Source organism: Solanum stenotomum, chromosome 4, assembly GCF_019186545.1.
Source record: "Solanum stenotomum isolate F172 chromosome 4, ASM1918654v1, whole genome shotgun sequence".
Classification (NCBI taxonomy): Eukaryota; Viridiplantae; Streptophyta; class Magnoliopsida; order Solanales; family Solanaceae; genus Solanum; species Solanum stenotomum.
The window spans coordinates 5905794-5974108 of record NC_064285.1 but is presented as its reverse complement, the minus strand read 5'-3'; the positions used below and the strand labels follow the sequence as shown (position 1 = coordinate 5974108).

The 68315-nt window shown below is 30.0% G+C and overlaps 5 protein-coding genes across 7 annotated transcripts in view; 3 read left to right on the top strand and 2 right to left on the bottom strand.

The window, feature by feature from the left end:
• Positions 1-15624: 15624 nt before the first annotated feature.
• Positions 15625-20152, top strand: LOC125863167 (hydroxymethylglutaryl-CoA synthase-like). Its single transcript, XM_049543334.1, is given in 13 exon segments — positions 15625-15845; positions 16734-16840; positions 16922-17054; positions 17212-17355; positions 17565-17723; positions 18424-18497; positions 18587-18662; positions 18761-18816; positions 18908-18995; positions 19131-19271; positions 19370-19440; positions 19442-19514; positions 19616-20152. Coding segments are annotated over 13 exon segments (1383 nt in total). The 5' UTR covers positions 15625-15773; the 3' UTR covers positions 19805-20152.
• Positions 20153-26273: 6121 nt separating this feature from the next.
• LOC125863169 (MADS-box protein SOC1-like) lies at positions 26274-44417 on the top strand. 2 transcript variants are annotated; one of them, XM_049543336.1, is made up of 8 exons: positions 26274-26529; positions 27240-27485; positions 40777-40858; positions 41912-41973; positions 42343-42442; positions 43373-43414; positions 43557-43598; positions 44181-44417. In XM_049543336.1, the coding sequence occupies exons 2-8, from the start codon at positions 27304-27306 to the stop codon at positions 44289-44291; spliced, it is 621 nt and encodes a 206-aa protein (XP_049399293.1). In that variant the 5' UTR covers positions 26274-26529; positions 27240-27303; the 3' UTR covers positions 44292-44417. The 2 variants fall into 2 exon arrangements, with proteins under 2 accessions (XP_049399293.1, XP_049399295.1); XM_049543338.1 differs by lacking the exon at positions 43373-43414.
• Positions 44418-59682: 15265 nt separating this feature from the next.
• Positions 59683-61487, top strand: LOC125863168 (protein STAY-GREEN homolog, chloroplastic-like). The gene is made up of 4 exons (XM_049543335.1): positions 59683-59868; positions 60006-60179; positions 60561-60728; positions 61068-61487. Exons 1-4 carry the CDS (start codon positions 59755-59757, stop codon positions 61353-61355), a joined length of 744 nt encoding a protein of 247 aa, XP_049399292.1. The 5' UTR covers positions 59683-59754; the 3' UTR covers positions 61356-61487.
• A 290-nt stretch (positions 61488-61777) lies between these two features.
• Positions 61778-66991, bottom strand: LOC125863166 (protein FIZZY-RELATED 2-like). 2 transcript variants are annotated; one of them, XM_049543332.1, is made up of 10 exons: positions 66397-66991; positions 65708-65830; positions 65490-65594; positions 64439-64618; positions 64278-64340; positions 63970-64164; positions 62577-62678; positions 62386-62448; positions 62195-62284; positions 61778-62094 (listed from the first exon to the last, which is right to left on the bottom strand). In XM_049543332.1, the coding sequence occupies exons 1-10, from the start codon at positions 66901-66903 to the stop codon at positions 62041-62043; spliced, it is 1482 nt and encodes a 493-aa protein (XP_049399289.1). In that variant the 5' UTR covers positions 66904-66991; the 3' UTR covers positions 61778-62040. The 2 variants fall into 2 exon arrangements, with proteins under 2 accessions (XP_049399289.1, XP_049399290.1); XM_049543333.1 differs by having other exon boundaries at positions 61779-62094; positions 62195-62263.
• A 1064-nt stretch (positions 66992-68055) lies between these two features.
• Positions 68056-68315, bottom strand: part of LOC125862882 (blue copper protein 1a-like) — a 1687-nt gene continuing 1427 nt past the window's right edge. Inside the window, exon 2 of the mRNA XM_049543005.1 lies at positions 68056-68315. This exon is cut by the window's right edge and continues 48 nt beyond it. Coding sequence (XP_049398962.1) covers positions 68056-68315 — 260 coding nt within the window.

The following is a 68315-nucleotide window of genomic DNA, read 5'->3' as shown; positions in this document are numbered from 1 at the left end:
CCCCCCAGAACCGTCCCCCTTCGTTCCGTCCCCCAGTCCCCGTCCCCGTCCCCTTGCCAGCCTTAACGTTGAGTGATATATTTAAAATCGAGATGCAATATATCGGAATGTTGAGCAATGTATTTGAAATCAGAACACGATGTATCGAGATGTTTTGGGATGTAGGATTCCATCAAATTTAAGAGATTTTTGTAATTTTTTAAAAAAAAAGTAAGGATAGAATGTATGTATCTCTTTAACACTATGGATTTGTGTAAAATTTCCATAAATAAATCTGAGCAAAATATTTAAAGTCCATGAGTATCTTCCATGAAACATGCTTTAAAATTAGGTGGATTTTGTCACTATACAAAAAATGAGAGTGTGCATTAGATAGATTGCTGGTAGCGTATTTTCAGAACGTAGGATAATTTGGACTTCAGCATATTTAATTATTGGGAAAACTTTAAGAAAGACAATAGTTGTTTCCGATATGTACTTATATCAAACTATAGTGACTTAGTATATATAATATGAATATTTATGTAATTAAATAGTTTCATAAAGATCTTTTGTACTATCATTATAAATTTACCTATTATAGAATATTGTGTCCCATATCTATCTCGTTACTAATTTATTAATTATGAATAACTATTTATAGATAATTTTTATGTGACTAGATTGTTTGAATTCTTCATTTCATTATCCCTATATAAAAGCTAATGTTGGAGAATAATTATATACATATATAAAAACCAACATCAAAAGTGGGAAAATGGCATCATCATCTTTTTCTTTATGCTCATCACTAATTTTATGTGTTGTATGTGCTTTTCTCGCGATTCAAACCGCAAGTAACCCTTTAGCAGATGTATGCGCCAAAACCGGAGACTTAGCCTTTTGTTTGATAGTCTTGAATGACTTTTCTCATCTAAATCTTCACGATTTAACGCAAGCAACCATCAATTTAGCAGGGGCAAATGCTTCCGCCATTGGAGAAAAGATCGAAATCCTCCTCAAGCGGACAGATAATCAGACTCTAGAATTCACATATATCTTGTGCTCGAATTATTACAGTGAGGCCGTTAGAAAATTCGATAACGCGAAACAATATATGAAAATGGGCCAATATGAAAACGTGTATATAGAGGCCATAGTTATTGCGAATGATGCTTATAATTGTCAAAGGGCATTTGAACTATATTTTGGGTATGATATTATTATTGCTAAGGAAAATGATAATTTTGAGAAAATTAGTAGCATTGTCGTTTCTGCTGCAAGTCTTCTTTTACCTCCTTAAGTTATTAATTTTATTAGGAATTTTTTTTTAATTAAACTCATGTAAAATAATTTCACATTTTTATTTATGTGGGATTATTAAGCCTATCCAAAAATACATATTTAGTACTATTTCTATACGTTATTCCTCTTATATTATTTATTAATTTATTATATATGTTGGAATTTTTTCTTTTGTTTAATTTTTCTTAGATTTTGGCTTATAATTTATGTTAGAAGAATTTATTGAATTTCGAGGTGAGGGATACATTTATATTACATGAAATATTCTTTACGATAGTGTTTTTGATATGTCTCAAGCTATAAAATTTTCTTATAAATATTTGTGATGAATGTATTTTTCGTAAGATATTTTTAACAAAAATAGTGAAAGGGACAATAGAAATATAAACCCAATAAATCGTTTGTAAAAAGGGATATGGTAAGGTACATCGAACAAGAACATATTTGAGATATAATATTTATTTATATCATTTAAATAGATGGAACATTTATGTTAATGTTAATTACTATTTAAAAATAAATAAATTATTGTTTAACATGAGATACACATACAAAATATGTACACTGAATTAATATTATAAATGGTCATTTAATTTTATTTTTATTATGCTAAAATGATAAATTATTTTTAAAAAGGAAAAAACTTATAAATTTTATTACGTATCACAAAAATCACAAAATTATTTATTATAATAAAAATTACTCCACTTTGATTAGGTATCACATAAAATTATCAAGACAGAAGTAAGAAAATTATATGATATTTAGATAAAATCAAAAACTTTTTGATTATAAAAAAATAGTTTAATGACTTCCTTTCATATCTAGGAAAGAATTAATGATTTTGTCGTTTCTGCTGCAAGTCTTCTTTTACCTCCTTAAGTTATTAATTTTATTAGGAATTTTTTTTTAATTAAACTCATGTAAAATAATTTCACATTTTTATTTATGTGGGATTATTAAGCCTATCCAAAAATACATATTTAGTACTATTTCTATAAGTTATATTATTTATTAATTTATTATATATATATATATATGTTGGAATTTTCTCTTTTGTTTAATTTTTCTTAGATTCTGGGTTTTAATTTATGTTGGAAGAATTTGTTGAATTTTGAGTTGAGGGATATATATATTGCGTGAAATATTCTTAATTATAATATCTTTAACATGCTTCAAGCTATAAAAATTTCTTATAAGTATTTGTGATGAAGTATTTTTCGTAAAATACTTTAAACAAAATTAGTGACAGGGACAAAAGAAATATAAACCCAATAAATCATTTGTAAAAAGGGATAAGGTGAGTTACAACGAACAATAACATATTTAAGATATAATATTTATTTAGATCATTTAAATAGATGGAACATTTATTTTAATGTTAATTACTATTTTTTAAACTAAATTTATTGTTTAACACGAGATACACATACCAAACATGTACACTAAATTAATTTTGTAGATGGTCATTCAATTTTATTTTTACTATGCTAAAATTATAAATTATTTTTAAAAAAGAAAAACTTATGAATTTTTTTAAGTATCACAAAAATCACAAAATTATTTATTTATGATAAAAATTACTCCACTTTGCTTAGGTACCACATAAAGTTATCCAGAGAGAAGTAAAAAAATAATGATATTTAGATAAAGTCAAATGATTTTTTTATTTTAAAAAAATTATAATTTAATGACTTCCTTTTTATATCTAGGAAAAAATTAGTGATTTTGTGATCACGAAAAACTATTTAGTAACTCTTGTGATTCTTAGCCAAAATTAAATACTTCTTTTATTAAAAAAATAAATAATATATATATTTAATAATTTTAATGCAATAAACTAAAAATTGGTCAACTAATTTGTGTAATTACGCATGTCAAGTCAAGACGCCATTAAAATATTTGGGAAAAATGACTGAAATATATCCGAACTTTGATCGAAATTGTTGTTACGCTACTGAACTTTGGAAAGGACATTTTACCCCTCTGCACTATTTAATAGTGTATTTTAAAGGTATATATGTGCCTACGTGGACATCATAAATATTGCATCATTATACAATAGTAATGTGTCCACGTGGACACATATATACATTTAAAATACACTATTAAATAGTGCAGGGGTAAAAGGTCATCCATAAAATTTGGTATCATAATAGCAATTTCAGCCAAAATTGAAGTATTTTTCAGACTATTTTCCCAAAATATTTCATAGGGCAATGACATTTTAGTCCCTGAGTGAATATTACTATTATAATTTAGTCCTTATATTATTCTATTTATCATCTTTAATCATTAATTAAATGACGTTGTAATCTCAACACACCTTGTCACATGTGGTGATATTTGATCTTGGGATCTCTGTTTAGAAGTGGCCAAAAGCTGCACCTGTAACGATCCTCTTAGTCGTTTATGAATTTTAATCATTATTTTTATATTAACCCTTTTTAGTAGCTTTTATAAATAATTTATGACTTATAAGAATGAGTGATATGATTTTTAGATTTAATAAAAGATTATTTTGTTGCTACTAATAATAAAAAAGGAAAATAAATAAATTAAAAAAGGAATAAAAGGGCAAATATTGCTGGCTGTTGTGAACAGCAGCAGCTCGCGCAGAGGGAAAAAAAATAGAAAAAAAGAAAGGGTTTGGGCGAGAACTTACCTCGAGTTGCGGCGTCCCACAAGAGTGACCATATTCAAGTAAGAACCTCAAATTTGAACTCTTTAATCCCATAATGAATTGTATATTCATGAATTAATGAATGTGTTGTCACTTGGAGGGGAAGGAGTATTATATTGGTTTTTAGAATGTATTGTTCTTTCAATTAATGTTGATGTACGTGGGATTGGGAATTTGGGGTGCAAGTTTTAGTGGGGTATTCATGTGAGGTAGGTCAACCCATCATTAAACTTGACATTGCACTTTATTGCATTGCACATATTTATCATTAGTGAACCTGATATTGTGTTTTGCTGATCTTGTGAGTGCCTTTCTGTGAAACTTTGATTAATGAATATTGAGCTTGTTCTTGAGAATATGTAATTGTTAGAGTGTTGTTGTCCAGTTGTGTGTTATGTGAATTGTGAACTGTTAGGTTGCGTTGGTCTTATATAGGTTGTAGTTGTGGAGGTTCGATTGGTGTGTAAGGAGTACCCGTATTCTATCCTCTTAGCTTGTGTTTAGAGGTTTACTTGCTGAGTATCGTGTGGTTTGGTACTCACCCCTTGCTTCTACAATTTTTGTAGGTTACGAGCCTGAATTTTGTGGTACTTGTCATTCTCTTCTTTTCCGAGACTTCTTGGAGATTTGTGAGGTAGTTGTTTATCATCTCAGCAGACCTTCCTACTCCTATTTATGATCTTGTTCTATTCTAGAAACAAGGTCATTTGAGACTGGTGTTTTTCTTTTGAATCAATTGTAATACTTTAGAAGCTTGTACACGTGACAACCAGATTTTGGGGATATTTTTAAGTTGATTAGGAAATTTCCGCATTTTATTGTAATGGTTGAGTTTTAGGCTGACTTGTCTTGGTGGAATAAGACGAGTGTCATCACATCCATTTTTGGATCGTGACAGCACCAAGACAAACTAAAAAGAGTGATTAGTAAAATAGATAATTAACATCGAGAAAACCAAACTAGTTCTTTTTAAAAAATTTAAAAATAATAATCGACAAGAGACACAATAAATAAATAAATCTGAGCAAAATATCTGAAGTCCGTGAGTATCTTCCATGAAACATGCTTTAAAAGTAGGTGGATTTTGATCAAAATACAAAAAAAGAAATATAAAAAAATGGGAGTTTGCCTAAGAGATATCGTTAGTATAGTGTATTTCTCGAACGTAAGATAATTTGGATCATAGCTCCTTGCGATATATTTGATTTGCAAGGAGGCCTTAAAAAAGACAATATCTATTTCCAATATGTAATTATATCAAATTATAGAATGAATTAGTATATATAGTAAAAATATTTATGTAATTAAATAATTTCATAAAAATCTTTTGCACTATCATCATAAACAATCTTCCTATTATAGCATATTTATCCCATATCTATCTGGTTGCTAATTCATTAATTATGAATAACTATTTATGGACACTTTTTAATTAATTGACTAGATTGTTTGAATTTTTCATTACATTGTCCATATATTATAAATGCTAAACTTGTTAAGAGAATTATATATACATATACAAAAACCAACAATCAAAGGGAGAAAATGACGTCATCTTCTTTTTCTCTATGTTCATCACTAATTTTATGTGTTTTTCTCGCTATTCAAAGTACAAGTAACCCTTTAGCCGATGTATGCGCAAAATCCAAGGATTTAGCCTATTGTTTGACAGTCTTAAATGACTGTTCCCATCAAAATCTTCACAATTTAACAGAATCAATCATCCATGTAGCAGGAGCAAAAGCCTTTGCCACTGCAGCAAAAATCGATATCCTCCTCAATCAAACGAACGATCAGGATTTAAAATCGATATACATCTTGTGCTCAAATTATTATAACGAGGCCCTTATAAATTTGGGTAACGCGGTATTATATTTATTGATGGGACAATATCAAAAGTTGAATAATGCGGCAAATACTGTTGAGCAAGATGGCTTTAATTGTCAAAAGGCTTTTGAATTATTTTCTGGATTTAGTTCTATTATTATTAAGGAAAATGATGATTTTCAGAAAATTGGTAATATTGTTGTTGCTGCTGCAAATCTTTGTTTACTTTCCTGAGTTATTATAATCTAATTTGGAAAAAAAACAATTATGTTTAGATTACTGTAATACAGAAATTAATTAATAAAAAGATATTTTATTAATTTTTTTCGAGTATATGTAGTTTATTTGTTTATTGTTGATAGTCATTTATTTTTATAATAAAGAAAACAATACTAAATGCTTAATTGTTATAAAGTTACATTTAGACTAATAATATGCTTATTTTCACTTAATATTTTGAAAATTTAATATATTACACCATTGTTGATAAAAATTATTACGTTGGTACATACTTTGATAATTTAAAAAAATCATTGAAAGACATTTTGTATTTTGTTAGATAAAAGATTTCTATCCTTGGCCTCGTTTACAATTCAGCTTGGGGAAAATCTCACCCAAGAGATCTTATTCAGTAAAGAAATTAAAAAATTTAGCCAATTTATGTCTGTATTTTTTGTTCAAATATCTAGAAATATATATAAAATCGACATAATTAAGAGCATTTAAATATCTTCATACGTCACTTCTGTCTTTCATCATGTACACACTTATTTTTGCATCATATCCACTATTGTTTGTGTCTCATCAAATCTCTCAATGCTTATCAAAACTAATAGATAGTTCATTCACTCAATATTTCCTTGCATGCCGATGACCAATCATATTATTATTTTCACTTGGCTAAATTTTAAAATGTGATTTTCATTATAATTTGCTTGCTCCAAAGTCTCACGAGAAATGTGATTTTCATTGAAAATTAGTTGAACAATCCTAAAATATCTTCTAACTAAAAGTTTGTCCCCTTTAATTAATGTTGAATTGACAAATTAAATTTGCTTCTTATTCATTTAATATAAAAAATAATAGTCCCTCGTCTCATTTTATTGTGGCACCACTAGAAATAATTTAACTTTAAAATTTCTCATTTTTTGGTAACTGTAATTATATTACCAGATTTTCAAGATGTACAAATTTGAAGCTTAGGACATGGACATATTCCCAAGTCTCAAAGCCCTTCACCCTTGCCTTAACCAGGCTCTTATGCTAGAAAATCTACGAAGGATAGAAATTTAAATTCTGCATTGCATTAGCCATTCTAGGAATCATGCTACTTCTACAATGAATTTCCTGAATGATTTGTTTTGTAATCTCCTCTATGGTCCTCTCCCTTTGTTGGAAAATTCTGTAATTCCTCTCTTGTCAAATGTAGTAAACAGTTGTAGCCAATGTCATTATGTATACTTCATCTTGTATAGTTTTCCTGTTAGCATGCAATGTAGTTCATTCTAGCTCTTCATTCCACCCTACACTGCATCTGTTGATGGACAACCAATGAAGTAACCTTTGCCATATCACATTTGCCATATTACATGCAAAAAATAGGTGTTGATGTGTTTTTGATTCTGCTTTACACAGTGAGCAAATTGAGTCAGTGTGAATCCCCCACTTGTCTAGCCTGTCTTTTGTGTACAATCTCCTTAGTATAGCCAAATACAGGATGAAGGTCCATTTAGGATTGCCTTGGTTATTGCAAATCATTCTTCTCCATGGCACCTTGCTTAGTTCACCTCTAAGTTTTTTGTACATATCCTTGATTGCAAAAGTTTCTGCCTTCATCACCTCTGTCACTTGTAATCCAGCTTCTGAGATCCAATGTCTTGCTTGTAGTATTTTTCTCACAACCCAAGAAGCTTGATTAGGATTGTTTTAGATCGGCCACAAATTTCAAAAATTTTTCTTATTTTAAATATCGTGTCAAGTCAAATAGTGTCACATAAAATGGAAATCAAAAAGAAACTTTTAACGTTTGGAGAACTTTCAAACATTCCTTTCTTTGTCCTTTTTTTCTTAAAGGGTAAAAATGGCTTTTACTTGCATTATTGTCCACTTAATCCACCTAATCCTTTTCTTTCTTTGAATGCCAATTTAATTTATTGAGTTCAATGTTTTCTATATTATAATCCTAGAATAAATTTGGCATATCATTAGTTTTTTGCATTCAAAGAGGTAAAATTTGATGAGTCTATTAACTTGTGGGACAAAAAAAAAGAAAAAAATTAAATCTTATATTACTTAAATTAGTTATAGTTTAAAAAGATTACAGAATATAGCGATAGTTTGGAGTTTTATATCAGATATACACAGATACAATTAGATAGAGATATTGTATATACATAAATATAATTAGATGGAAATATTATATACATATGAATATACTTATTAAGTGAACAAATGCACTATTTAGCGCTCAAAATAATGTATTTCATTATTATTACACACAGATACTGACGAAGGATAGCTTACTTGTCTAATATGAATTGAATTGTTTTATTTACTTGTGGCTTAGTTTGCACAGGATTGTTATACTCATTACATGACTTAGACTAGGACTCTTACCTGATCTTGTGGCTTAGTTTGCACAGGATTGTTATACTCATTACATGACTTAGACTAGGACTCTTACCTGATCTATATGTATAAATATAACGTGTATTTACAATATAATATAATGAGAAAGTCTTTCATGGTATCAGGGCCCTAAGAGGTTAAAACAACCCAAATTTAAACCCTCGCCAGAGAAACAAAAGCTCTGTAGCAGCTTCAATGGTGGACGACAACATCTCATCAAATTCCTCGCTTTGTAGCAGCTTCAATGGTGGACGACAACATCTCATCAAGTTCCTCTTTGCAGGGAACAACCGTGAGAATACAGACCTCCACGGTCACCACTCTACCATCTCCTAGCCTTGCTCATCAGTTACCGCTTAAACTTACATCGTCAATTTTTTTGTTGTGGAAGACACAGTTCCTTCCGATGGTTCGCGGTTGTGGACTTGGTCATCATATTGATGGTAGTCAGGTAATTCCAGGGCAGTTTATGTCTGATGATCAACCTAACCCAGACTACCATAAGAACAGATCAACTTGTGTTAAGTTGGATCGTTGCTTCCGTATTTGAAGGAATATTACCCCAACTAGTTGGTGCTGAGACAGCCCAAACAGCTTGGAACAAACTAGTTGTTGCCTATGCTTCAGGTTCGAAGCCTCAAATTCGTGAGCTGAAAACACAACTACACACGTTGCAACGAGACAATACTAGTATTGAGTCCTATGTGCAAAGGGCAAAAAGAATTGCGGACAAGTTGGCTGCATTGCAGCATCCAGTTACTAATGATGATTTGGTCGAATTTGTTCTTGCTGGACTGGGACTAGCCTATCGACCATTTACAAGATCACTTGAATCGTGTCAAGAGGATATCTCGTTTGATGTTTTATATGGACTATTGTTGAATGAAGAACGACAATTAAAGAGAGATGAGACTCTTAATGTCATAGCGCCTACGACACTCTATACTCAGAGTTCCTATCCTCCCGGTCGCGATCGTGGTAGAGGTAGAGGTAACAGGGGCCGTGGACGTTTCCAAAATCATGGTTTTTCTCAGATGCCCCAACAACGTGGTTTCCAGAATACCACTCAATCATTTAATATCCTATCTCCAACCTTCGATATGTCAACAATTGTTTGTCACAATTGTGAAGGTAAAGGCCATATCGCACGAGTTTTCCTATCACCCAAGACATCTAATGGCACTCGGGTTTCTAGACGACCTGTCTCCAACCTAGCAAATACCCAACATTCATCTACCCAAAATTGGTTGATGGATAGTGGCACCACGCATCATCTGACGTCTGATCTGGATAACCTTGGCATTCACTCTGAATATCAAGGTCCTGAGGAAGTAACTCTAGGTAATGACTCTAAATTACCAATATCTCATATAGGTGCAAGTTCTATTGTCGCTTCCGACAAAAACTTCAAACTTGACGATATTCTTCAAGTTCCTACTGCTACTCAAAATTTAGTTTCCTTTAGTTCCTTTACTAAATCTAACAATGTGTCTATTGAATTCTTTCCTGACCATTTTTTTATTAAGGATTTGGCAACGAGGGTACCACTTCACAAAGGATGGACTAATAGAGGACTATACTCGCTTCCTGTGACAAAATTATCCTCTCCAGCTTCCTTTGCAGCTTCTCTTGGTGTTTGACATGCTCGTCTGGCTCATGCATCTTATCCTACTGTTCGTCAAGCATTACCATCTACTGTTTTTTAGTCTAGTAAATCTCCTAGTTTATGCACTATTTGTGTTGTTAGCAAAAGTCATAAGATTTCTTTTTGTGAATCTAGTTTTCAGGCTTCTGGACCACTTGATTTAATTTGTTCAGATGTTTGGGGACCTGCCCTGATTGTTTCTAATGATGGTTATCGCTATTATGTGATCTTTTTTTATCAGTTTAGTAAATACACTTGGATCTATTTTCTTCGCTTTAAATCTGAAGTTATTTATGATTTTATTCAGTTTCACGCTCTTGTTGAAAATAAATCTCGACCAGATCAGTCCCTCACCTTACCAATAACTGAGTTACCTCCAAAATTCGACGGTACAATATATATGAATACAATATATTTTGTATACTCACGAATACAAATTATTACTACTTTCAAAAATACAAAAAAACTGTAAATATATTTTGTAATTAAAGGCAAAATTATAACTATATGCGGAAATTTCTCAAAAACGATGAAACCTCACACAATTAATCTCAATTGTGTGAGATACAAAATAAAAATATAAAGTAGTAAACAAGAATATAATATAGTCATGTCATATATGTGGGCTGCTAGATAATTATTGGCTAACACCATAATTGAATTAACACTTGTTGCTAAAAGTTTAGTTTATGGTTAGTTTTTGAAATATGAAAAAAAAAATCTAGTTGGAGAGAATATATTTATCAAGCAAGCCAGCAAAAGTGATCACCAAAGACACAGTTAATTTTATAAATGATCATTTAATTTTTATTTTATTATACTAAAGTCATAAAATTATTTCAATGAGTAATTGTGCAATTTCTTTTATTATTTGTTTCAAGTGTTAAAGCTTAGTTTTAAGAGTCAAGTAGAACAATTTTGACTTGCCAAATTAAATGAAAAGAAAATATTACAAACAAATTTTGACTTGTCAAATTAAATCAAAAGAAAATATATTACAAATAAACGTGGTTTCCATTTCCCACATAAAACATTTGATGAGTGGTCTTCAATGTTGGTTACTAATCACTATGTCTGCGCTGCTTGCTCACCTCCTACTTTGTGTAGTACTCCTTTGACTCTAACTTCTAATAATATAATTGTGATGTTTACGTCAGTTTGCACATATTTTAATTAATTTTACGAGATATTTATGATTTTGTATCAATAATAAATATCAGGTAACTATACCTAGGACTAAAATAAATGAGAAGAAATCATTTCATTTTTTTATGTCTGCTCAAATTTGAACATAAAACCTCATAATTCTTAATTCACTTCATTTGTCATTAGTTCACTACATAGATGCTAAAATACCCTTAGATACAACGTCAGAACAGTCATTTAACCAACAAAGGTTGTGGTGAAGTGATAAATATTCCTTTATTCTAAATCAGAAATTTCGAGTTTAAGTCTCCCTAAATATAAAATAGTCTTTGTTAGAAAGCATTTTAACTCCCTATATAGAATTTCTCTATACGAATTTGAATTTAATTAAACTTTAATAGAATACCAGACTTTCAATGAAAAAAACAAAAAAAAGGTCATTTGCCTTAAATGAATTCAAATTGTAGGACCCAAAAAGAAAGAAAAAAATCTATATTAATTGAATTTTCCACAGCCAATCCAAATATGCTTGTAGTTGTAGGCTTGCTACTTTTTTTTTATAAATAATAAATATGCTTGTAATTGTAGGCTTGCTACTGGATTTATAAATAATTTTAGTATATACTGTATTTTGTTCTTCTTTGAATAATAAAATAAATACTCCTAACAGATATTATTCAGTTGCTTGGTGTCAAGTTTTACAATAAAACTCCAAATGTCCAAAAATGAAGTTATAAGAGATATTTTAATAAATAAAAGAACGTTTGTATGATGGTTTTATCCTAATTATCGCGTATTATTTGCTATTGTTATTATTTAATATGTCTTGTCATATTTTTTGTAATATCTTATCATAACTTTTTACTTTCGCTATTTTCTTTGTCAATATGCTTTAAATTGTTTTTCCTTGAAGCGATGGGCTATTAGAAAGAGTTTATCTACTCTGAAAATAGAAATAAGATTTGCATATATCTTATCCTCTCCAAATTCGTTTATAAAATTACGTTGGATAAAATGATAAAATAATTTAAAATAAATATTAATAAAAACCATGAAATAATTTAAGACAAAAACATAGTAAAATAAACAGTTAAACACCATTAATATGCTTAAAAAGTGAATCTCCAATTTGGGCTCTTGTTTTTTGATAGCTGGTAAAGAGACGATGTATTCAAATATTAAATTATGCATAAATTAATAATTGATAGTTAATTAAGAAGTAAATTATTTTCATATATAAAATTAATATAATATTTCATCTACAATTTAAAAATTCACATAATTAACAAATATGTAAGTCATGAAAAACTTTATATGTTAGTTTATGCAAATTGAAAAATGAAACTACTAATACTTACGTACCATCTACCCAATTTTAACCAGCGACCATACGACACATTATTTCATAAGCTGTTTTGTCTTATTAATTATTATTCATCTTTAAATGAGTTACTGAGAGTTAGGTGGCCATTAATTGATAAATAAACCAGATACCAACAAGATCTAGTCTTGCAGACTGGAAATTATTAGTATTATATTATTAATTATTAATTATTTAGGGAATTTGGAATTTTACCAAATACATTTATCAAGTTATTGAAAATTATATGGCTAAATATATTTTTAATTTTTTTCCATATATATTTGGAAATATTTTGTGGTCAAACGACTTTATAATGTAACTACTACTACTACTTTACATTATTATTTAATAATAAAATTAGTATAAAAAATAATAAACTTTCTTAATTTGTTAAAATAAAGTTGCCTGCAATTTCATAGAAATGTATTCAGTAATTCTTCCATGTGTCCTCTTATCTTTAATAGAGGACAAAAGTAAGAGTGATCTTTTTTATTTCAAATTGAGATATTTTTGAGATTATATTTTTTGGATTAGATTTAAATAACTTATTCTAACTTTTATATAAGATTAGTTATTCAAATTACAATCATAATTTCAGCATTGATTTTTAGCAAATATTATCGATTAAATTTATATGATAAATTTAATCTCAAATTTTTAATCATTAAATCAAACAAATCAAATATAATTCATATCTATTGGTTTGATTGTTGTTGGTTTAATTTAGTTTGATTTTGAGTTTTTAAATTTTAAAAAACATAATGATATTTTTTTTATTTATTTTCTACAATTTAAAAACGATTTTTTTTTAACCTATAATTAGTTATTAAGCTTTTATTATGGTGGGCCGCTATAATTTTTTAGATTGTGAATTTTTTTTCTTAATATATATATCTATAGCATTTTAGTTTCGAACTATTGAAACTTCCCAAACTTTATCACAATTTTATGAAATTGTTACTCACTTATTTTCGAAAACGTAAAAATTATCACTATCATAAACATGTATAAAGAATGTTCATTTTTGCATATATAAAATTTAATATAAAGCACAATAATATAAAAATGGAACAGAATAAAAAATTCAATATTACTGACGCATGTGATTATTAAATTTAATATAACGTGAGCAGATTCTCGACTATCACAAAAAAACACAAATTACCAAAAATCGTAATCAAATTCAAACTACTACAAAAAAAGATGCCCCTTTTCAACCTAATTATATCTTAGGGTTTGTTTAAATAATCTTATAACTTATGATTTAAATAAAAGTTATAAATTATAAGAAAATTTCTCATTATTTTTATTATTTTAATTTAAAATAAATAATTTCAAAACAATTTAGTTTGTGCAAACACTATAAAATAATAATAAAAAATTATCTTTAACTTAAAAACATTAATAGTAATTCAATCCAATCAGACTCGTAGTACTTAATATTTATGTTTTTTTAAGAAAAAAATTTGGCAAAATTAGGTCATTCAGATATAATCTAATTAAGTTTAGCCGGGTAATGATCCATTCATTTATTAGCATAGTTTATTTTAGATTGCTAAAATCTGGATTAGTATGTAGCTCAAATTAATTCATTTTTTTAAAACAAAATACTCTTTGTGTTCTTAATTACTTGTCCATTTTTTCTTTTTTTAGTTGTTTGTTTTGACAAATCAAGAAAGGACAATTTTTTTTTTATCTATTATACCCTTAATTAATTACTTTGAAAAAGGTAGAACTTCTTAAAAATCTTAAGTTTTTAATTCATCAACTTCATAATTAATAGAGGTAAAATCATAAACTCACTATGTCAATCATTGTTTTCTTAATAGATGTGCAAATTCAAAAGTAGACAAGTAATTAAGGACAGAAGAAGTATATTTTAAAAATTATTTATCTTATTTAATACTCCCTCTATTTCATATTAAGTGAACTTAGGTGAGTTTCTCACTGTTCAAATTAATTGAATTGTTTAAAGTTCAAGATGAATATTTGAATTCTTTTTCCATATTTATCAATTTTTTTTAATGAAATTTGATATTTTCTAGGAGATAAATTGTACTACTTACAATGTTATATTTATAATTTCACAAAAAATAATTAAAAAAAATATGAATTAAATTATATCTTTAAATATTATTCTTAATAAGTTTGCATTACTTCAAAAAAAATTATTTAATATAAAACAGAGAGAGTATGTTCTATAAACTATAATTTTTTTTAAAAAATTGTAAAAAATAAATAAAACAATCAAACTTAATAAGAAATGACAGGTGAGTTATGACTAGCACAACCCATTCAATCAAAGTAATTTTTGACCGGTCTAGGGGTGAGTATGGTACGGTACAGTATTTCCTAATTTTGGTATTCGGTTTTGAAAACATTATATCATTATCATATCAATTTAATTCGGTATGATTCGGTATTTTAAAGTTTGATTTCGATATTCTACAGTATGATAAATTGATAATTATAGTTTGTTCAACTTCGACTAATATATACTCGTATAATAGAGTATTATGACTTTGACATTTAAAAAAAGATCTCAATTGTATCATACTAATACATTAAACATGTAGAAATATATATTCAAAAATAAAATACAAACAACTTCTTTTGTTAATCCATTAAATTTCAATCAAAATAGAATAGTCAAAGTATATACTAATACTAGGTTGCATATTTGTTTGTATTTTAATAATATATATGTGTGTTATTTATGTAACTATATACTTCGGTATGATATTCGGTACATTATTTTTAAATATCAAATACCGTACTAAATACCAAAAAAAATTAAGATGTATACGATATACTATACCAAAATATCAAAACCGTGGTATTAAAAATTTCAAAATGATATAGTAATTCGATATATCTCATACCATGTCCACCCCTATGTATAGCTCATTTATTTATTAACTCAATCAATTTTAACTTGCTCGAACCCGCTTTAAAAATTGGTTACCAAGTCTGGTTTTGATAGTTGGACAGAGTAAACTAGTACCAGTATATATATATCCAACGGAAACATAACAAATTCATCCTTCTTCTTCTTCTTTCTCTTCCTTATTTGCCCATAGAATCAGTCACACATATTTCTCTCTGTCTTCTTCTCTGAAACATTTTTCCTATTTTGAAGGACAAATTGTTTGGATCCATTGCGTTTATACTCAAACAAATAATAAAAATCATCAGAAATGGCAGCTCAACAGAAGAATGTCGGAATCCTCGCCATGGAAATTTACTTTCCTCCTACTTGCATTCAACAGGTAAATTTGCTTAATCAATTCACATGAATATCAAATTGTTAGGTGTTTCAATTTGATCCAGTTTTTTTTTATTTTTTTTATTTTATGATTCGGAGTGTCGAAGTTTTTTTTTTTTTTTTTTAATTAAATTGATGTTTTATAGTATTGAAATGAAACAGAGAAGATTTTCTGTTTCGTTTGAGGAAAATTTTGAAGAGTGAGAAATCGCTTGGTGTTTGTTGCGATTTATAAAATTAGAAGCTCAAGTTCTTATCAATTAGTTGATATTTGGGGAATCTGAATAGCTCAGTTGGTTGTTTACGTGAACTTTTACCTGGCTAATAAGAGTTCGATTCCTGAAGAAAAAGTTTTAATTAATTTCATGCTTGCGATCATTTTATCAATTTAGTAATCTAATTAGGAGTGTTTTTTATTGATCTATAGCTTGCAAACATAGATATTAACAGCTTAATGACTGCATGATGAGATATATATTGAGTGCTTTCCTTTGCAAACTTAAGCAAATTAAGAAATCTTATGAATCATAGTTGTTCATACACTAACGTGCAAGTCTTCAATTAGATTAATATGATGTAACAACAACTAAATTTTCCAATTATTTCGGGAGTAAGTTCACATCATTGATTTCAAGAGATTGCTGTGTTTTTTTGTGAGCTAATCTCTCTTCGCGTGATTTAATGTCTACCTCACCCGTTTTAGCACTTTGGATGATCATAGTTACCACACCTTAATCAGTTTGCAACCACGGTCACTTTTTTGATATTATTAATGTAAAAGTAGCACTTGATTAGGCTATCAGATTATGAGTAAGTTGAATCAGCTAGTTTAGAGTTGTAGGATTTAGTTTTCTAATTTCGTCAAATTTTGTTTCCTATAAACTATGTATAGGAAACGTTGGAAGCTCATGATGGAGCAAGCAAAGGGAAATACACAATTGGTCTTGGACAAGATTGCATGGGATTTTGTACTGAGGTGGAAGATGTTATATCAATGAGGTATTGCCTTCATTACAGAATGGAATAATAAATTTCATCCTGATGTCCCGCAATTATTCTCATTTTATGGTTTGTCTTCAGTTTGACAGCTGTTTCTTCCCTTCTCGAAAAGTATGCGATTGATCCAAAGAAAGTTGGTAGACTGGAAGTTGGAAGTGAGACTGTTATTGATAAAAGCAAATCCATCAAGACGTTCCTGATGCAAATATTTGAGGTAACGATCTAAGGTTCCTTGGCAGAATGTTAACTCCTAAGTTGCATCAGCTATACTCTGTCTTTGTTAAGTGCTACTTCACCTATTAATGCTTTATATTTTGGTATTCGCATATGTTGGTATAGTTTCTTACTTCCTGGCCATGTGAAACATGCAGAAATGTGGGAATACTGACATTGAAGGAGTTGACTCAACTAATGCATGCTATGGTGGAACTGCTGCATTGTTCAACTGTGTGAATTGGGTGGAGAGCGCGTCATGGGATGGACGCTATGGACTTGTTGTATGCACAGATAGTGCGGTAATGATCATCACCTGTGAACATTTCTATTGCATGTGTATTGTCTAATGGACTTTGATTGTGTGTTCTTTATTTGGCATGTAGCTTGAAATAGACTCGGCCTTGAACCATGTTCCATTTAATGTGATGCATGGATATACCTGTAAATTTATATCATGTTCTTCTATTAGATGTACTCTGTTCACTTATTAGAGATATTCTTCTTATAGGTCTATGCTGAGGGACCTGCTAGGCCCACAGGAGGCGCAGCTGCCATTGCGATGCTAATTGGCCCTGATGCCGCTATTGTGTTTGAAAGCAAGATCAGGGCTAGTCATATGGCTCATGTCTATGATTTTTACAAGCCCATCCTAGACAGCGAATATCCAGTAATTCCTTCTTATCCTTGCAAGTCTGGTTAACTATCAGTTTTCCCAAGCATGCTTTGCGGCTGTTGCCTTTTCTTTTTCTTTCAACAGAACTTGGAATGAAATCGTTTGTAGGCCCAATTAAGGTTGATTCATGTTCCAATTGTGGTTTTGCACTAGCTGTGTCATGATTGCTGAAGCTTCAATATTTACCGTATTGATATCTTGCATGCCTATTGTGCGGAGATATTGAGGAAACAAAATCTTATGCAAATTAGAACCTTCTTACCAATTCAGTCTCACACTGGTTTTTAAATTGTCATTTAGGTTAAAAAATACATTCATCAGTCATTCTGACAATAAATTTCCTCTGTAGTTTTCTTTGGAAATCTAGTGCCAACTGGCTTCTATGTTGTTCAACTCATTCTTATAAAATGAACTTCCTCTGTTCTTCTTTTTACATGTTCGAGCAATATCATTTACTAGTTTTGGTACATTGCCTCTTTCTTTTCTTGCTTGCCTTAGCTCTTTCTTGCGAGTTTCTAGTCGATCTGATAATTCGAAGTAAATCGCTAATGTCTCCTTAAAAGTGTAGCTTATAGATTTTAAATAGAAAGATGGTTGACTTTGTTAGCAGTGAAAATAGCAAGATTGATGATGGATTTGTTCTGGCTGAATGTATGTTTTTTATTCACCTTTCGATGAAAATTGTTGGCTGCAGGTAGTTGATGGCAAGCTTTCACAAACTTGTTATCTCATGGCACTTGATTCTTGCTACAAGATCTTATGCAACAAGTAAGTTGCTCATCGGATACAGTCTTATATTTGGAAGTAGATTTCTTGTTTATCTTGTATTAATTGCCTTGCTGCATTTCATTTTCTAGATACGAGAAATTGGAAGGCAATCAGTTTTCGATAGCTGATGCAGCTTACTTTGTGTTCCATTCACCATACAACAAGGTAGTTTATAAAGTCTATTGTGGATCGATGACTTTATTTGTACTTCTTCTCTATATGCAATTTTAATGACACTTGGATATTTTATTCAACTTCTGCAGCTTGTACAGAAGAGCTTTGCTCGGTTGGTATTCAATGACTTTACGAGGAATGCTAGGTGGGTTGCAAAGTTTCCCTTGCAGAGGATTTTCTTTTTATTCTTTAAAAGGAATTCTGTTCTCTTAAGAACTTCTGTTTTCCATTTCCAGCTCCATCGATGAATCTGCTAAAGAAAAGCTGGCCCCATTTTCGTCTCTAAGTCATGATGAAAGCTACCAAAGCCGTGATCTTGAGAAGGTCCATTCTTAAATTTTTATACTCTTTCTTCCTCGAGAAATGCTAAAAAATGAAATATTAAGTAGGATATATTGATGTCAAACCTATGTACATTGTGATTAGAACTAACAACGGAATATCGTTAACCATATACAGGCATCCCAGCAAGTTGCAAAACCGTTTTACGATGAGAAGGTGCAACCTACCACATTAATACCAAAACAAGTTGGCAATATGTATACTGCCTCTCTATATGCTGCTTTTGCATCACTCCTTCACAATAAACGCAACACACTGGTAATTCAGGAGTAACATTTCACATTTCGGTCCTTTTGTTTGTTTCATTCCATTATCTACCTGTTCGTTCTAGTTTCTGAATGATACTTTTGCTTCAGGCTGGACAACGGGTAGTTCTGTTCTCCTACGGTAGTGGATCAACCGCAACAATGTTCTCCCTCAAGCTTAATGAAGGCTCCTTTTAGCTTGTCAAACATTGCAAGTGTGATGAATGTTAAAGAGAAATTGGAATCAAGAAACGAGGTATACGCTATATGACTATATGACTTTGTAGCTTACACATTTTTTCTTATGTCCATGTTTCAACATAGCCATCCTTGACAATCAATCTTGATCTCTGGCAGTTGACTCCTGAAAAATTCATCGAAATTATGAAACTAATGGAGCATAGGTACGGGGCCAAGGACTTCGTTACGAGCAAGGATTGTAGCCTTCTAGCTCCAGGAACCTACTACCTTACAGAGGTTGATTCCAAGTATAGAAGATTTTATGCCAAGAAAGCTGCTGAGAATGGACTGGCCAATGGTCATTGAAGATAAGTCCTAGCTAGCAACAAGCTGTAATGCCCAACAATTTGGCTTGTGTTGTTTTAGTTTTCAAGTTGTGCTATTTAAACTTAGTGAGTTTTCAGTTTCTCTGTATTTCTTTTTTCAATTAAAGTTTTAAGAATTCAGTGGTTATGGCCGCGAAGATGGAATTTGGGTCGTAGGACTAGTAGTATCTCTCCAGATCTGGCAAAAACGTTTGTTTTCTCTTTGGAGATAATTTATAGATGATTGACAACCATCAATGTAATCTTGATTTAAATTACGCATTTGTGGAATTTGGAACTTCAAACTGATGAGCATGTAAGATGATTCGGATATCAATTTTATGAAAAAAGTCAAGTAAGAGCATATAAGAATTTTATTAAATACATTTTATTGCTACTTATTTTTTTTAAAGTTTGTTTTGTGCCACTAATTTTATCTGACCACCCTTGATATGATGAACATGCATCTGTCAAGCCGTCTTTATTTAATATTTTAAACACATTGCGCGTGCATCACTCAATTTGGTTCGGTTTTATGTATTATCGGTTCGATTTATTAATTTTTAATTTTTAAATACACTAGACCAATAACAAACCAATAAGTTATTCTTTATCGGTAAATCAACGGTAAATGCTCTAGATATTCCGTCCAAAAACTAGAGCAAACTATAGCATACAACTGATTTACTTGTCTCAATGTATCTCTAGCAGTTTGGCGCGATACATTGAGACAAGCAAATCAACGGTAAATGCTTTGATTTAGTGAAACAAGAAATATAATGAGAAATTGCACCAATAAGAATAGATATGTACGAAGGCTACAATCACATGTTACAACCAAAACATGATATGTAATATCTTATGTGAAGTAGAAGTACTGTGACGTGTGGAATGTGTAGACCGTAGTGTAGAGTAAGATTACTCATAATCTCATATAGTGTTTAGTTATGTTAAATTATTAATATTTAATATTTTTAAAGGGTATAGTTATAAATTACTATCATCTTAATGGATTATCGATTTACCCAATAACGCAATACTAAAAATCGATAGCCCAATAATTTATTTTTTTATAAAATCATAAAAAACCCGTTAACCCAATAACATATTTTTCGATTCGAACCCTACTAAACTTAGGTACACATTGTTATTTGTATGGCTTTGTAGGGACGAAACATTTTTAAAATGCTGATAAAATCATGTCATTTTTTTTAATATTTTTTCTTTCAGAATGTCATGTTGTTCACGTTGGACTAATTTGAGAGGAAAACATTCTAAACGTGGATAAGATATAAAACTAATTTATTTATTTTTTGGAATTAATATATATATATATATATATATATATATATATAATATGGCCTGTACTAGTTAGTTAGAAATAATAATATCCCAATATTTTTGAGGACCACCGATTGAACAGAATATGAAGCATTCAGAAATAATACGTAATTATTATCTCATAAAGTTTTTTTTTCTTTATTTCAATTTTTTCTTCAATATAAAGAACAATTTTCTAAAAAAATAACTATTAGTTGAGTGATTATTTGAGAAATCAATTCTATTATGTTCTATGATACATTCAAGATTCAATATGTGAGTTATCATATGAGAAATCAAATCCATTATGTTCTATATTACTTTCAAAATTCGATGTGGAATCACACAAAATACAACTACACAATATTGTTTTATATACAATCATGTCTTTCACACATTCGAAAAAATTATTAATTTGATTACCTATTTGAAAATGTAGACCAAAAGAATCTGCTAGTATTTTTTCAAGAGGAGCTTAGCTTATGTATATATTAATAATGTAAAAAAAAAAATTGTACGATCATGTCATATAATTTATCGTAACATGTATTTTATTTCATTTTCGAGATTAAAAGCCTCACTTTTTATAGTGGATCCTTCATTCCAATGCATAGAAGAAAACTTAATATAGCAATTGATAATTAACTAAATAACCTATAAGCAGGGGCGGATCTAAGGATAAATTGATAGTCGAAATAAAGAGGTTAGGTGGTTGTCATCATTATGTATATGGACTTACTTGGAAATGACAATTATGTTACAATGTATTAAATTAAATTATTAAAATTAAAATTAAAATGAAGAGTATTAAATTTTATGAAGAGTTTTTTTAAAAAAAAAAAAAAACAGAGAGAAGATTTTGAATTATATGATACTAAATTAAGATTATGTAATAATGTATCATGATTTTCTTTAAACCTTGTAATTTTAAATAGTTTCAAATAGGATATTAAAATTTTAAAAAATTAAGAAAAAAAAACATANTCATTGTGTATATGGACTTACTTGGAAAATGACAATTATGTTACAATGTATTAAATTAAATTATTAAAATTAAAATTCAAATGAAGAGTATTAAATTTTATGAAGAGTTTTTTTTTAAAAAAAAAAACAGAGAGAAGATTTTGAATTGTATGATACTAAATTAAGATTATGTAATAATGTATCATGATTTTCTTTAAACCTTGTAATTTTAAATAGTTTCAAATAGGATATTAAAATTTTAAAAAATTAAGAAAAAAACACATATAAATTAGATTCAGGATTTTCACAAAAGGGAGTTTGAATAATAATAAAAATTTATAAGTTAGTCAACCTTTAATTTTGTGTTTAGAAAATTCAAAATTTATATATATTCAATAAAATAGAAGAAGAAAAAAAACACCTTATATATAGAGTATAATTATTTGTCAAGGAGATTCAAATAAATACTCTCTCGCCCTCCTAAATCCACTCCAACTATACATTTCTATACACACCTATACCTTTTATATATATATATATTCTCGAAATATATAAATAGTATATGCTTCGTCCATGTTGATAAACTAGATCGCCGAAAAATACATTTTACATAAATTTTCCTAAATTAAAAAAGTAATATGCTGCAAAAAGTAGGAACAAAGGCTCATGGGTTAGACTAGTTTGAGTTGTTGCTGTCGGGTTTAATTTAAATGTGTTTTAATATCAACCACTCAAACAAAATTATCTCAATTTGAGAAAAGTGTTTTTGGTTTTTGCCAAAATTTGTTTTCTTTTCACGTATTGTAAACATGAATTCTTTCAAGCAAATTATATATCAAAAGACTTGAAATATTGAGAGGATTTTATATTTAAAATTCAGAATTGTTTAAATGAGATTTTGAGTTGGTCATAATTGAATATCAATGTATAATTAACTATATTTAGTTTTTTCAGTGTATAATAATGTATAACTCATGTATAAATAAGGTACATTCAACTTTTTGAGTAGATTATAATGGCTAGAACCCAAGACCTCTAGTTAAAAAAGAAATAACTTCATTCACTTCACCACATTTTTTGATAGCGTAAAAGAATTATTATTTTTACCATACATTCACTTAATTGCCTTTGGTACGTTATACGTATAAATATTTCAACGGTTGATTGTACTTTTATTGGCAACCTATTTAATTGACAATAAAATCATGATCCACTTGGGCAGGTGGATTTGAGTGGATAAAAAATCTTATTGGATAAAACATCATTGTCTTATTAATTCTCTTTTGAAAAAGTCTTCTCTTTTAAATAAATTAATAATTCCCATCAAACCTATAAAATGCCTATAAATATTGACCACCCTATGCTACTTATAATGTAGGTTATTGGATTAATCTTTTGATCAAATGATTTAATTTTGTCTTTAATGTTTGGTGCCTTTGGAAAATTTTCAAATGAAAAATCATTCTAAGCCAAAAGATATATTGGACTTTGTTACAAGTGTTAATGGTTCCATCATGCATGCCATCATGAGAGATATAATTACTTGGACTATTTTTTTTTTTAATTTAATTTTTCGATTGATTGATTTTTTTTAATGGAAGATATTTCTTTTACAATGAAGACATTAAAAAGGATGTTAGTTCTTCAATAGAATCAAGTCTTCTCCTGATTGAAGAAGATCCATGAAATAGATTTAGGATCGAAAGAGTTTTGGATCAATTTAAATTAGTCAAAAGTAAAAATTACTAAAAATAATTGCTCAACTAAATAAATTAGCCTCTGATTGAATTGACGAAAACGCGACTAGTTAGAAAACTATTCATGACATTGTGATCATTTGGGTGAACTTTCATCCTACAAGCAAAGAAAACAACACTCTTTTGTGTGTGAAAAATTGCAAGAGTTAAAAAAGGGGTTGTTTGGTAGTCGGTTAAAGTTGTGTGTGTATTCGTAATGTAGATATTACCAGATACATTAGCTAAGCGAGGATCCAAGCTGACAAACTATGACAAGGCTATCTTTTTGCAATCTCTGCCGGAATATATGAAAGACCAGCTTGCTAAAGACAAGAACATAGATATCTCTATTAGACTAATTAGGCCATCTATGTGTAATAAGTTAGCCCAGTTTGATAACCTCCCTGTAACTACTAGCCGCCAAGGGAGTATGTTCTAGCTAACTCTTCTGTAATTCCGTAGCATATATATATATATATATATATAAAGTATATAAAGGACAAAATGGAGTTATTATTTTTTAGAGAAAAATTAATTGTTTGTCTTAATTTAACCTGTCACGAAATTTAAGAAAGTTGTGAATTTTTTTGATGTTGTGGTTTTAAGTTAAGGATATGTACTAAAATACACTCAAAATCTTGTGGTTTTAAACATGTCACGTGAGATGTTAAAATTAAAAAGTTGTCAAATTAAGAAAGCGACATTTTATTTTAAACAAACTCAAAAAATATAAGAGAAATACATGTCTTATGTTTCCCTTATTTCTAATATTCCCTTCTATTTCAAAAACCTCTAAAATCCCTTATTTCTCTCCTGATTCTAAATTATTTTATAATGTATTCGAGCTAATTTTTAATGTATCCGAGTTACATATTATGTATCCGGTTTATTTTATAATGTATCCGAGCTACGTATTAGTTGTGAAACTAAAAAAAACCCAGATAGTTTAAGTGTGTTTTGATAATTCTACTCCAAGTTTAAATGTGACAAAAAAATGAACAGAGTGAATATTAATTAAAAAATAATCAAATTTCATTGACTAAATAATATATTTATTTTTCTTTTCGTTTAATAAATTTATGATCAAATATAAACTTGATAAATACAACAATTAATATGAGACGAAAGAAATACGTGGCGCTATTAGGATCTTTCAAATATATGTGGAAGTTCTTTAGATTGGAAGAGTCAAAAATACTTAATGGCGATAGGCTAGAGCACGTGACGAAACGTTATCAGAGATGACATGGCAAATTTCTATTGGCTGTAAGACCCTTTAATTTTAAAGATTTTGTACGGACAATCTATTGAAACTCTGAGAGAGCCAGGAATTAAGACTAAAATTTCATATCTGTAATTAATGTTTGAAGTAGTCAATGTTAGATAACTATGTTTTACGTTCTACATGACATTTTAAATAATTGTGTCGAAAATAAATTACAAATAACAAAGAAAGATATGAATATGTATGCGATGGAGAATGGAAACAGAGAGTCGTTCCCATAAACAAATGAATGGGACTCTTAATCCTGATCGAATCAGAGATTTCGATAATCCGAGAAATCGATAGAAAGAGATGGATTGGATGTTGAAATCTGTCAAAAAATCCTGACTTTTTCGAGGCAGGGCTTCAATAAGAAGGAAGAGCGGGATGCGGCATTACTAGTACCAACTGAAACGAAATGGAATGACTAAGAATACCACATTCCTTACAAACCCTTGTGGGATAGAATAATTATTTTCGATAGAAGGGTTGAAAAAAGAAAATATGACAACAAAATATCAATCTACAAAGCAAAATGAAATACTCCACTAATAGATAGTAGAAACAGTACATAAAAGAACAAGAAACTACGTGATTACTAAATGTTATGATCCTTTGATCCATTTAATGTGATACGTTTTTCCATTTTAGTTTGTCCCTAAAATAATTTAATTTTAATTTTTTTTTTCTTATACCCTTAATAATTTGATTTATAGCTACATACAAATATCTAAAAATTATTTTAAATTATAAATTTCAAAATTATGGTATCAAATCAAATGGCACCAGATAAAATGTGACGAAGAGAGTATAAATTATGAAGAAATTGATATATAGCATGTAAAATATGAAATAATTACTAATATATGCATTATTAATACTTATATAATTTTAACCAGCTAATAAACAATCCTGTCGATTTTAGTTGGAATCTCGAATAAAACGTTTTATTTGTTGAGTCATTGGTGGTCCCTTAGAGCGTCTAGGCGAATGAAATTGTGTATGATTCTCTTGTTGCCAACCATATATTATTTTATTACTATTATTATCTCTTTCTTTGGAACTATTTTTTTTGTTACACGTAGGAAAGTTTACCAAAAGAAGAAAAAGACACAAGTGGTGTTCTTTCCTTAATAATTTTATGTCTTTTTTATTTTTATATCCATTGATTGCAACTCAAAAAGGAAAGATAATAGTATTAGAAAAGTCTTTGAGAAATCAAAACTCTTCATTTTTCCCTTTTTTTTTTCATAGTCAACAATAATTTTCTTAACTAGGGTTTCTATTACAAAACTATTTGTAATTAGAAAACTATTACAAAGTTTTCTAATTACTTTTCTCTTCATCTTTCAGATCTGAAAAACCATAAAGTTTTTATTTTTAGGGGTTATATCCACTTCAAGATTTAGAATCTTTCTATTTTTGGAAACTTCTCATGAATTGGTAGGATTTCTTGATTTGGAGTTGTGTTATTTTGTCTTAAAAAAAGTTGACCATTTTAAGTGATTAGTCATATTCATGATTTGTTTGTTCTATTTTTGGAAACTTGACATGGATTGCTAGGATTTCTTGATTTGGTTGTATTAATTTGTCTTTAAAAAAATTGACCTTTTTAATTGATTGTTCATAGTCATGATTTTCTTGTCTAAAATCTTGGTTTAGCTACCTTTTTATTTTTGGAAACTTTCTCATGAATTGGTAGGATTTCTTGATTTGGTTGTATTGTTTTCTCTTAAAAAAAGTTGATTCATATTCATGATTTGCTTGTATCAAATATTGATTTAGAGACCTTTCTGTTTTTGAAAACTTTCTCATGAGTTGCTTAGCTACTTGACAGTAAGGAGAGGGGGCGTTCAACCACTTGATTACAGAAAGGCAACAAGGTTCTCCCTTTCGGACCGATTATAACAAGGGATTTCTTGATTTGGTTGACTTACAAATTGACCCTTTTAAAGAGATTATTCATATCCATCATTTTCTTGTTTCAAATCTTGATTTAGAGACCTTTCAATTATTGAAAACTTCCCATGAATTGTTATGATTTCTTGATTTGGTTGACTTAAAAAGTGTTGAGTACCCTTTTAAGAGATTATTGGATAGTCTCTAATCTTGATTATTTCTTCTTTATAACTTGTTGATTTTATTAATGGAAGGTGGAAAGAGAACACTTCTGAACTATTTCTAATACGTTAAAGACATTTTCTCGCGAACAAGAAAATGGTGAGGGGAAAAACTGAGATAAAAAGGATTGAAAATGCAACAAGTAGACAAGTGACTTTCTCAAAAAGAAGAGGTGGACTACTTAAGAAGGCATTTGAACTCTCAGTTCTTTGTGATGCTGAAGTTAGTCTTATCATTTTTTCTCAAAAAGGAAAGCTTTTTGAGTTTTCAAGTTCAAGGTACACTCTTATATTCATCTCTTAATTTATTAATTGCTATAAGTATTTTTTTTTTTATAAATAATATTATTAATTACTCCTTTTTCAACTTTTATTTTTTAACTACTATATATATTATACATCATTAATCCTAATATAACTGGCCTTTAGGATTTGATGTAACAAGTATCAAGTACAATGATCACAACAGCTCATATTGACAGTGTAAAAGGGACCCTTTACCTTCTGGTTTCTACTAAATATATACTCCCTTAGTTTAGAAAAAAAAAATGAATTCCTTTCCTTTTTAGTCTATTTTAAAAAGAATGATTTTTATTTTTTGGTAACATTTTAGTTTTAGCATTTCACGTGGCATGTTTAAGGTCATAAGATTAAATGACAATTTTGTACATTTGCATAACTTTAATTTAGGATCACAAGATTTAAAAGTCTTTTTTATTTTTTTAAATTCCGTGTCAAGTCAAACTAGATCATTCTTTGTGAAATAGAGGAAGTAATAATTTCCCCCCTTTTTTTGTGAGTCCAATTAATAATCTATCTTCTAAATACAATTATAACATATTCAGTATAATCTTGTAAATAGAACGTCAATAGGATACTGTATACACAACTTTGTCCCTGTATAAATTTAGTGGCAAAACTAGGAATTATGTTTAGTGTATTGATCAGACTTTTATTTATAATTCTAAGTTTAATTTACATAAATTCAAAAGTGTTAAGAGTTAATTACATTATTTCTCTATATTTTTTTCAAATTATAAAAATACCTTAAAATATATGTATTACATATACATCACTTGACTTCTGAATACATCAATACGGGAGAAATGTATCTGAGAGGGAAGAGATGTATGATAGAGGGGATATAACATTCGGATAGATAAAGGAGAGATGTATCAGAGAGGGGAATAGTGATGTATCAGCGAGAGGGGAATGATGTGGAATTTTTGAAGTTTGCTTAAATGGTAGGGATAAAATAAGATGCGTATTTAAGTAATTTTTTCTAATTCGAAATAGTTATTTTTGACCTATATATACATTATTATTTTCTATATTCACAATATAATTTTTGACTGAGGGCATGTCTATGACCACCCTTGGGTCAATGTAATTATGCCATTACGTAACTACATTATGAAGATATATAATTAAAGACTGTTTTTAATAGATCTTCGATTCAAGTAAAACATATTATATACTAACAAGTAGTATTGACAATAGTACATGAGGTATTTATAATATAAGTACATCATATATTATATATATAAATTCTTGATTAAGCTGTAACATGTACAATTTCTTGACTATTTTATGTAAGATATGTCGGCAAACTACTCTTCAAACAAGAAAGTAAAAATTTTGAAGTATGTGACAAGATGCTACTTGTGGCTTGAATTCTTTTTGGAATATAATATGAAGGCAAATTGTACTTGCTACCAATAGTCATTTCCAATACCCACACAACTTTTTGCCTGTTTATAAACTCAAAAGGGTTCGTTTCGTATGATTACAAGTTTATGATGTGATTAATTAAAATAGAATAAACTATGTTGAAATGAGTTATGATATGATTAATTATGTTGAAACTATTTTTTATTGAGTTTTTGGTTTATTGTATACAAAGTAATATGCATGACATAAATTTTAAGATTAAGTTGTTTATTTACATTATAGTGCTGTATGTACTTAAAAATAAAACTTTCTTCTTATTTAGCTTAAAAATAGAATTTTCATCTTAAGTTTGTTAAAGTAAAAGAGGATTTATGAGAAATCAAAATATAAATAAACATAAAAATTACTCAAGTAAATTCACAAATAATAATTATATGTATTTAGTGTAATATTTTAATAGAAAAATATGAAGAATTATCATAAAAATAAGGTGTAGTGAAGATTGGGAATGTGTTATATACATGAAATTAAAAATAATATAAATATACATGAATGTGAAAAGTGAGATATAAAGAGGATTTAAGGGATATGTTTATCATTTTTACCTATTTTATCCTGGAATAAGTTATCTCGAGATTATTCTACCATCAAAGGGGAGGGATATATATAACTTATCCCGTGACAAGTTATATGTTGGACTTGCCAACCAATCAACAAATTAAGTGACATCATAATTTAATCTCATAACTATTTGGTATTATCATTCACAGATAACCCCCTAGTGCTAAACCCTAGTGAAAATCAACTTCTGCTAATTATCTTTCCTTTTATTAGGTCCTCTAGCTAGTTTTAGCAAATAGAAAGAGTCAAGTTCTTTCCGTCTCAATTTATTTGATATTATTTAATTAATTATAAAATTTCTTCTTTTTTTGAAATTTATGATTTAAAATAAATCTTAAAGATAATTGAAGAATTTTAAAGATGAGTTATTTCTAATTAGAATTTGTGTGACATTATTTTCAGGACAGATAAAAGAAAAGGTGTGCAATCTAATTTGGGAGGGAGGGACTAGTAACCTTTATATACGTAGCTCAGGCTATAATTAAGAAGTTTGATTAAATAATTTGAAAAACAGAAACACAGTCTGTGATAAGAAATCAAGGACGGCTCAACATGCGTGAAGGCTTAACGCGAAATCTTCAGTAGACCTAAAATCTAAACATGCCTCTAAAATCTAAACAAATTACATATGTTTGAGTCCAGAGCCAAAAGGGTAAAATTTTTTGTAAAAATTCCAAAAGGACAATAAAATTCATTTTAAAACCAAAAGGACAACTTTATAATGATTGAACTAACGTCGTTGAAATTAGGTTGACAGCTGCAAGGCGCGGAATTCCATGCGCCTTACAAGGCTTTGACGGTCTGCGACTTGCTGTCAAATTAAAAACAAAAATTCCCTTTCATTGTCCAAGTCTCCAGAATTACCAAAAATACTCTCAACTAGTCTCAATATTTACACCTTCGACCTTCCCATTCATTGTCTATGTCAACCAAGGATAATTTTGTCATTTTAAAGAATTCCATTGATAAAAAAAAAAGTCCAAAACCTTGAAATCGTAAGTTCGACTATAATAATTTATCGTAAAAAAAGGTTTTGGACTTTTTTTTAATCAATGGTGGAGTTTATTAAAATAACAAAATTGTCCTTGAATGACATGTACAATGAATAAGAAGAGGTGTAAATATTGAGATTAATTGAGAGTATTTTTGGTAGTTCTGGAGACTTGGACAATTAAAGGGATTTTAAAAAAAATTTGACAGCAGGTCGGAGAATACTTGCGCCTTGCAAGGGCGCATGATGGCTGCATCTTGCAAGGCGCATGGAATTCCGCGCCTTGAGGCTGTCAACCTAATTTCAACCGTTGAAAAGTTTCTCTTTTGGTTCTAAAATGAATTTTATTGCCCTTTTGACAATTTTTTTTACCCTTTTGGCTCCGGACTCACATATGTTTTATTTAAAATTTACTTTTCAATTGTTACCTTCTTTAAATTTTTTTTTACTTTTCTTAATACTTTCTAGATGCAAATTAATTACTTAATGTTTTTTTTTAATAAATGAGTGGTTCAATAATTAATGTTAGGTAAGATTTCAACGTTGAAAATCACTCTTTCACTAATATAATCATTATATGAATTGTTTACATAATTCTCTAAGTAACAAATTTAAAACAGAAATAAGTGTTAGAAGTATAGAATCTAATTCAAAAAGTTGATAACTTGGTTCCACCTTATTAATATGCTTGTTTTAATCTTGAAACTTTAAGAAGATATAAGAAAATTATAATTCACTTTGTCCAACACTTTTTGACTATTAATTCCTATTTTTGATAGAGCATTAATTTGACTCATCAAAAACTTGAAAAAGAAAAGTACAAAAGCAATTAAAAAGAATAAAATATTGAGAATGTTAGCACAAAAAATGTACGAAGGTAAACAATATTTTCTTGATTTCTTCTATTTGAATGAGGTGAAAGAGAATAAAATAATATAATTTTTATTTATATATACATATTAAATTTTTCTATAAAAAATTTACATATATAATTTATTTTTGGTAAAAGTTTGAGGCCCCCAATTTATATGCCTTATTTTTATCGTATAGAGCTGCCTCGATAAGAAATCCTTGTACTATCTTTGACAGATCAAAAGAAAACTACAAAGTTCTCTTATCCTAAATACTCGTTCTTCCTTCATGGATTCCTCTCTTTAGTTAAATTTTTTGATTTTGTTAACGACTTTACAAGCTCTAGATTGTTAACTAGGATCGAAAGATTTAACTAAAGAAGAGGAAGCATGAAAGAAGAAAGAGGATTTGGGATAATAGAACTTTGTAATGAAAAGAACCAAAATTAGCTTGAATTGATTACAAAAGCCTAATGCCGCCCCTATTTATACACGTCTACAGATGCTTCTAGATATATACAAGAAAACTTTTGATAACTTTATCCTTCAACCATCTTAAGAAGATTCTAGAATTTTTAAATTTATCTTTGATAAATATAAAAAAATTTCTTGCATTATCTTTCAACCATCTTAAGAAGATTCTAGAATTTTTAAGGGAAAATGCATAAGTACCCCCAGCCTATACCCGAAATCTCAGAGACACACCTAACCTTTACTAAGGTCCTATTACCCCCCCGAACTTATTTTATATGTAATATTCTACCCCTTTTTGGCCTACGTGACACTGTCTTGTGGGCCCAATGCATGTTGACATTTTCTTCGAGGATAGTGCGACGTAGGCCGAAAAGGGGTAGAATATTATAGATAAATTAAGTTTGGGGGGGGGGGGGGGNAATATGCATTATAATTGTTTGCAACAAATTTTAAATATATGAAAATAAATTAAACAAAAATAACATATGAAAAAATAAGAATATTATTAATAAAATAATATGGGTACAATTTTGTTTCTCTTTTGATTCTTGTCTCTCTTAAGAGTTCTTCCAAATTCGAGGATCATTCGTGGCATATTTTTTGAGGTAGGATGATTTGGAATTGATCTCCATGAAAGGATTGGTGGATCTATTTGAAATATTTGATGGACAAATTATTAAACTACACTTCTTTACTTATCTTAATATCCATTTATCCCTACTTATTTAAAAAATTTCAAAAATCCCTTATTTACCTATGTATCCCGCATGTATCCCATGCACAATGCTATGTAGAATGTATCAAACGCTATGTATCCCGTGCACAACGCTATGTATCCCGCTATGTGAAATGTATCAAACCTAATGTATCCTATGCACAACGTTATGTATCCCACAAACATCATTTTTAAGGGACTTTTGGTAAATAGAAAACTAAAAGGGATAAGATGTTATTTAGTACTTATAATATGTGGTTCCTATAATTTATACATAGTTGATTGTCAAGAATAGTCTTAAGAATATTTTGATCTCTTTATGGGATATTCGAGATGTCATTTGGTGAATTGATGAAGGTTGAATTTCCTCTTCCCCAATCCTCAATTTCTTTAAAGACAAAAAGATATATATGTACCGACTGATAGAGTTAAAAATTTCGTCAAGGGTGTTCAAATTTTTAAAGTGATTTATTTTTAGCAAAGTTGGTGCACAATTTTATATTTTTTTTACGGATGAATGGATGCATCCAAATTTAAAATTAAATTACATATCATCTAACGAAATCATACAAAAACTTAAATTATAATACTATCAATGGTCTAAGTAAAAATTAACAGAGAAGAGTCAAGAAAAACAATTTTAGCTACTAGTTGAATACGCTCAAGTGAATTGTTGGAACTCTTTTCATAATTTAAAATAATTGAATTTTTTTATAGTTCAAAAGAATCGTTGAATCTTTTTGCTACTAGACAACTATTTTATTTTCTTTTCGTTTTTTTAGGAGACAAAGAATCAAACTTGGGACCTTACACTCTTAAATGAGTACGCTTACCACTAGACCATAAACCTTTGTTGTGTTTAAGAGTATTCATTTATCGATATTTCCACCTATTAAAGAATATTTTAGGCTGACCAGCCTTCATCGGCTGTAGCTCCGCCCCTGCTGACTCTATCCTAATATTCCCTTAGAGTGAACCTGTGTTTAGGTTTAGAGAAATAACAAAGGATGGCTAAGAGAAAAAGAGTGAATCTGGGGTCCTTGGTATATCAATAAGTTAACAAAGGAGTATTCCTTTGTGATTCCATGAAGTGGGAACATAGACTTTTGATAGGAAACTAGTGGCAATCAGATGTGGAGATGAGCAAATATTTGCCTGGGGTTAGACAACTCTAACTAAATTACAAATCTAGTGGAAAAACCAATGAAGGTTGATATATAGTAAAAATACTATAAAAGAAAGACTAATATATCTTTGAATCCAAATATTTATTATGAGTGATGATAGTCTATATGTTAGTGAAAACTTACAAGATAAAAAAAATTACAAGATATTGAAAATAAAAATGAAGAAATAAATCTCTTCAGGCTGAGGCGCGGATATTTCGCTCTCTTTAAGGAGATTCAAGGCAACTGCAACAAATGTTTTCATCGGTCCAGCAGTATTTCTTCTTGACTTGTCCCCTCCAGGATACAACAACCTAATCACAAGATATAACTCAATAACTCTGGACAAGAGTTGAGTCCAAAGCTCCACAAAAAAGAACACCTCCCTTCAACTAATAAGAACTCTCTTTTTAACAAACTTTTTCCTCTCTATTTTTTTCTTATGTGTTGTATCTAACAAACCAAATGAATACCACCACTATTTATACTAGAAGAAGTCTTCCTAGTAATGAATATGAAGATAATTGGGTAGTAAATAGTGAAGATAATGGTCTTAGGAGTTACATAGGTTACAAGGTATAATGAAGAATAACTAGTGAAATAATGTATGAAAGGTTACAAAAGTTTTAATGTATAATGAAACGTTTCTTGGCTTAATGGTCAAAAACCATCCGTTAGTTTGTTGACAAGCTGCAACAGTAACAACTATTGTAACTCCAAAATGGAGTAATGCACTAGTGAGTAATGTAGCAATCAATATTGCCATTAACATTCTGCAGCCCATGAGAAGTCAACCAAACGGCAATACCAATGACTATGTGGCAATGTAAGAAATGTAAATTCTTAAAATATTAAAATGCCACATTAACAATCCACCACTCATTTTAATATTCACAAGAGAGTCTATCAGCTGAAGGAAGACTACTATGCATAATGAAGGTGTGCTCTGCATTGTACCTCCACTTAGTGAAACAGTAACTTTTACTCCACAGTCGTAGTGGTCTCAGACTTGAACTATGACTGCTTAAGGGAAATAAAATATCACTGCTCACACATAATAATCAAGGTGTTGACATGAGCTTTAAAGCCAGCACGTTATGGCCATGTGCTATTTTGGTTTCATGAGTGCATTTGAGAATAAGCCCAATTCTCATAGGAAGCGACCTACTTCCACACATCACATAGGTGAAATCTGTCGAGAGTGCTCCTGTAAGCTTAACACTCCACCCATACGGGCTACAGATATTCATTAAGAGTTTTGTCAACTCAACCTTCACATATTACAGGAAACAATGCACTCACATCATAGGGAGGGAATAAAAAGATAGTGCTTTTTTTTTTTCCACAAGAAGTCATCATATGATTAGTTTTTCCCTTTGAACCTGATTATAGGATCTCTAGTCCCCAGGTTGGGTTTCCTCATATATGACTCAATGATTTATAGGCTTCAATCCCATCCCCCTCGATGTGCTCCAGACCTTTTCTCTCGTTAAGGCCTTAGTAAGAGGATCTGCAAGATTATCACAAGATTTGACATAATCAACATTAATGGTACCATTTGTCAAACATGATCTTACATTACTATGTTTCCTCCTTATAGGTCTGGATTTACTGTTGTAATAACGGTTTTGAACTCTACCAATTGCAGCAGTGCTATCACAATGAATTAAAATAGGAGGAATTGGTTTTTCAAAATAAGGTATTTGAAATAATAAATCTCTTAACCAATTCGCTTCCTCACTAGCTGAAGCTAAAGCAATTAGTTCAGCCTCCATGGTAGAGTTAGCAATTATAGTTTGCTTTTTTGATCTCCAACAAATAGCACCACCACCTAAAGTAAATACATAACCAGTGGTAGACCAGGAATCACCTGATAGAGTGTTCCAATATGCATCACAAAAACCTTCAAGTACAACAAGATATTTTTTATAGAACAAACCATAATTTTTCGTTCCAATTAAATATCTTATAACTCTTGTTACAGCATGCCAATGTTCATTACCTGGCTTGCTTGTAAACCTGCCAAGTACTCCTACTGCATATGCAATATCAGGCCTAGTGCAATCAGTCACATACCTCAAACTTTCGATTATGCTAGCATATTTCTTTTGATTTTTTACATCATTTTCACTTTCAACAGGAAATAAGTGAACACTTGAATCAAAAGAAGTTGCAACATGCTTGCAATCAAGAAAGTTATATTTTTTCAAAATTTTCTCAACATAATGTGACTGGTCAAGGAAAATTCCATCACATGTTCTTGTTATTTTTATTCCAAGAATAAGATTTGCCTCACCAAGATCTTTCATATCAAAATGGCTTCTAAGAATATTCTTAGTTTCATCAATAACATTCATATTAGAGCCAAAGATCAATAAATCATCAACATATAGGCAAATAATCACATGTGAATTATTCCAAGATTTATGATATATGCATTTATCACACTCATTTGTTTTAAAACCATTTTCAATCATGCAGGAATCAAGTTTTTCATGTCATTGCTTAGGTGCATGTTTCAAGCCATATAGGGATTTAGTAAGTTTACATACTTTGCTTTCTTGGCCTGCTTCAACAAAAGACTCGGGTTGATCCATATAAATTTCCTTATTTATGTCTCCATTTAAAAAAACAGTTTTTACATTCATTTGATGAATTTGCAAATCAAAAATTGCAGCCATAGCAATTAAAAGTCTTATGGATGTAATTCTTGTTACCAGTGAAAAAGTATCAAAAAATTCTAGGTCTTCTAGTTGTTTAAAACCTTTTGCAACTAATCTAGCCTTATATTTATCAATAGAATCATCCGGTTTCAACGTTTTTCTTAAGACCCATTTGCAACCAATTGTTTTACAACCCGGTAGTAAATCAACTAGTTTCCAAGTTTTATTAGAAATTAGTGATTCTATTTCATCATTTACAGCCTCTTTCCAAAAAATAGAATCATGTGAAGATAATGCTTCTTTCAAAGTGAGAGGGTCATCTCCAACAGTAAACACATAAAAATCAGGACCAAAATCTTTTTCTACTCTAGCTCTTTTACTTCTTCTTAACTCAAAATCATCAACTTCTTTATTTTTCAAAGTAGAAGTAGAAGAACTAGGTAGTGACAAAATATTTTGTTCAATCCTTTGACCCCCACTATTTTTAGAATCAAAAGGAAATTTATTCTCATGAAAAATAGCATCACCCGATTCTATCACAACATTATCTTCAAGGTTAAAAAATCTATAAGCTGTACTATTTGAAGCATAACCAAGAAAAGCACAAGTAGTAACTTTCTTACCCAACTTTGTAATCTTGGGATCCATTAGCCTTACAAAGGCTAGACAACCCAAACTCTTAGATATCCCAAACTTGGCTTGTGGCCTTTTCACAATTCAAAATGTGTTAATTTAGATTTTTTACGAGGCACACGATTCAACACATAACAAGCAGTTAAAATAGCTTCACCCCAAAAATTTAAAGGTGCATGTGACTCAATAAGCATGACATTAGTCAATTCAACCAAAGTTCCGTTTTTCCTTTCCGCTACTCCATTAGATGAAGGAGAGTAAGGAGGAGTAGTTTCATGAATTATTCCCAATGATCTAACAAAATAATTAAACTCATTTGACTCATATTCACGGCCTCTATCACTTCTAATTCTTTTTATTTTTCTTCCAAACTGATTTTCAACCTCATGGAGATAAGTTTTGAAATTTTCAAAAGCATCACTTTTATTTTTCATCAAGTAAACATATGTAAATTTAGAAAAATCATCAATGAAAGTGATAAAATATCTGTTACCTCCACGAATTAAAATTCCACCAAGTTCATAAATATCAGTATGAATTAATTCTAACAAATCAGTTTTTCTTTCAACTTGAAAATGAGACCTTTTAGTGATTTTGGTTTACTACAAGCCTCACACTTTTCAAAATTCTTTTTAACCATTGGGATTAATTCTAAACTACTCATGATTCCAACATAACGGTCATTAATATGACACAAACGAGCATGCCAAAAATTGGTAGAAGAAAGCATGTAAACAGAAGTAAAAGTTTTATTCATTTCAATATTCAGTTTGAACATCCCATCACATGCATACCCCTTTCCCACAAAAATATCCTTCTTCACTATTACATATTGATTAGACTCAATAATATGTTTAAAGCCTGCTTTATTAAGAAGAAAACTAAACATCAAATTTTTCCTCATAGAAGGACTATAAAGTACATCTTTCAAAGTTAATACCCTTCCAGAAGTAAAACACAATTCGACATCTCCCTTTCCAAGCACTTGAGTAGTGTGAGCATCACCAAGCATGATGGTTTTGGCTCCTCAAAATGAGTATATTTCTTAAACCAGTCTTTGTCATAACAGACATGACGGTTTGCACCAGAATCAGCCCACCATCCATCAACATTCTCAACCATGTTTATGTCAGTAATCACCGCCACAAAAGGTTCTTCGGTAATGTTTGCCTGAGGGTTAGGACCACGTTTTTGAAATCTGCAAAATCGAGCAATATACCCACTCTTGCCACAAACAAAGCATGGTCCCTTGTCTTGAACTTGTTGATTTTGTGCTTGGATATTTTCACCATTATTTTTCTTGGGAGGTCTATCATTATTTTTCTTGAATTTTTTCTTCTTAGGCTTCAAAGAAGTATTTTTGTGAGTTTCAGGAGTAACATTATTTGAAGTAATTAAATTTACCTTCGTTGTGATGTTGTTCTCTTCTGGTTGTAAAAGTGCATCTTGGCCCCTTGCCTCTTCTTCCATGCGGATTTTCATTATCAAGGTTTTAAGAGAGGTTTCCTTTTGTTTGTGGCGCATAGTTTTTTGAAATTCCTTCCAAGAAGGTGGAAGATTATCTACTATGCCACAAACAATAAGGTTATCTCCAATTTTTACTCCTCGGACCTTAGCTCTCCAACAATCATTATAAAGTCTTAAGCTTGGTCTACCACTGATTTGTTGTTCACCATTTGGAAACGAAAAAATCTACTAGCCGCATATTTTTTCGCTCCAGCCTCTTCGGTATCATACTTACTTTGTAACGCTTTCCAAATTTTCTTTGCACTAGAGTAAGTTCTATCATAATAATCATAAAAATTATCAGATAGACAATTAAGTATATAATACCGACACTTATAGGAATCACCATCGTACTTTTCCACTTTCTCTAGATGAGAAATAGTTTCATCATCATTCATAGAGGTGATGTCTACTTTATTAGGATTCTTCTCAGTTAACACATAAGAAACATTGAGAAGACTTAAGTAGAAAGGTACTTTACCCTTCCATCTCTTAAAATGATTACCATTGAACCAAAATGGCTTGTTAAGGTCTCCCATCTTGACATCCGCGGTTTTTTTAATTGTAGCCATCTGTAATCTCCTTAAAATTGTTAGTGAAAACTTATAAGATAACAAAAAATACAAGATTACAATTGAAAATAAAAATGAAGAAATAAATCTCTTCAGGTTGAGGCGTGAATATCTCGCTCTCTTTAAGGAGATTCAAGCCCACTGCAGCAAATGTTTTCATCGGTCCAGCAGTAGTTCTTCTTGACTTGTCCCCTCCATGATACAACAGCCTAATCACAATATATAACTCAACAACTCTGGACAAGAGTTGAGTCCAAAGCTCCACAAAAAGAACACCTCCCTTCAACTAATAAGAACTCTCTTTTTGACAAACTTTTTCCTCTCTATTTTTTTCTTATGTGTTGTATCTAACAAACCAAATGAAGACCACCACTATTTATACTAGAAGAAGTCTTCCTAGCAATGAATAGGAAGATAATGGGGTAGTAAATAGTGAAGATAATGGTCTTAGGAGTTACATAGATTACAAGGTATAATGAAGAATAACTAGTGAAATAATGTATGAAAGGTTACAAAAGTTTTAATGGACAATGAAACTTTTCTCGGCTTAATGGTCAAAAACCATCAGTTAGTTTGTTGACAAGCTGCAACAGTAACAAATATTGTAATTCCAAAATGGAGTAACGCACTAGTGAGTAATGTAGCAACCAATATTGCCATTAACATTCTGCAGCCCATGAGAAGTCAACCAAACGGCAGTACCAATGACTATGTGGCAATGTAAGAAATGTAAATTCTTAAACTATTAAAATGCCACACTAACACTATATTATGTAATATTGCAAGATATTTAAACATGATACAAAAAGAGTGCAAAAAGCTGATAGGGTTAACATACCAAATAGGGTAAACAAATGGGAAAGCCTAGTCATGAAAAGACACTAGAAATTAGGGAAAAGACATGGGCAAAATCCAAGATAAATGATCTAATAACAACTCACCATTCCAAAAGAAAGACAAATAATGAAGTCATAGATACAATTGAATGCCAACATTGGTCTATTTGGACTCTTTATCACACTAACCTAGAGGAAGAATATGGATAGTGCACAAAATTATTATGTACCTTATATTGTTAATATAGTGCAATTTACCTCTCAACTAGTGCATTATGAAGTCCAACAAAGAGGCACTAAACACGTTTTCAATGAGACTAAAATTTCAGGCTCTTAGGATTCAAACATAGGAATCATTAATTAATAATTTCATACTAGATTTCAAGTCAGAGGCAACTAGATACATGTATTTTTGCTATCAGATACATTAAAATAGGGAGAGAGACGAGCGAGATTGGATAGAGGTGAGCGAGAGAATACATGTAAATTCACTTGAATACAATGTATCTTGAACAAATTACACCTAATTTTGACCTCATACATGCATCCAAGATAATGTAAAGGCTCTTAGGATTCAAACATAGAGGCATGGCATTGTTAAAACGGCTTAAGATATAATGGGGGATTCGAGTTAGTAAAAAGTCAGCGGCGATGTCATAAATTTTATCAAGGTTGTTCAAGATTTAATATATAAATATGAAAAGTTTAATTTGTATACTTCGTAAAATTTTCTATATACATAATATAACTTTTTAACAAAAGATGTTCAACTGACCATTCTTCACGTCATTTTTCTTTTCCATTATTGTTGAGTAAAATGTTGGAGAACTAATAGTGTGAGTTTCTTCATTTTTTTCTTTTCTTTTTTCAGTACTAACAAGACAATAGAACGTTATCAGAAGAATGACAAGAATTTGAGACATGACAAAATATTACTTGAACAGACTACTGAGGTTAGCATTTTTTCAATTTATGCTATGTTTATATGTTATATATATTATATAATATTACCACATTCATGTGGATAATTAATAACATGGCAAAGGCTGTAATCAACCCAAAATTAGTGCTCTTTAATTGATATTATTTCTAATTTAAGCAAGATTTTTGAAGTACTATGGGATTAATTAGGGTATCTTTTATAATAAACCCAGCCACAATCTTGAATAGTGTAATATGATTTGCTAAACACTTGTGACTATCTCAGGGGTATAGCTAGGTATGGCGAGGGTAGTCAATTGAATATCTTTCGTAGAAAAATTATACATGTACTTTTCATACATATATTAAACTTTGAAAATATCTTGAACATCTTTAACGAAATTTTGTACTTCCCTACTGGAATATCCAATCAGAGTTGTATGTATAACAACAACATACTCAGACTAATCACTTCTCTCCAATACTTCTTCGGCCTATCTCTACTTCTTTCACACCTGCTATATTAAGCCTCTGGCACCTCTTGCACCTCTTTATTGGGGCAATATTGCACATCTCCTCTTCACATGTCCAAATTATTTTAGTCTTGATTCCCTCGTCTTGTCCACTATGGCGGCCACCATTCCCGCATTGTCACTAATAACATCACTCCTACTTGTCCGCCCATTCATCTCAACATCCTCATTCTGTGACTTGCATCTTCTGATTGTTGGATTAATTCTTAACTGATCTACACTCTGCCCCGTACAACATTGGTGTAACCACTACTTTGCTGGACTTACCTTTAAGTTTAGATGGTGCCTTCTTATTGCACAAGATTTCAGAAGCAACCATAGTTTGTATGTAAAGCTTAATTATTTTTTTATTCCTTACAAATATCTTAAAATCCTTTTATCAGCTTTTAAAGATCAAGATTGATTACATTTTCATACATTTTGTGTTTTAATATAAAATTTTTTTACGTTTTCTAACGAGTGTTTATAGATGAACAGTTCTTCATTCCTAATCTTTCGAAAACTTTTTAAATATAATTCCTTAAATATTTTGTTTATTAAATTTTTATGTAGCATTTGAAGGAGGAGGTTATGAGCATGACTAGGAATCTGGAGGTTCTTGAAAACTCTAAAAGGTAATTAATATCTACAATTTCCCTATGCTACGATAATTATATTATTTCCTCAGTCTCAATTATGTGCCACTATTTGTTTTTTGAGAGAAACAATTTAAATTTGACCATAAATTTGTGTATATATAGAATCTTCAAATTTTTTGAAATGAAATTTATATATTCGTAAATTACTTAAAAAGTACTTTAAATTACATAATTGATAATCCATAATATTTAAAAGATGTATGAAAAATTTAGGGTCAAAGATAGACTTATTTAAATCTTGAAACCCGAAAATGCTACATAAATTGAGACGGAGGGAGTATAAAACTAATTTGTAGATGATTCTGAATTTATTTATTTTCTGTGTTGTTATGTTGTTGATTGCAGAAGGCTTTTAGGAGAAGATTTAGAGTCTTGCTCCATTGATGAACTTGAAATGGTTGAAGGACAGTTAGATCAAAGTTTAAGAAATATTAGGGCAAAAAAGGTATGTATGTACAAATATAGATCTAAACGCACTTGTTTACAATTTTTTAAGAGTCTGAACAACACATAATTTAAGTATTTTCATTCATCAGATACATAATTCAAGAATAACTTTTGAATTTAGTAATTTTAAACTTAAAATATATGTAATGTACTAAAATACCCATTGAGTAATATGCTCTTTAAACATGACAAGTATAATATATAGAGTATAAAAATACATAATTTGTTTTCCTCATAAATTGAAACTCCCCCCCCCCCCCCACCCCACCCCAACACACACCTCTCTGTGTGCCACACACTCTTTTGTGTGTCCATGTGGATGCTAACTTATCAAATCATAATCTATACAGATTTTTTAAATATCTAATCATAATCTATACAGATTTTTGAAATATCTGATTTTAAACATATCATTATATTAGGTGGTTATAAATTTCTTGGAACTTATGATGTTAAATAGGGGCAGACCCACCCTTGAATAAGGGGTGTCAAGCGCTTGATACCTCTTCGTCGAAAAATTATATCGTATATAGGGTCATATTTTGGTTTAATAAATATATATACAAGTATTGACACTTCTTGACACAAGTTAAATATTTAATCTAGTGGTTAACGTGTTGTGAAAATTTCTTGAAATTGTATGTTGTAGTCATAATTATATTTTTTATTATAATCATTGACGCCCCTTAATGTCAATCTTGGATCTGTTACTGAGATTAAACATGTCATAATATTTATGTATAGCTATAAAATCTTTTTAAGTAAAATAAAAGGTTTAAACTAAATTGTTTCTAAATTTAAAAAGATATCATACTTTTGTAAAACCGATTTAAAGAAAATAGATTCATGTAAATTGAAATAAACGGAGTAATAACATAAAGTGAAGCTTTTACAATGGAATTAATATTTTTGTGTTTTATAATTTCAGAACCAGCTATACAAGGAAAAAATTTCTCTTCTAAAAGACGAGGTAAAATGCATTAGTATATATTATTGTATCCATAAAATCAGTTTATTTATTTTTATTTTATTTACATTTTAATTTTTAAAAAAATTGAGACAATCGCGTAATAATTGCTTTATTATAATTTTCCTTGGTTCTTTTGTCCCAGGAAAAAGTCCTAATGGAGAAAAATGCAGAATTGCGGGAAAAGGTGAAATATAATTTTATAATTCACTTTTTATATTTAGCAACTTTAGATTTAAAGTTAATGAAAATCGATCAAATTAAAACACATAAAATAAGATGAATGAAATAATGTGTTTAAGCTATATATGATTTAAAAGTTAACAAGATCGATCAAATTAAGACACCTAAAATAAAATAAATTAAATAATATTTTTAAGCTATGGAGAAAAGCCTCACGTTTAGATAACTTTACCTTCTTTTACCTTAATATGTTGCCCTACCATATTTTTGCCAAATTTTGAGTTAATTTGTATATATTGACAGTATAATTATTATTATTTTACTTTTATTTGTAACTTGTTATCGTAGGATATCGAAATAATTTTTTAAATCATTAATTTTACATGTTAAAGGTTTACTTGTATATTTATATTAAATTTTATACCTAATAACACACATTGAAACTCTATTCGTGTGCATCTCCTAAAATTTCTCATGGGTCAATCTGATCTACAAGTCGATCTAAATTTTGGAAGAATCGAAATGAATTTAGTGAGTCATATTTTGATTGAATAATCATTAAATATTTTTTAATTTGTTGTTACAGTATGAGGCTCTACCGCTGCCTTTATTTATTGATCAACAAGAAGATGAAAGTCCTCAAGCACGAAAAATGGAGGTAGATACACAACTATTTATTGGATTTCCTGAAAGATGACTAAAGACGAAGTCAAGATTTGAAGTTTATGGATTTAAGAATTTTATTTACTTGAATCACTTTATTCTAAATTAATAATTTATATGTATTCAACTGTTTTCTTGAAACAAATATAGAATTTTAATCAAAGTTATTAAGTTCGATTCTGTAATTTATGTACTTGCACCGCCTCATTAATTACAAGCTTTTGTGACTGCCATTTAATTCACTTGATAACCAAAAATAATAACAACAAAAAATAAATTAATCATCAATGTTTTTAGTTAAGCACGACTATGGCCAATGATCCTTTTTTATTAAGTCCTTTAATATCATCTTAATGAAAGGTTAGCTGATCGACTAAAACAAATGTCGAGAGGATTAAGATCTGTAAATTTGAGAGGATTAACTAATGGTAACTTAATCTATCTGATTAACGATCTCATGAATTATGTTTATATGCGCACAATAACAAATTATTAATTAATTAAATATGAAGTATTAAAATTATAAAAGTTCATAAAAGTTTTAAGCTTCACTAATTATTCGGTAAGTTTGATCTTATTTTATCTAGATCTAGTTGGTTCATAGTTCAAGAAACACCAAATTCGATGTGTTATATTCATTGTGAAGACTCAGCAAAATTGCTTACCTCATATATGTTGGTAATGTAAAAAATAAACACTTCATGAAACAGAGGCAAAACTAGAATTTAAAATTTATGGATTCGCTACTTGATCCCCCCAAAAAGAAGGAAGTCGCGGCAGCATTTAAATTCTAGAAATGAGTTGGGGCCCCTTACCAAGTATACCAGATAGAAGATGATAGAGGGACAAAAGTACGGTGGAGGTTGGTTGAAGATGATGTTACACGGCGTTCGAAACCAGTCTTAGCTTGAAGTGAATGAATTATAAAGAAGTAAGGAAATGAGACGACTCTTTCTTGATCTATATCATAAGCAAATCTTCCCCTCCACACCAATCACGATTTTTCTCTATTCCTTGACTACAAGACCCACCTGTCGAGCTAGAATGAAAGTCGGCCTTAGTGATCCGACGGCGCTGAGTGGAAGGGTCATCGCTCAACGGATAAAAGTTACTCTAGGGATAACAAGTTGATCTTCCCCAAAAGTTCACATTGACAGAAAGGTTTGGCTCCTCGATGTCGGCTCTTCGCTACCTGGGGTTGTAGTATGTTCCAAGGGTTGGGTTGTTCGCCCATTAAAGCGTTTCGTGAGCTGAGTTCAGAACGTCGTGAGATAGTTCGGTCCATATCTGATGTGGACGTTAGAGCATTGAGAAAACCTTTCCCTAGTTCAAGAGGACCAGGAAGGACGCACCTTTGGTGTATCGGTTATCATTCCCACGGTAAATGCTGGGTAGCCAAGTGCGGAGCGGATAATTGCTGAAAGCATCTAAGTAGTAAGCCCATCCCAAGATAAGTGCTCTCATAATCCTGATATTATCTCGATTTAATTAATACATAGTAATAATTGAATTTACAATCAAATAGTTATAGATATTTACTATAGATTTTTTATATATACACAGAAGTTTGAACAAAAATTATTTAATAAGAAATCGCCTCTATTTATCGATATAATTTAACTTGTTGCAATGGGATATCTCAACAATTTTTCAAATTCCTTATTTTCACTTTTATAAGATTTTGCCTGTAATTTTAAAAAATGACCTAATGATACACATTCAAACTCTAAACAAGTTAGAAACTTCGAATATCTCTAGGCCTTAAATCAATTTCATAAATATATAGTTAGAAACATTGCTTCTTTATGGAAATGACACAACTTTTTTGTGTAGTCTAATAGTAGAGTTGCACCTCCATTTGTAGTATATATTGTAATAAATGTTCAATTAAATAATAATTTTGATTTAGCTACTTTAACGAGAAGGTATTGATTGACACCCTTCAAGTACATTTGGCTCCATTAATGACTACAATTACATCATCATCAAAGTTCCCCGGTCTGAAAATATACCAAGTTGGTTAAGGTTAAAAACGAAAAGGATAGTACCTGAGGTATTAGAAAATAATAAAAACATGCATACTTTGTCATTTTCTTTTTATTTTCCAAACTTGTATTATTGTCCTTCATTTCCCATCCTTGTATTGAGTTTTTAAGTCTATACACTGAACCTAAAATTTTGGACTATATGGTAAGATATATTAGTCTCTATAAGATTATGGGTCCAATTAAGTTTGTGGTTGATAACACGCAAGTATTTTCTATGTAATTTACACTGCTGGATTTACTTGCTTACAATTGTAAGTATTTTAATTGTAATTTACTCCACCGATTTCGAGATACATGATGTTAAAATTAGGTGTAATTTGTTCTAGATATATTGTATCCAAGTAGATTTTATACGTGTCTAAGATACATGGACAAATTTCCTTCGCCTGCTTCCGATCTCGCTCGTCACTCCTAGTATCTGGTATCTCAGATACATGCGAATCACACCAGATACATAGATATACATGTATTTGGTGTATATCTAGTAGCGATTCACATGTATATGTAATATATGACTATCTCGCTCGTCTCCCTCCCAATCTCGCTCACTTCCCTCCCTATTTTAGTGTATTTCTTGTGTCAAAAATACATGTATATAAGTGTATCTTACTCAATATATGGTAAGAAACTCTTATTTAGTGTTAAGATACGTAACTATTTGAAAGTATAGATAGAACTAGTATATATGGTATGAATGTATATCTAATAAGCTAGTTTTTCCTTCTTTTTTCTCGCAAATCTAATATGAAGAGGTCTATAATTAAAATATTTTTCTTCGTTACTGTCAATTTTTTTACTCAAAATAGTTATAAAATTTACACTAATATTAGTGACATTCAAAGTAATAAAACTATAACCCGATACCTTCATCTGAGAGGTCGATTTCTTCGATCACGGGGCAACTTGGAATTGATGAAGGTCCAATTTTTTGGAAATATTGATCCAGCTTTTGTGACTTTTCCTTTTCTGTTTTTTTTTTTCTTTTGGATTTATTTGAATTCAAAAATAGCAAAGACAATAGATAAAATAAGGCTCTATATTTATAGTTTTGATAATGGCACTACATAGCTATAGTTTTATTTGTTATGGAGGCTGCGTTTTGTATATTTCGCTTTCAAATATACAAATAGGGTAAGTATATACAAATGGAGGTTGCGGTTTGTATATTTCTCTTACCCGTTTGTATATTTCACTTGCGAATATACAGATTGTGTATTTACACATTTAGGATTTTTTCAGAACTTTGTTTGTATATTTCGCTTGTCAATATACAAACAAGGTAATTTACTATGAAGTTTTCATAAATCATATGCAAATAACTAGGATAAGCATATACAAATTCTGGATTTATACAATCGGGAGTCAAATTATACAAATTCTAGATTTATACAATTAGAAAACCGAGTAGCAAAATTTTGCGAAATTGTAGCCATAGATTAAAAAAAATCAAAAAAACTATAGCTATATTACATAATATACTCTAGATGTTTGCCATTTCACACAATTTTCCCTAAATAAAATAATAAAGTTATAACCCAAAGAGTATGAATTTAAAACAAAAGAAACATTTTTTTAACTTTTTTTGAAAATGCTTTTGCTTAAGCTAGCACACCGACAAAGACTTTACTGCCTAAATAGAAATAATACTAGTTATTAAATAGAAATATTAACTTGTACTATAATTTTTATATATGATGCTTTAAGTAGACTTTAAATTTGAATTCCTCCTTTTATTTAACATTTATTTCAATATTCTACTTTTTTTTATTTGACCCACAAACCAATCTAATCAACATTTCTCAAGCCATACGAACCAATAGACTTATTAGGATCCAGCTAAAAAAATCTTATTTTTAAATGGCCTCCAAAATTATTAAATACAAATTATGCCATATCGAACCAACAGGCCCAACTCATATTGTCGACATGTGAGCACATGTAATTAATGGAGAAATATCACATCTATTTTTTCATATATTATAATGTTTAAAAACAATATATCTCATCGAATCAAATAATGTGTATATAAAGTCAAATTGATACTAATAATTTCAGTACTATTTCCAGGGAAGTAGGTCAGGTTGGTGTCTCAGCCTTGCAATAATTTCGCACGCATAAGGTGTGGATCCACATTAGGACCAGGGGCGTAGCTGTAGTCAATGTCAAAAAATTACGTTATATATATACATATTAAATTTTAGGCCTAATCCATCGGTGTCCCCCTAAAATTGACACGAAGTTTCACTTAGACACCTCAATTAGGGTATGTTCATTTTAAACCCCTTATGTTGGATCTCGTCGTGTCATTTTGACACTTTTCGCTGACATGGCATGGTGAGTGTAATACACTCAAAGTCAGCGTGTGAAAGGTTTATTTTTATCAAAAAATTATTTTTAAAACATTGTTCATCTTCTTCCCTCTTTCTTTGTGATTATCTCATCCACCACACACCATCAACCCACCGCCGCTGTATTATCACCATTAATCTTATTAAAATTGCAGCAATTTTTAATTTTACAAATTTGAAAATCACCACAACCATCATCTTCTTCTTATTCTTTTTCTTTAGATCCAACAATTAAATTTCAGTGCCACGAAATAATTACTCTATTTCTTGTTCACATATTTGAATCCTCTGCACATACGAGAAATGTAAAAACAAAAACAATTCTTCCATTGTTAGTTATAACTGATTCTTTTTAGAAGTAAAGAAGAGAAAAAAATTATGCTTTTATAAATTAATTTTTTCAATGTTATTAAATTCTTTTTAAAATGTTTCTTGAAATGACGATAGAGTGAAAAAAGGGTTGAGGTTGGGGTGGGTGAGGGTAAAGAGGATGGACGATCTAGTGGGGGTGGAGGGGCGGTTGGGGTTGGGATGGGTGGAGTGGAGAAGATGCGTGGGTTGGTTGGGTGAAGAAGACAAGGGTGAGTTTCTTAATGAAAATTAGAAGTGATGAATTTCTTTTTAAAAAATATTTATTATTTGAGTTTGAAATGCCACATGTCATCAAATCAGTAGTTATTTTTCTTTTTACTTAAAAGTCATTAGTTTAGAATTATTTTTTATATATATGACATGTGTCTTTGTTTAATTTGTCATTTTGACACGTCATCGGCGAGTGTTTAACACACACTTTATATTTTTGGGTGATTGTTAAAAAAATGTCCAAATGTCACAACGGAATCCTACATAAAGTGTCTAAAATGAACAAAACTCAGTTAAGGTGTCTAAGTGAAATTTGGTGTCAATTTTAAGGGGTCACCAATGGGTTAGCCCTAAATTTTACATTTAAAAGATATATATTTAAAGTTGGATGACTGAAGCTATTTCTTTGACATAAAGGGGTTCCCAAATAGCACAATATTTTTTTGTTTTATTGGGAGAAAAAACTAACTATTTAAAATATTTCAAAAGTATATTTCACCCTTTTTCCTTTAATTTATGTTTTATTATTTGAATTTAAATAGTTAATTTAAAATTTTAATAATATATTTAGACATAAAATTTTGATTTTTTTAAAAAAATAATTCAAAAACATNTTTCTTGTTCACATATTTGAATCCTCTGCACATACGAGAAATGTAAAAACAAAAATAATTCTTCCATTGTTAGTTATAACTGATTCTTTTTAGAAGTAAAGAAGAGAAAAAATTATGCTTTTATAAATTAATTTTTTCAATGTTATTAAATTCTTTTAAAAATGTTTCTTGAAATGACGATAGAGTGAAAAAGGGGTTGAGGTTGGGGTGGGTGAGGGTAAAGAGGATGGACGATCTAGTGGGGGTGGAGGAGCGGTTGGGGTTGGGATGGGTGGAGTGGAGAAGACAAGGGTGAGTTTCTTAATGAAAATTAGAAGTGATGAATTTCTTTTTAAAAAATATTTATTATTTGAGTTTGAAATGCCACATGTCATCAAATCAGTGGTTATTTTTCGTTTTACTTAAAAGTCATTAGTTTAGAATCATTTTTTATATATATGACATGTGTCTTTGTTTAATTTGTCATTTTGACACGTCATCGGCGAGTGTTTAACACACACTTTATATTTTTGGGTGATTGTTAAAAAAATGTCCAAATGTCACAACGGAATCCTACATAAAGTGTCTAAAATGAACAAAACTCAGTTAAGGTGTCTAAGTGAAATTTGGTGTCAATTTTAAGGGGCTACCGATGGGTTAGCCCTAAATTTTACATTTAAAGGATATATATTTAAAGTTGGATGACTGAAGCTATTTCTTTGACATAAAGGGGTTCCCAAATAGCACAATATTTTTTTATTTTATTGGGAGAAAAAACTAACTATTTAAAATATTTCAAAAGTATATTTCACCCTTTTTCCTTTAATTTATGTTTTATTATTTGAATTTAAATAGTTAATTTAAAATTTTAATAATATATTTAGACATAAAATTTTGATTTTTTTAAAAAAATAATTCAAAAACATATAAAAAGAATCATGATCATATGAAAATTGTTTTTTCTCTTGAAATTTGAACACTATCACATACCATTGGTACGAATAAGTATGTCATACTAATTCATCGTCTTTGAACTTTAAAAAGTACTACCAATTAGAGTTAATATCTTAAAAGATTACTGAACTGTGAGAATTAATCTATTAAAATCAATAAACTTTGTTTTATATCAATAGAATTACTCAACTTAAACCTTTTGTCTTCAAAAATCATTAATTACATTTATCATTAAAATAAACTTACCATAACAAAATAAATTATTTTATATGTTATGCAAATATAGACCCAACAAAGAAACAAAATCTAAAAAAATCATTATGCTTTTTCTCCCTTTGTTTTTTTTTTTAATTTATCATTAAATAAATTTAACATAACAAATAAATTATTTTATATGTGGTATCAAATTTATTGCTCTCAATTTTATCGATATTTCATGATAAGGTACTTGATAATGTTCAGGATCTTTAGTGATTATGTGACCTTTTCTTTTTTGGTATTTAATACTATTTGAGATTCATGGTCCAAATAAAAATAAGATTTTTTCTGATTGAATTGCATCATTTATAACGTGTCTTTGGTATAATTTATTGACTTGGACAAAATATCTTCTGATTTATCTGGTATTCCTATTAAAATTATTTTGATGTAAAAAATAAATAAATTGTACTCATGAATAAATCTTATGAGAGAGGAATCAAGAGATCAATATATTTGTACTCACAATCTTAATAAATAAAATTATGTTTTTTCATATTTTATTTGTGATTGTAATTTATTTTTCTATCACTTTAAAATTTATTGCAAATAGTAATAATTGAATAAGAAATATCCAATATTTAAACCATGAATTATAGGTAATCAGTTGAATTTACTGCTTACTTTAAAAAAAATGATGTACATATATTATTGTATACTTATCATACATAATTATACACAAATTATATATTTATTAGCTATTTTAAATTTACGCAGTTAGATAAGTGATAAATTAAAATTAATTTATTATTTTAATTAAATTAAACTGTTAATATTTTTTAAAAAAATTAAAAAAATTTAGAAATATAATAGATATAATAAGGCTATATAACTATAATTTTGATAATTGCGCTTCATAGCTATAATTCTCTTAGTTATGGCGGTTGCGATTTGTATATTTTTACCCGTTGGTATATTTCGCTTGCATATACAAATAGGGTAAGTATATACAAACTCTGTATTTATACTCCTATGAATTTTTTAGAACTCCGTTTGTATATTTTGCTTGTCAATATACAAGCAGAGTAATTTATTCTGAATTTTTCATAAATCATATACAAATAATCATGGTAAGCATATGCAAAATTCTGGATTTATACAATCAGCTTTCAAATTATACAAATTCTGAATTTATAAAATCACGCGAATTATATAAATAGGGTGGATAACAATAATTTGGAAACAGTAGTCACGAATTATAATTTTTTCGGCATAATTTTAGAAAAAAAAATCTTCTTTTATGTGTAAGTAGTAGGGTCAAATAAGGAAACTAGTGTTGTCGAATAGTAATCGCCCACGTGTTTATAGTCAGCCGTGCACCCCACTCTGACGACAACTTTAGAAGCAACAGTCACTCCTAATATTTAGATCAAATTAATTAATGTATATATTTTTTATTGAATCCGACGCTCCCCGTTTTAATTTGTTTGTGTTATTTAACTTGATATAAAATTTTATTTAAAATATTTTTTAAAAATTATGATTTTAAATTAAAAATTGATAGAATATATCAAAATATGTGTATAGTCTTTAACATGTTATGTGAAGAATCAGATTCAAACATGTATGAGAAAAATATAATTAAACACATTATATGAAAAGTTATAATTAAACATTTCTTCTTCTTGATACTTCAAATTAATAATGTACTCACTCACAAGAGGAATATGTATAAAGGAAAAATGTATATGCAGATCTTTTTTTTTTGTTATTTTATTTATAAACTAAACGGAATCTAAATATAAAATGTCAATATACTTAAGTAGCAACATTTACTATAATAATTATGAAATTTTCAAACAAACGTTGCCACTAAGGTATCCTCCATTTTTTAAAAATCTTTTTCATCATTTTCAACATGGATACACGTATGAATACTAATCTTTTTGGACCATAGAAAGTCAAAATATAAAAATTTAAAAAGAAAAGTCGACTACGTAAGTAAGAAACCAAAATTCCTATACACCTAACTACTAATTAAAAAACTATATAATATACAACTTCATTCTCAACTTTATATTTCCCCTACAACGTTGGAGCTTAAAAGAAATATAGTATAATTTTAATCCATCATTTTTTTCTTGATTTCCAAATATGAGTACTTTGACAACTTCTTTTCTTCCATCACTTGAAAAAGAAAATTCTCTTTTTGTTTACATAACAACAACAAGAAGAAGAGGACACTTCAAAAAGAGCCAATCCATAGTTTCGGTAATTGCTCGTAGCTAACATAATTTTTTTAAAAAGATAATTGTGGTGACTCAAAAAAATAATCAATTTTAAATTAAAAGAATAAATGATGTTTTAAAAGGGAGAAGGAGTCGCCACCTAATTTTAGGAAAACTAGGAAACCAATTAGTTAATTAACTTAAAAAAATGTCTACGAAACCAATAGATTCTAGGTAAGAGTTCAGATTATTTCGAAGGAAAGATATTAGGCATCATTCGAAATTCACAATAATAAATCTCGACTGAATTTATTTTTTTAAATTGAGGAAGAGTTATAACTTATAAACAATATAATAATATAAAATTTCCCAATTTGTAAGGTAGGAAAACAATTATTTTCACTTGATACCTATTTACATGTAATTTTAGTCGTAGTAATATGGTTTCAAGCATTTAAAAGGTAGGAAATCAAATTGCCCACTTGGCAGCCATAATTTGCCGGTTTAAAGCTCATCAAAGTACCCCAAGCGTTTTCATTTGCCTATTTCTTCTTTTTCTTCTTCTTGTTCCATGGATCCTATTATAACCTAATCTCTTCATCAGATAGGTTGATTTCTCATGGGGCAACTCGGAGATAATGAAAATTCTATTTTTATGGAAGTGGTCCAGCTTTAGTGATTTTTCCTTTTCTGATATTTTACTTTAGATTTATTTGTTTCCTATATTTCAGAAATAGCACATATAATAGATATAATAAGGTTCTATAGCTATAGTTTCGGTAATTGTGTTTCATAGCTATAGTTTTGTTTGCTATGCGTTGCGGTTTGTATATTTTACTTGTCCATTTGTATATTTCGCTTGCAAATATACAAACAGAATAAGTATATACAAATGGAGGCCATAGTTTGTATATTTCGCTTGCGAATATACAAACTTGGTAAGTATATACAAATTATGTATTCATACATTTAGGAATTTTTCAAAACTTTATTTGTATATTTCGCTTGTCAATATATAAACAACGTAATTTATGATGAATTTTTCATCAATCGTATACAAATAGCTAGGGTAAGCATATACAAATTCTGTATTTATACAATTAGGAAATCGAGTAGCAAAATTTTGTTAAACTGTAGCCAGAGATTAAAATAATCAAAATTATAGTTATATTATATGATATACTCTAAATGTTTGTCATTTCGCGTAATTTTTCCTTTCAAAAAAATTATACACTAATCAAATTAAGGATAAACTACATAAATTCCACTAGTTTAGGACATAATTACTAGAATTCAAGATAGTTTTGATAATTACATCATATACCATATTTTGTCTGTCGGATACATATATCATTATTCGCGAGATACATGTATCCGACTGCTTGAATTAAAAAGATACATATTTTAATAATTTTGAATTAAATGTGTGTAGCCTATCCTATTCCCTTAAATAAAGGAGTAATTTAGGCTTAATTAATAATTCTAACTGATTTGCAGATTAATTAACATATCAATTCTAACAAATCTTCCTAAAATAACGAAATCCTAAAACCACAAGATTTCTCCAATTGAAAACTTCATCTTCTTGACAATAGGTTTGAAAATCGTGAACTACCATGAGAGCAAGCTTGATCTTTTCTTAATCTCAAATGCTAGAAGAGACATTCTTGAATCTCAGAGTTAGACTCAGTGCCGATGATTTTCATTTTCGAATTTCTGTGATTGAAAGGAAAGGAGAGAAAAGTATGGTGGACGAAGATGGTGTTGATTATCGTTTCTATGCTTTATTTATAATAAGATACATTTTGTTTATGTCAGATACACATTTATTTTTGTTGTTCATATACAAGGATAGTGGCTCATATAATTGATGACTAATTCTCTAAACTAGTTGATATGAATTTTAAGTTAGATACATAGTAATTCATTGATTTTTTGCTAAATAAATATATTTTTTGACAATTTCAGATACACTATTTATCATATTAGATACATGTAATTTAACACTATAGAATATATATAACAACATGCTTAAATACATAGAAATAATCAAATCAAATACACATCACTACCATGTAAAAATACCTTGACTGAAACATATTAAATATATGAAATAAAAACTAAGATACATAAAATGAATTGTATGACCATATACATTGCAACTAAAATAATACATTGGGGGTGCGGATAGACGATTTATAGAGAAGGTTGGGGGAGGGACTTGATGAGAGAAAAAGGTAGTTGGATCATTAATTTTGACTTTTAAATGTAAATATAATTAATCAATTTTAATTTTAAGGGTTTTAGTGTATTTAATTATATTTTTTAAAATATATGATATAAAATATTAAAAGTGACGATATATGTAATTGTTTGAAAGTAGATATGGTATGAATGTATGTCTAATTATGTAGTTTTTCCTGAAATTAAAGCAGAACAAAAGATACATGTTATTACTTTTTTTGAAAATGCTTTTGTTGAAGTTGGCACACGACACGTTGACGAGACTTTACTATCTAAATAGAAGGGAAAATGGTCTGAAAAATACTCTAACTTTGGCCGAAATTGCTGTTACGATACCAAACTTTATGAAGGACCTTTTACCCCTCTGTAGTATTTAATAGTATATTTTAAAAGTATATATGTGCCCACGTGGACACATTACTATTTAAAATGATGCAATATTTATGATGTCCACGTAGACACATATATACCTTTAAAATACACTATTAAGTATTACAGGGGGTAAAAGGTCATTTCCAAAATTTGGTAACGTAACAACAATTTTGGCCAAAATCAAAGTATTTTTCAGATCCTTTTCCCTAAATAAAAATAATAATAATAGTTAAATAGAAATATTAACGTGTACTATTATTTTCATATATGTATATATGATGCTTTAAGTAAATTTTGAGATTGAATTCCTTTTTTTATTTAGCACTTATTTTTTAATATTGTGTATTATTTTTATTTGACCCACAGACCAATTTATTCAACATTTCTCAAGCCCTATGAACCAATAGACTTATTAGGATCAAGCTAAAAAATCTTATTTTTAAATAGTCTCTAAAGATTTCAACTTTATTAAATTACGAATTAGACCATGTTGGACCAACGGACCCAATCCATATTGTCGGTTTTAACTTTTATATGAGCACATGTAAATAATGGAGAAATATCACTTCTTATCTTTTCATATGCAGAGGCGTATTCAGGATTTATAGATAATTGGTGCACTATTACGAAAAGGTGAATCTAAGACATAAATTTAATCGGTTAGATTCTTTTTACTGAAAACCATTAAAATTTTAAAATCATAGGTCCAAAATTAACTTTTATTTATCCAAACCAGTTACAAAATCTTAGAAAGAAAACTAAAACAAGATAGATAAAAGATTCAAATTTCTAACCTCACCTAGAGAGATGCACCCAATCATCATTGTACTACATTATATGATACTTCGAGTCTGGGTTCACGCATCTATATTTAAATATTTTTAAAAAATATAACACTACTATATATGATTTTGAGAGGGGACCATGGGTTCACGTGAACCCGGTGACCCCCTCCTGTATACGCCCCTGTTCATATGCTGTATGTATTATGAAAAAATATTTCATCTTATCAAATAATGTGTATGTAGAGTCAAGTCGATATTTATAATTTCAGTACTATTTCTAGAAAAGTAGGTCAGGTTGGTGTCCTGGCCTTGCAATAATTGGACTGATTTGATTTTTTCAATATATTCAACTATAAATATTTAAATTTTTCAAAAACATGTACAAAGAATAATGACTATATAAAAATTCGTTTTACTGAAATTTGAACAGTATTACGTAAATTGATAAGAACAAGTATGTCATACTAATTCACCAGCTTTGAAAAAGTTCTAGCAATTAGAGTTAATATCTTAAAAAGATTATTAAATTATGAAAAATTATCAAGTAAAATAATTAAACTTTATTTTGTATCAATAAAATCACTCAACTTAAGGCTTTTATTTTTAATTACATTTATCTTTAAAATAATTTGATATGACAAAATAAATTATTTTATATGTCACGTAAATATAGACCCAACAAAGAAAAAATCATTATGCTTCTTCTTCTCCTTTTTTTTCTTTTAAAAAAATTATCATTAAAATAAATTTAAAATGAAAAATATATTATTTTTTATGGTGTGTAAACATCAAATTTATTGCTCTCAAATTTATCCGGTACTAATATATAAGTGGGGATACCAGACAGGACATGGTTGACATGCCTTGTCTGGCAGCTACACATATATTTAATTAATTAATTTTTTAAAATTTATTAGTCTTATTTTTAAATTTGTTATATATTTAAAAATTGTGAACAAATTATTATAAATCATGTTAATTGACAATTTTAAATATTTTTTAATTGCTTATAAGAAATTCGATTCATTCATAAAATTAAACTATTTGTGTCATATAAAATGAGACAAAATAGGTTATATGTATTATTTAATTTGGAGATTACATAAAGAGTATTGTAAATCTCAATAATTTACAAAATTTGATTGAACCTTAAAATTCTATTTGTGCCACATATATTGAGACAAGAGAAGTAACATCTATTATTTATAAATTACGTAAAAAATACTATAAATTACAATCATTAACAATTTTAAATATTTAAAAATTATATTAAAATTTAATTAACCCTCTAAATTCTATATTTTTGTCTAGTTTCATTATAAGGGACTTGATAATGTTCCGGATCTTTAGTGATTATGTGACCTTTTCTTTTTTGGCATTTAATATTTTATTTAAAACTATGAGATTCATTGGTCCAAATAAAAATAAGATTTTTTCTGATTGAATTGCTTCGTTTATCACGCTTCTTTAGAGTATAATTTATTTGAGGCCTCTATTTGATGGACAAAATATCTAGTCCGTACTGTTACTCCTTCAGTCCAATAATAATTATCTATTATTAACTTGACACATTCTTTAAGAAACTATAAATAAAAGAGTAATTTTATTATATTATCCTTTAAATATAATAAATATAATATTTTGAAAAATGTACTATAATTAAAAATAAGGATAAACTAGGAACTAAGTGTAACATTATCTATAAATTTCATAAAATGGACAACTTATTATTGGACATTTATTTATAGTATAGTGAACAAGTATTATTGGGCGGAGAAAGTATAATAGATTGTATGTTCCTTGTTATATATCAAATTTATTATAATGATAAATGTAATAATTTAAAAGAAAATTGAATAAGAAATATCCAATATTTAAACCATAAATTATATGCAATCAGTCGAATTTACTGCTTACTTTTTTTCTAAAACGATGTAAATATATTATTGTATACTTATCATACATATTATATATTTATTATACACATATTATATTTTATTAGTTGGATAAGTGATAAATTAAAAATTAATTTATTATTTTAATTAAATTAAACTATTAACATTAAAAATAATATTCTTTTAAGTAGTAGGGTCAAATAAGGAAACTAGTGTTGTCGACTAGTAAACGCCCACGTGTCTATAGTTATCGTGCACCCAACCCCGACAACAACCCTAGAAGCAACCGTTACTTCTAATATTCTGAATCTCTCCGTTTTAATTTATTTATTTTATATAATTTGATATAAAATATAATAATTTATTAAAAAATATCTATAATCTTAATTTAAAGATTGGTAGAATATATCAAAATATATGTATAATTTTAAGCTTGTTATGTGAAGAGTCAGATTCAAACATATTGCCATATGAAGAATTATAATTAAACATATCATAAGTTGCTAAAAACAAAGTTAATGTCAAGTGAAAAATTAGAATAAAAGAGTTAACAAATATATATATTTCTTCTTCTTGATACATAAAATCAATATCATACTCACTCATAGGTGGAGTATGTGGAGGCAGTGGCGGAGCCAAAATTTTCAATAAGGGAGTTCAAAATCTAAAAATATAGATACACGAAGTAGTCGAAGGGATTTCAACATCTACTATATATACCTAAAAAATTATTGTAACCATGTATAAATCATATAATTTTCCTTCTAAGGGGGTTCGGATGAACCCCTTATAATAGGGTGGCTCCGCCATTGTGTGGAGGAATAACATATATACAGATCTTTTTATATTGTTATTTTATTTATAACAACTAAACGGAATCTAAATATGAAATGTCATTATACTTAAATAACAACATTTTACTTTAATAGTCAAGAAATTTTCAAACAAACGTTGCTACTCTAATAAGGTATCCTTCATTTTTTTGTTTTTATCTTTTTCATCATTTTCAACATACATACACGTATGAATACTAATCTTTTAATTGGACCATAGAAAGTCAAAATATAAAAATTTAAAAAGAAAAGGCGACTACGTAAGCAAGTATCCAAAATTCATATACCCCTAACTACTAAGTAAAAAACTATATAATATACAACTTCTTTCTCAACATTATATTTCCCCTACAACTTTGGAGCTTAAAAGAAATATAGTATAACTTTGATCCATCATTTTTTTCTTGATTTCCAAATATGAGTACTTTGACAACTTCTTTTCTTCCATCACTTGAAAAAGAAAATTCTCTTTTTGTTTACACAAGAAGAAGAAGAAGAGGACACTCCAAAAAGAGCCAATCTATTGTTCCGGTAATTGCTCGTAGCTAACATAATTTTTTTATTATTATCTATCGGATTTTGCTTGTTTAGCTATAGAAGTTGTCAGTCACTAATTCGTATATACATATTTAATTATTTGTATTAATGTACGTGATTGATGATCTTAGGTGGCAAGGTTATTTGGACCATCAATATTTGAAGCATCAAAGTTGAAGGTTCTTTTTTTAGGTGTAGATGAGAAAAAACATCCAGCAAAGCTTCCAAGAACATATACACTTACACATAGTGATATTACATGTAAACTCACTCTTGCTGTCTCTCAAACCATCAATAACTCTCAGGTAATTTTTGTAATATACGATAGTAGTTGAGTTTACAGTTAAATATTAAGGAAGAATTATTTGGGAGACCCTTGTAGTTGGCTCAGATTGTTCAATTGGACCCTTCTACTCACTTCTTAGTAGTTTTCTACAAAATTGTACAATTATGGTCTCAAATTTAGTTAATTTGATTGTTGAATCTGATTTTACTTTACCATGTTTGTCTATCTCTAGTAAAATATAGGGTAGTCTGGTGCACAAAACATCTCATGTTAATAGAGTTTGAGAAAGGATTGCATCCCAAAGGATGTGATGCTGACTGTCTACCCTAATGCAAGCATTAGTGGCGACTAGAAGTAGTACTTGATCAATTCATGACTGATTTTTCTTTTTGATGTGCAGTTAGAAGGATGGTATAATAGATTGCAAAGGGATGAAGTGGTTGCAGAATGGAAGAAAGTTAAAGGGAAGATGTCCCTTCATGTTCATTGTCACATTAGTGGAGACCATTTCTTGTTAGACTTTGTTGCTAGGCTCAGATACTATATTTTCTGCAAGGAACTCCCCGTGGTAAGTTTTTATAGCAAGTCTGATATATACGGTTAAAGTAAAACATAATACATAAATGTACTCTTTAACTTGACCTCAACTGACATCTACGCCCTCCAACTTTGAGTGTGCATAAGTAGACACTTAAATTTGTATAAAGTTAAACAAGTAAACACATGTGTCCTATGTGGCAATTCACTATGACACCCTAAGTATATTATACCATCGTAGGACATGTGTATCTACTTGTTCAACTTTATACAAGTTTAATTGTCTTACTTAAATTAAACTATTCGTGTAAAAAAATCTTTATATAATCAGTATATATAACTTACACTATTCTTTTTGAATATGTTCTAGGTTTTGAAGGCATTTGTTCATGGAGATGGAAATTTGCTAAAGAATTATCCAGAGTTGGAAGAAGCTTTGGTTTGGGTATATTTTCACTCAAACATACAAGAATTCAACAAAGTGGATTGTTGGGGTCCTTTAAAAGAAGCATCTTCACTATCTTCTACTACTACTTATTCATCATCTAGTGAATTAGGTGAGACTCAAATGGATAATACAAGCAATTGCAATTTGGATTTACCACAACCATGTCAAGGGCCTTGCACGTGTTGCTTCCCCTCAACAAGGAAAATCTAAAGAGAGTTTAATATTGAGAATGTTGGAGTATTACACACAGGGGCTTTTAACTAGCTTAGTGAATCAATTGAAATGCTTCTGTATTGGTCTACAAACTTTACAAGATTGATGTATTTTACTGTCATTGTATGTTAGGACTAGAGAAAAAAATATTAGTAGTATTTTTTTATTCTAAATGTAAATATCAAGTGTCCCTTGGTTAAGAACAAAAATAGCCATTTGGGGATTGTGCACCAAATTGCCCTTCTATCACTTTATGTTTACTCAAACACTTCTAAAAAGCACAGTAACTCAATTGCATTCCACCTTTCAGAATCATCTCAGTAATCAGTTTGTAGCAATAAATCAGAATGGGAAGAAACAGAAAAGAAAAACCTTATTTACAAGAGATCAAAAGTTCACGTAAAATTGGAAGTTTACGAAAAAACTCTCTCCCTCCCTCTCTCTCTTATATTACAGAACGCCCGAAAGATGTTAATGAGGAATAAATAACATCTCTAACTGTACACTTTTGATCTATTCACAGAATAATCACTCTGAAGTCTAATACATGCTATTGAAAGATGATGGATATCAACGTCGGTTACAAGTATCTCTCATCAAACAGATCAAAGCGCTCCTCTTCACTGCTTGTGCTTCGTGAGAAAACAACGTTAAGGGGTAGTCAGAAATAATTACAACGGAGTCACCTAATCTGTGTTCTGCCGAAAGAAGATGCCCCAATTTCAGACTCGGTGTTCTGCATAGACAATTTCATTCACATGTGAGATGTCGTAAAATGCTAAGATGCAAAATAAGTTTGTAAGTTAACTATAACTATCCTTTTACAGATGTTTTACCTGAGATTTAGGAGAAGGGAAGACATTCCAGAACCGAAGTGTTTCATCTCCTGCTCCGGTCACAATCATCTGCAAAGATGATACTACCAGTTAGAAACATAAGAGCAGAGAAAATAAAGCTGCTGCAGCTGCAACTAAGTGACAAGTACACAGAAATAAATAGTAAAGATTAACTAGTTTATCTTAGCTACCTGTCCATCTGGAGATATGGCAAGATATAAGACTCTATACGTATGGCCAGTCAGAGTAGCTATCTGCGATAATAAAGAAAAATTAACACAGAATGAAGCTAGTACAACATGATATGTCTAAAAATAAATGTCTCTTTTTTTCATATACTTTTGTCCTGGAGAGTAACATTTTGAAAACTTAAGTGAAATACCTTGGTCATCGTAGGATACCTCCAAAGTATTATTTGATTTTGTGAGTAACCATGAGTACTGACTAATTCATTTGCGTTCTTCGACCACACAAGATTGCAAACCTGACACAATATCAGATGAGTTAGTACATCTTAGTAGCCATATTTAGTGGCCTTTGTAAATCTAAAAATTCAAAACGACATGTTTACATGTACAAGTATTTCACACAATCCTGTAATTTTTTTGTAACCCTCGCCCCCTCTTTCCCTCTCTCATTTTCTTTTGCCCTCCCTTCTCTCATTCATATTCAAAGATTTCTGAAATTTCAGCAACTCTTCCAATTGTTTAGCTGTTTAGGAACTATAACGCAATCAACAGAATGTGTGTAACTGAAAAAAAAAAAAAACCACTTGATATTGTGTTCCAGAGCTTTGAAAACTTCTCAGGTTCTGATGTGCATTTGTCTCTAATGTTATACCGGTAGGAGGGCCTATACTATCGACAACACAATTATAGTGCTATTTGTCTTGTCCACAAACAAAATTGATTTGTGGGGAAGGTCGTAGAGCAGGAAATTTGAGACAAACAAGGAGACAGGAAGAGGATGGGCGGGGGAGGTAAAGAGGAAGGTTATGATGGTTTGATTAGTCCAATAGCAATGTGTAAGAAATAAATTCAAGGACACCTCTCCCTTGAGAAAAAAGGAGGACTGGATAAGCAGGATAAAGTGTAGTAACAGAAACAACCCTAATGTTGTCATTCACATACAAGATAATTAAAACCGAGTATTAGAAATGACAGAGTGATGTCCACATTACTGTTCAGCGAATCAATTAGAAAGGAAGAACCTAGTTTTGAATGGTTTAAAATGTTCTTGGAGATCACAACGTGATGACCTGCTAGGTAAGCCATGGTAGTGACAACAGTTTCAATCCCAGCTAAAACAAAGGTGAGCCCACTTGCTCCAACCTTAGTACACAGCATTAACTTGGCAACCTGTGCTGTGGGGTGAAAGAGTTGCCCGATGAATTAAGTTGAAGTGCATGCAAGCTGACAGGATGGATGTATGCGCGCGAGGAAGTGTAAGATTTAAGCAAATTTCGCACACGGAGGTGAATAAATTCTTGAGAAACCAGAATTACCCTATGAATATAATAGACTTTACTGGCACACTTTGTTCTTCAAAAATTAAAAATCAAACTAATTTCTAATCCAAATGCAATGGAATTATCAGAAAGGAAGTTGAAGGGATTGATAGTTCTTCTGATCACATAACTTAGACGGCATAGTATTGTCTTTCGGAAGATAGATAAAATTTACTGTCAGGTGTGATTTATTTAATAACCAAAGCATGATCTAGACAGGAAGAAATCTAAAAGAGGTAATTCGATATATGTAATCATAGGGAAATACCTGACTGCCAGTGTCCATGCAGCTGAGGTGTGTATTAGTGGTTGTGTTCCAGAATCGAATGCATCGATCAGCTGTGCCACCACCAGAAGCTAGAAGTCCGTGAAGATGGGGGGACCATGCAATCGCCTTTACAGCAGCAGTATGCTCACAGTATTTTAATATAGGTTGTGTTGAATGGTTGTTCCACACGAAAAGCTGGTCATGAAGATTTATATGAGAAGCTGTAACCAAGAGCTTAAGGGAAAGAAAAGTATCATCTAGCAAGTATCATGATAAGAACAACTTGATTCTGGTAATTAACCACATACTCTGTTATCATTTCCACCAGAAGCTAATTCACGGCTATCGGGAGACCATTTGAGCCCACAAACCTGAAAAGAAGTAATTGCTTATCAAGATGCAAGCAGAAGTAAAACAAAAAATCTGACAAGAACGACTTAAATAATGAGAAGCAAGAAGGAAGTCTGACCTCTGACTTGTGACCACTTAGCTTACTGACATAATCATCTTGAGCTCGTATGTCACGCTGAAGAATACTCTTGTCCCGGCTTCCTGAAGACAACTGGGAGGAGCTCCAAGATAGTGCACCAACTCTTAAACGATGTCCCTCCATTGTTCTTGTCATCTTACCGTGAGAGGCATCCCATAACTATGCCAAATGAGATTCAAACATCAGTTAACTGCATAAACAGAGAAGGAACTACAACATAATCCTATATTCTTCATCCAATAGAGAGGTTCTAAATAATTTTTCATGTCAAATAGAAAACTGATTTCCACATGCAATAGATTGTGCATGAAACAACAACATACCTAGTGTAATCCCACAAAGTAGGGTTTAGATTGTGCATGCAACAACATAAATAAAGAAAAATAAAAACCCAATTTATAACAGTGGTGGAGCTAATGTTAGCTTTAGGATGCCCAAATTCATAGGATAGAGAAGAAAATGAAAAGAAACAAGAAGTGTATGGAACAACAACCAGGATAACAAGCCTAAGCATTCAAATATTTTTTTCCATGGAATTTATCTTGAGTCGCAAGGTTCGTTTGTGATAGCCTTCGTTCATAATATACCACAATATGACAACTTCACTACGAATGTATTGAAAAGTTTTCCTTTTATATCTATAGGAAAACTTGAGATACAAATTCCAAATATTTCTAAGAGAACAGCCTCACAATCTCTTCAAGTTTTATGCTACTTTATTTTGTTGGAAAAATTAGCTTCTAGAATTAACATATAGAGAGAAGATCGAGATACAAATCAATTTAGTGAGATTAAAGCATTTTATGTATATTACAGTACCACCAGTGCTAGGACAAACAGCTTTTTATTTATTTTGATAAGGTGTTCAGAGAGACTATGCTTTTGACACAAGGATGTGCAGTTCTGTAGTACTGGACCTAATTAACAGAAAAAATCTAAAAAAATTCGAGAATAAGTGATTGGCCCCTGTTAACAGTTGCTCTTTCATATAAGAACACAAAACCAGATGAACAAAATAAGCATACCAGACCTGAACTTTCCCATTACTTGTTCCAACAGCAAGATGTGTACCTCGCTGAGCCCACCCAACTGAAGTAACATTATCATCATTTTCCAAGTCGCACAACTTCACTACCTGCAGTAGGCATTCAACAGAAACAATTGTGTTTATCAGATAGATGCATTAGTCTAGCAAAAGTACATAAATATCTCCATCAACGAAAAAGTTAACGAAGGCAAAAGACTCACCTTGCCATTAGATGCATGCCATAAATATACAGAGCTCCCCAATCCCACAGCTAACACATTCTGTGAAGACCAGTCCACAAGATTCAGATAAAAGTCGTCTTGCAATGCAGGGGCATCCAGTACCTAGCAAGAACCCACACAAGCACCATCATCAGCCTTCTCACACGGTAACAAAAATCCACCACCTCAAAAAATAATAACTTTATTGAACCCTAAAACAGAGAATATTCAAGAACCCAAAACCAAGAAAAGAGGAAACAAGGTGGTGATATGGGCGGCCGCAGAAAGGACTAGCATATAATAATAAGCGTAATTCCTACTCTACAACCTACCATGAGCTCACACTAAATGTTCTAGCTCGAACTTAAGACGCCCAAATTCTACACTTCACTATCCACACAAACATCCTACTAATAATTATCATCCGAAAAACTGAAAACAAATTACTCCCTCCGTCCCAATTGAAGTGTTTATCTTTCTATCTCCAGTAAGTTTTCCATTTCCGACATCCTACCTAACAAGTTTAAGATCACAAGATTTAAAGAACTACACACATCAATAATTTATGACTACAAGATTCAAAAGTCTCTTTTATTTCTTAAACTCCATGTTCAATCACAGGATTCAAATGTCTCTCTTTATTATTAACTAGTCACACTAAGACACTTAAATTGGGACGAAGGGAATACCTTATAAGGCGATTTTGGAACTTTCCGGGGAACCTTAACAGGACTAGTACTAACACCACGTATCTGGTCATCAAACTCAAAAGGCAACAAAGAATTCAACCTTTGTCTTGTCTCCGTCTTATACCTAAAAATATTACAATTGGGTCTCTTCAAATTCCTCCCATTCCCACGAACACCCTTCTCCGGTGTGACCGGATTCACTACATTTCCCGAATCAGGCCCAAACAACGCAGTACGAAGAAGAGAAGTATACCCATTATTAGAATCCTCCGTATTAGAAGACTTAGGCGACAATGGCAACCCAAAAAGCGCAAAATTAGATGAAGTTCTGCTAGGAATGAAACGGTCACTGTAAATTGAACGTGAAGGGGAAGGATGATATGAATTGAAACCAGGGATTAAATTATTATTGTTATTATTAGTCTTAGATGGAGTTCTGGGGTTGAAATTGGAATTGGGATCAAAGGGTGTTTGAGAGTCTGTGGAATTTGAGTTGGGGTTCTCCATAGATGATTCTTGAAAACCCTAGAAGATGATGATGATGAAGATGAACAGCGAATTTTTTTTCTTTTTTTCTTTTTTTTTGGGAATAGTTTTTTTCCCGGGAGAAATAGCAAGAGAAGTTGAGGTTTTGCGGGAAATTTTATGGGTCCCATTAAGTGTCACAATAATTATATATATTTTCTACTTTGTTATGAATGTACAACAACTAACAATATAATAGCAAAACATGGGTTTTCTTATTAGGGAAAAAAAGTTGAGTTGACAAATTTTATTTTTACCAAAATTGGTAAATTGCAAGCTAATAAGTTTTTATTATTTTTTTACTTTTTTTTTTTTGCGTAAACTTTCTCATGTTTTGTTTATTTAAATTTAAATATTTTTGGAAAATGTTTTCAAATAGATTATTTTTCTTAAATTTAAGGAAAATGACTTTTCTACGTGAAGTAATTAAGAAAACACTTTCAGAATTCTCTTTCAAGCTCACCATTCCGACTCATGTTGTGGGATCCAACCTTGACCTGATAAATGACTCCCAATCTTGATCCGAAACTCCACCTCGACTCAGGAGCCTCTTGAATTGGGGTTTAAAATTGCATCCTGAGTCAAAAGTCTCGATAAAGAGTTCGGTTATGATCAGCAACGAGAGTCGGATTTCGAATCGGAAGTTGGGTCTCAAGTTTGGATAGGCATTGATAGGTTGAATTCTGAGTCTCGAATTGAGGTACAAAGTCGTGTTTTGGGTCGGGGTCATAATTCGAGACTCAACCTGACTCTTGACCCCAATTCTGACCTAGGATCCGATTCCCAATCCCAGTCCTAATTCATTATAAGTAATATTTATTAATTATTTAAAATGTAAATTTTTGTACAATAATATTAAGAAATATCTAATTTAAGGGTAAAAAAATTGTTCAATATTTAATGTAATTCAATATTATTTCCTACTGAATTAGATAGAAGGCTAAATCAACATTATTTTTCTTGTTTTGACAAGTATTTTCCCACTAAAACATAGATTATGTTTCCATTGAAATTCCTTCAAAAACATATTCATCTTCAAAATGCATATAAGCAGACAAATATATCCCTATTACAAATCAATTTTTTTCTATAACCATGATACGTCAGGTTACACGTACCTCGATTATAATATTATCAAACAATAATAATCAAGAACATGACAAATGCAGCAACCAACATAGCAACAAATGCAGAATTAGAAGTACTAATCCCAGAGGCAGCAGATGAACCCTCTTTAGCCTGTAGAACGTTAACCGCAACCTTCATCCCTTGTTCGCAGTGATTATTAACTCCACAAAAATACCATTTTTTCCCCGGAGTTTTCAAATCAATCACATCATTTCCCGAAGTTAAGGGTTCAACATTAGCACCTGGTACACAGCTCTGGAAGGCAG

Excerpts from the sequence above, each read along its gene's own strand:
- LOC125863169 (XM_049543336.1), top strand. The coding sequence starts at position 27,304 with ATGGTGAGGGGAAAAACTGAGATAAAAAGGATTGAAAATGCAACAAGT. Across the intron at positions 27,486-40,776 it reads TTTGAGTTTTCAAGTTCAAG|TACTAACAAGACAATAGAAC; the intron begins GTACACTCTTAT and ends TTCTTTTTTCAG. Across the intron at positions 42,443-43,372 it reads GAAATATTAGGGCAAAAAAG|AACCAGCTATACAAGGAAAA; the intron begins GTATGTATGTAC and ends TTATAATTTCAG.
- LOC125863168 (XM_049543335.1), top strand. The coding sequence starts at position 59,755 with ATGAGTACTTTGACAACTTCTTTTCTTCCATCACTTGAAAAAGAAAAT. Across the intron at positions 59,869-60,005 it reads AGAGCCAATCTATTGTTCCG|GTGGCAAGGTTATTTGGACC; the intron begins GTAATTGCTCGT and ends TGATGATCTTAG. Across the intron at positions 60,729-61,067 it reads TCTGCAAGGAACTCCCCGTG|GTTTTGAAGGCATTTGTTCA; the intron begins GTAAGTTTTTAT and ends AATATGTTCTAG.
- LOC125863166 (XM_049543332.1), bottom strand. The coding sequence starts at position 66,903 with ATGGAGAACCCCAACTCAAATTCCACAGACTCTCAAACACCCTTTGAT. Across the intron at positions 62,679-63,969 it reads GCATGGACACTGGCAGTCAG|GTTTGCAATCTTGTGTGGTC; the intron begins GTATTTCCCTAT and ends ATATTGTGTCAG. Across the intron at positions 62,285-62,385 it reads CCATATCTCCAGATGGACAG|CTGGTAGTATCATCTTTGCA; the intron begins GTAGCTAAGATA and ends TTATGTTTCTAA.